General features: G+C 45.3%; 3 protein-coding genes across 3 annotated transcripts; 1 reads left to right on the top strand and 2 right to left on the bottom strand.

Moving 5' to 3' along the window:
• Positions 1 to 7,555: 7,555 nt before the first annotated feature.
• Positions 7,556 to 23,473, bottom strand: SESN2 (sestrin 2; the record flags this gene model as incomplete). Its single annotated transcript, XM_084243426.1, has 10 exons — positions 7,556 to 7,642; positions 8,298 to 8,442; positions 11,273 to 11,463; positions 11,701 to 11,819; positions 12,339 to 12,489; positions 13,021 to 13,233; positions 13,340 to 13,522; positions 13,895 to 14,092; positions 15,672 to 15,737; positions 23,390 to 23,473. The coding sequence occupies 10 exons, from the start codon at positions 23,471 to 23,473 to the stop codon at positions 7,556 to 7,558; spliced, it is 1,437 nt and encodes a 478-aa protein (XP_084099552.1).
• A 17,739-nt stretch (positions 23,474 to 41,212) lies between these two features.
• Positions 41,213 to 43,142, bottom strand: ATP5IF1 (ATP synthase inhibitory factor subunit 1). Its single transcript, XM_084243425.1, has 3 exons — positions 43,014 to 43,142; positions 42,829 to 42,920; positions 41,213 to 41,372 (listed from the first exon to the last, which is right to left on the bottom strand). Exons 1-3 carry the CDS (start codon positions 43,098 to 43,100, stop codon positions 41,225 to 41,227), a joined length of 327 nt encoding a protein of 108 aa, XP_084099551.1. The 5' UTR covers positions 43,101 to 43,142; the 3' UTR covers positions 41,213 to 41,224.
• A 2,421-nt stretch (positions 43,143 to 45,563) lies between these two features.
• DNAJC8 (DnaJ heat shock protein family (Hsp40) member C8) lies at positions 45,564 to 65,965 on the top strand (the record flags this gene model as incomplete). The annotated part of the gene is made up of 9 exons (XM_084243022.1): positions 45,564 to 45,641; positions 47,937 to 48,038; positions 54,828 to 54,884; positions 57,176 to 57,242; positions 57,750 to 57,844; positions 59,385 to 59,456; positions 63,604 to 63,695; positions 64,711 to 64,786; positions 65,843 to 65,965. 9 exons carry the CDS (start codon positions 45,564 to 45,566, stop codon positions 65,963 to 65,965), a joined length of 762 nt encoding a protein of 253 aa, XP_084099148.1.
• Positions 65,966 to 71,216: the final 5,251 nt, after the last annotated feature.

Below are 71,216 nucleotides of genomic sequence, written 5' to 3'. Positions count from 1 at the left end.
GAGATGAGAGGATTTACCAGAGACAGAGTGGGGAACAGAACAGGCAGATTGACTGAAGTACACTGCTGAGGGTAACAGCGGGCAAGACAGGAGAGGTCTGCTGTGCCATATGGGTCACCTCCCTGGCCAGAGATCCCCTGGCCAAGATTGAACTCGTGCTGCAGCCAGAAATCTTGCTGCAGGCTGCGGATAGCTTCATAGTGCTGACTTTTTACTCCTTGCACCACCAGGGAGGCCCAAGAAACATCTTTTTTTTTTTTTTTTTCTGTCTGGTTCTAAAGGAATGAAGTTTACTTATAAGAAATACATATAGGGAAACAATAAACAATAATTTGAAAATTTAAATTATCAGGGCCTGAATATAGATAAATCAATGGATCAGATTTGAAAAATCAGAAATAGACTCAAGTGTTCAGTCAATTGACTTTACACAAATATGAGAAAGTAGGAGCCTCCCTGGTGGTGCAGGGGGTTAATTCTCAACAATATGAAGCTGTCCACAGCCACTGCAACACAAGTTCAATCCCCAGCCAGGGAGCTGACCCACATGGCGCAACAAAGCTCTCTTGTCTTGCCTGTTGCTCCCCTCAGCAGTGTATTTCAGTAGATCCACCTGTTCTGCTCCCCACTCTGTGTCTGGTGAATCCTCTCACCCCCTGCACCTCTGGCCTACACCCCAGTTCTTGGATGCATAAATAAATAAAATAAATCTTAAAAAAAAAAATTGTGAAAGGTGCTGAAAGAAATGAGATGGGGGAGAACTGAGTCAGGTTTGAACTCTGATGAGAAGGCACTAAAAGTGAGAACTGAAGGTTCTAGAAGAACTAGACCCACAGGCCTAGGAGAACAGCATTCCAGCTTGAGACAGGGGACTCTACATTTGCTTGCATTTCACAACTCCCATTTCACAGATCAGGAAACTGAGGCTATGAGCCTAAGAAAATGACATTGACCCAACCCTTGTCTTTTGCTGAAAGGAGGAACAAATGTACTGAACAGTCACTCCATAAACATTTTCTTATTTGATCCTGACAATAATAATATTTTGGCAGAGATGATCATTTTCCCATTTTATAGATGAGGAAATTAAAGAATGTTATGAAAGGTTAAATAGGTACTTGGTTCTGTTTATTTATACTCTGCCTCATTCCAGATGGACTTGCTCTCAGATTTGAGCCTCATCTGTCTGGTTCCAAAGTCCAAGCTCTGTCCCCCGACACCAGACACTGGCTGAGTATCTGAGAGAGCGTGTACCTGGCAACCAGCCCAGGAAAGGCATCCTGAGTGAGACTCAACAGCAGACCAGGCATCTTGGTAGATGCAAGCATATATTCCACAACTATTTTATTTATTCAGCCCCAACCGTGAGAGCTAAGTCCTGCTCTCAACTCTGGAAATAAAGCAATGAACACACCAGACAAAAACCTTTGCCTTTGTGGGGGCTTACAAGCAAATGGAGAGAGGCGAGTCATGTCAGCGATTTTAATAATAAACAAGAAAAAAAAAAACCTGCCTTGGGAACAGAGAAGCACTTGGTAAGGGTCAAAGAAGAAAGACGTATACTCGGGGTGGGGATGAAGGAAGCTTTGTTTCAGAGGACTCTTTTTTTTTTTTTTTAAGACTTATTTTTTTTATTTATTCATTTATTCATCTATTTATTTATACAAGCACTGGGTACAGTCAGAAGCACAGGAGGGTGAGAGAATTCACCAGAGCCAGAGCGGGGAGCAGAGCAGGCAGAAGGACCGAAGTACACTGCTGAGGGGAGCAGCGGGCGGCAGGAGAGGTCTGCGCGCCATGTGGGACCCTCCTCCAGTGGGCGGGGAGCAACCGGGGATCGAACCGGCGCTGCAGAGGCTGCGGGAAGCTTCGTAACCCAGCGCTCAACCGCTGCGCCACCGGGGAGGCCCTCAGAGGACTCTTGAATCAATTCAATTATACCTGTCTGTAAAATGGAGAAATAACAGACTCTACTGTGGGGGCTGCTGTGAAGTTAAATGAGACCATGCCTTTGGGCACCTACAAGCTCTAAATAAACCTTGCTGCCTTCTCCACTCCTTCTTCTAACAAATATTATCTATTGGCTTAGTCAGCTTGGGCTGCTATAACAAAAATACCATAGACCGGGTGACTTAATCAACAGAAATTTATTTCTCACAGTCCTGGAGGCTGGGAAGTCCAAGATCAACATACCAACTAATTTGCTTCCTGGTGAGGGCCCTGGTCCTGGTTGCGTCTTCACATGGCAGACAGCGGAAGCAAGCCCTGTCCTGCCTCTTCTCATAAGGGCACCAATCCCAACTAGAGGACTCTACCCTTGTGACCCAATTGCCTCCCAAAGGTCCCATCTCCAAATATTCACACTGGGGATTAGGATTTCAACACGTGCATTGTTGAGGGACACAGACGTTTGTTCAGTTTGTAGCATCTGTTTTGTAATAACCAACAAAACCTCTTTTGAAGACTTTCCATCGCCTGCAGGATAAGGTCCAAAATCATTATTACCATTTCTTTCTTAAAAGATTTATTTTATTATCTATACAAGAACTGGGGTACAGGTCAGAGGTGTAGGGGTTGAGAGGACTCATCAGAGTGGGGAACAGAATAGGCAGATCGACCGAAATAACACTGCAGCAGGCAAGGCAGGAGAGGTCTGCTGTACCATGTGGGTAGCTCCCTGGCCAGTGCTGCAGTGCTGCAGTGGCTGGGGACAGCTTCATAGGTTTCATCTTAACCCCTTGTGCCACCAGGAAGGCCCTACCACTTTTTTTTTTTCAACGAAGAGTGTTCCTTATTGTCTCTGGGGGTTGGATAGTGCTCCCCTTTGCTGCACTACCATAGATTTGCTGCTTTATTTTATTATTTTTTTTACATTTTACAGATTTATTAGGAAAAGGAGAAAGAAAAAAGAGAAGCACCTGCATAGTCACAGGTGGGCAGGAGAGCTGCTGGACTGCGCTGCTTGACACCCCAGTAGGGTGATGGTCACACCCATTTGATGGCTACCTGAGTGTTACATAGACTTTCGGAGTAATTATAACAAAAGATTCTTCTCTTATTTTGAAACTTCTGTCATGTTATAATGCACTCAACTTCAATAAAAACAGTTTTTATTTTTTTTAAGGAAGAAAATAAAGAAGGTACCAAGAGAAACAGTTCTTCACCCGCCCTGTGAGGCTGCTGGATCTGCCCAGGGCTTCCTTCTGGGCCTCGCCCTTCCTCACGTTTTTCTTCCTGCTTCGGATCTTCTCCCATGTTGTTCCCTCTGCCAGAAACACTTTGTCCACACCCCTTTCTCCTCTCCCATCCTTGGCCAAGCCTTGCTTAGCCTTCTAGTCTAGGGTATTCCCCTGGGAACTCCCACACCAAGTGTGGGGTTCCCCTGCTGTGTTCCTTTCTAGCTCCCTGTGCTTTCTGTTTCCCCAGAACTCGTCCCAAGTATTTGTGTGATGGTCATTGTTGCCCATGAACTCTAGGACCCTGGAGGGTCGGCTCCACATCTCCTATTCCCCACTGTCCTGCCAAGGCGAGCGCCTGGTAAGCTTGCCTTGAACAAAGGAAAGATGTTTCTCCTTGAAACCTGAGCTTAGATACTCAGAATTGGGACTGGCACTCAAGGTTACCCCCAACAGGAAGTAACAGAGAGGCCAGCAACAGAGTAGCCAGGGGTCCCAGACACCCCAGGAAAGAGTTTCTGCTGTTCTAACCTGCCCAGACCTGGCTATTCTAAGGACCAGGGACATCACTCACTGGCTGAGAGGACAAAACACTCAGTGTATTTAACCTTCTTCCCAGGAAGGGGAACTGACTGGTCCACAGGGACACCTCACACAAATCATTCTCGCCTCTCTGGTCTTTATTTTCCCCTTCTATATAAGAGAGAATTTAGGTCAAGTACACTGATAAGCAGACTCTAAGGTGCAAATTTACATACAGGATTATTGGGGATCAATATCATAGGACCTTGAGAAGCACGACTGGACAGAAGTCTGGCTGCAATTCTGACCTTGGCTGAGCTTGGCTAGAACTGGGATAATTCTTCAGAATTATTTCAAATAGAAGCAAAAGAACCAGGCCTTTGTATACTGTCTCCCATCAACCAGTCTCCCATCAACCAATCATTCACGGCAGGATGCCTGGCGGGGGCATACCATGAGCTAGGTAGCTTCCTTGGACCCAGGGCAGTTCCTAGAGAGAGGCTCAGCGAATTCCTTCAGCAACATTCCCCCTGGAGTTGGGGTGCAGGAAGAAATGAATGTCAAGGTCTGGGTTGCACCCTATGGCATCTGTCAGAGGAATGTGGCTTGACAGTTTCATCACTGCTCCCTAGAGTCTTCATGTTCCAAGAAGGTGCTTTAGTCCATAGGAAGCTGCTCTTCTTGGGTATGTTTTCGCTTCCACAAAAGTCTGACCTATTTCCTTGGAAGGAGCAGCTCTGCTGCTAGGTTGTAAATGTTCTTACAGAATGTCTTAGCTCTCCTTTGAGAAATGATGCTTTCACAATAATTCAAATCATGAGTTGTATAACAATCTAACACCTGTGTTTTCCACTAGACAATAAATCTCTAGGGGGCAGGAACCATGCTCGTCTTGTTCCTGAGTTGTGCTAGGTGGTCTTCGGTCATTATTTAGACCATATAACTCTCCTGTGGCCTAGGTAATTGCACGGCATGGATAAGGAAATGGAGGCGGGAGAATGAAAGTAGGTTGGTTATGGTCAGAAGACATGCAATCTCAAATCTGGAACCCGAAGCCTGCTCTGTTCAGGGGGTGTTCCCTAGACTCTCCCGAGGTTCCTTTCCCTGTAAAATAGGAGCCCAAGTTTTCACAGGGTTGTTGTGAAGATTGAGATTAAATCTGAAAATATTTGGCAACAGTCATGCTCAATACTACTGGGAAGAAAATGTGTTTCACCCTCATTTTTATGGCAGAAGAAACAGTCAAATTAATCTACCTTCCCAGGGATATGAAGTGGCTGGGTCAGGACCAGAATCCAAGTTTTGTACTCCAATTTTGATTTACTTTCTCTCACACCCTCTCAGATGAGTCTGGAAGGAAGAAGTGTAGAATATTGCAAAAATGGAGATGGTAAAGGGAACATGGAATCAATCAGGGGAGGCTTTCTGGAGGAAACATTTTATCACGTCAGTATTGAGAGGATGTGGCCAGCACAAGTCATAGCTCTTTATCATGATGTGGTTTTCCTGATCAGCTTATTCAAGTTCCTGGTGTCCAGAGAAGTTAAGACGCGTGGCCCAGGCCACACTGCTACTAAGTGGCACACTAGGGTCATCAGTCTAACTCCTTATGCTTACCTTTCTCCCTCATGCCGGAGAGGAAAGGATAAAAAGCAGGTCAATATAAGTAGTAGGCCAGGGGACCCGCAAGATTGCCCTCAGAGACTCAAACAGTCTCCCTCTGCCACAGGGGAGGCCCAGCACTAGGAAAAACAGCAAAGCGAAATGTCAAGGCCGTGGAGTCAAGCAGACCCTCGACAGAATCCTGGCTCTCCCACTGATTACGGTGTCAGCAAGGTCACTTTCCCCGAGTCTCAATTCTCTGGCAGGATTGCTGCAGATTCAGACAAACGGTTTTTAAATACCCAGGCAGTGACAGACGGGTGGCAGGTTGGACACCCAAGGGGCAGAAGCAGACTTTCAATGCCAGCTACTCCCCAGCTTGCAGTCACTAGGCACAAGTGCCCAGCAGGGTAGGGGCTAGCAGGTCAGGTTCATGATGCAATCACAGCTCCCTGCTTAGGCTAAGAGATGAACCATGACCCTTAGGAAATGCAAAAACAGCCCATTAACAAGAAATACAAAACAAAACCTCGGCAAATTTTTATTTCTCATCATACACCAACTGATAGCAAAGCTAGATTTCCGTATGTGAACACTGGATACCCCTCCCACCCTCCTGGGGGACATGTACAGAGACGTCATGTCCCCTCTAGAATTCAAACCCCCATGCGGGGGCCTCTTCTCTCCTGCCCAGCTTCACTTCAGGGAGGGTGCTGAGGCCAGAGGGGGTGCCAGTTGCTTCCCCATGCCCGCACGGGAATGAAATGTGGCACACTGACTGGGCTCCTCTCCTGCCCCACCCCAAAGAGGAGGGTCAGAAGCAGCAGCAGCTTAGCCCTTGCCTTTCTTCAGTCACCCCCAAACTGGTCAGAGGTGGCACATACAGTTGGAAGAAGGGCAAGGGAAATCAATTCACAGCTTGTTTGCTACAGAAAGTGCCTGGGATCAGTCCTTGGCTGCTTCTGCCTCCAAGCATTCCACCTAAAATCAAGGAGGGAACAGAAACTGGGTGGGAGGCCTTGAAAGGTCGTCAGGAGAGACGGATAGCAAGCACTGGGTGGGGGGGGGGGTCCCCAGTGGCCTTCAAGAGCCAGCAAGATTTGCCGTTTGCTGCTGGCACACTGACCAGAGAATCCCATGGTGAAGACTCAGACGTCAAAGAAACCCAGACCCGCCCCTCAGTCTGCAATTGTGGAAATGGAGGGCAAAGTTTGGCAAAGTGGCCTCGGTCACTCGGCCAGTGGCAGGGCCCAAAAAAGAGTCCTAAATTCTCCTACCTCCCCCACTGGGCCACGAGCCACCTAGAAAGGCTCGACTTTTTGGCACAGGGCTGTGGCAGAGCCACAGGAAACAGGAGAAAGGATAGTGATCTTTACAGAGCAGACGTAGTGGGAAAAACAGGTTTCTCCCTGTCCTACTTCTCTCAGGCCTTGACTGAGGAGTCAAGGCCTAGGAGTGAGGCCCTGGAGAATCTCATCTGTAAAGAACCAAAATACAGAGGATTTGTAATATTCTCTCTTCTTCAGTAGGCAAAGTGACCAACAGAGACCCCCAAATAATCTTTTTTGATGTGCTTGGTGTCTGCAGGGGCCTCACATCACCAGGCACGGGAGAAAAGGATCAGAGGACAGAGAGGCCAAAGGAACTGAGTAGAATTGGGGCAACCAGAAACAAGGGGCCTTCAGGCTGCCTGACAGAATAGGCTTTGGGGAGTCAGATGCACAGACCAGCGGTGACCCTGACTTTCACATTGATGGGTGAATGGCAGGTGAGAGGTAATGAAATCTGGGAATGAGGGAGGAGGAAAGGCAAAGCTGCTTGGAGTGTCAGTCCCCGGAGGTGACTGCCCTCCTCCCCTAGGGCCGGCCAGGGACTTCCCAGCCTTGAAGGGCATAGTACTGTTGGTGCCTGGGGCCCAGCCTGCTGGCACACCAGCTCATTTTCCTTCCTGTGCCCTGTGCCTCTGGGATCAGGGCCAGGAAGAAAGGCATGGCCCCTTGGGATCCACTAGTCCTCTTTCAGCTCCCAGACACAGAGCTGAGCTCCCAGACTCAGTACAATGATCCTGTCCATTCCAGTGAGAGAAAAGGAAGGTGTGGCTTGGGGGCTGCACGTCAGACACAAGTCCACCTCCAGAGTGGCGTGAGCGGGCATGGGACAGAAAGAGATGGGGTCTGTCTCCAGACAGAGGAGTCTCTGCAGAGAAGAGGATGCCCTCAGGACTGGCTGCTCCCAGCCTGGGTCGCACACAGGAGTCAGGTCATGTAGCGGGTGATGGCACGGAGGGCGTAGAGCAGGGCGGCTTGCATGCGGGCCTCCAGGAGCAGCAAGTTCACATGGACCTGCAGCAGACAAGGCATGTTGGCATGAGGTGGCTCAAAGAGCAAACCCCACCATCCCCATCACTCCAGGATTACACTGACCCTCAGCACTTGCCCATCACTGCCTTTCCTGTAGAGATGCCCGGGCCTTTCCTGGGCTCTAACTGTTTGGTGTGGTAACTCCTTTACAGCCTCAGGCACCTTTACCCCTAATGTGACCAATATCTCTATTCCCATCTTTCCCTATCCTCTCCCCCACCCCCCAAAAAAGCCAAAAGCAAGAGCTATTATGGAGCACCTACTTGCAATCAGAGGTTTACACTTTTTTCATTTCAGCCTCCAAGTAACCTTGAAATGCAGGCAACATTTATTCCCATTGTAAAGACAGAAAGTGCAGCAAGGCAAAGCGACTTGCCCAAGATCACAATGCTGCTGAGCAAAGTGCCATGACTTGAACACAGGTCATCCTGGAGGGCAATGTGACGCACACTCTCATTTCACAGGGGAATAAGAGCTTGCGCTCAGAGTAGAGTATAATTTGAGCCTAGGACAGTGTGTCCAGGTGTCTCCTGGCAGGACAGCCTCATTCTGGGTTCCTCTGGGGGTTCTTCCCTCTTTCTTCCTCTATTGCATAGATCTGACCCCTTCCATTCTGCTTCCTCCCCATGGGCCATACCTTCTCTGAGTGACGAAAGTGCCTCCAGAAGAGGTTATACATTCTTCGGGTGGTCTTCTCTGGATAGCAAGCCACCGTCTTGATATAGACCTTGAGGTTCCGCTCCAGCAGCTGGTTCACCTCCCCATAGTCATAGTCATCATATCTGGAAAGGTCCCACCAGCATCATTCATCCTCTGATCCCAGAGGTTGCTCCTCTCCCCTCCCCTCACCCAATAGAAGGAGTTACAAAGCATGGCAGGAAAAGGCAGAAGTAGAAAGCAATTAGAAGCTTGGTTCTTAGGAAAATAGGTGATATTCCATATTATAGGCCACTGGACTCACAGGGGACCACTCCAAGGAATGGACAGACAATGAGCATGTTGTGCTGAGCATGCCCTGCGAGCGTGTACTCATGGGGTCTTTGAAACAACTGCAGATGCCGCACATGAATCTATTGCATGTGACATCCAGTATTCACCAGCCTGGGTTTACAGACAAAAAAAAAGCGAAGTCACTTATCCTAGGTCACACAGCTGGGAATGGAATTCTAATCCAGCTCTGCCTGGCTCCAAGGGCTAGTCAGTACTTTACTGTAAAGATCATGGAAGATGGAGCAGGGAGTCAGGGCAAATACTTACTCTGAAGAAGGAAGGGCAAAAGGAGCTGGTATTCATCTTACAGATGGACAAACTAAGCACTGGAAAGGCATTGTTCAAAATCAAAGAGCAAACCAGTGACAAGTCTACAAGCCACTTCATGTATATGTATGTGAGTGTGTGTGTGTGTGTCTCTATCTCTCTCTCACACACACATACACACACACACACACACACACACAGTCCGGTGACCCAGAGAGCCATCCCAGAGCAGTGTGGATGGGGAAAACTGGCTGAAAACTGAGGGCAGGTTCTACAAAGGTATGGGAGCAAGGACCATGTTGAAGAGGGGAGAAGCCTGGACTTGAGAACTGGGCAGCAACCAGCCTATGCCACACTCTAAGATGCTTGTCTGTCCTCAGCCTCCCTCGGGTTGGAAACCTGCCAATGACCAGCAAGAGAATGATCGCTTAAGTTCAGATCATCCCACTCAGTGAAATATGATGTACAGCTAGGGATACACAGAAACAGACATCTTCAAAGACAAACATACACCTTTTTAAAAATGGGGAGATTTTGGGGTATGCTTTGAATAAACTGTTTTTTGTTTCTTTTTTCCTCTAGGATTCTTTTTTTTTTTAATAAATTTTATTTTTATATTCCCCATTACAATTGCAACCCCCTTATTTTGACCCCAATCCCTCCCCTCCCCACATCCCACCCTCCATAGAGTGTCTCCGGTTCATATGAATAAACTGTTAAATGAGAAAAGCAAGAAAGAAAAATATCCTGTGTTCACTGAAGTATTAATACATTCACATTTGATTACATGAGTAAAATAAACAAGCAAAAAAACCCTTACTTTTGTAAAAAAATATGTTTTAGCTATTTGGGCATGGAAAAAAAGACAGGAAGAAAACAGCTGACAATAATGATTATGGTGGGGTGGGGTAGTGACATACATCTGAGGAGGTATGATCCTATTCCGTGAAATCACATACAATGTTACCTCAAGAAAACAAATAAAAATAAATAAAATAACCAAGCATACAAATAATTTTTCCAAGCACACAAAAACTACTACCTAAGAATGAAAAACAGCAATGAAGAAAAACATTACAGAACGTAGATGTGGTGACTGAGTAGAACTTTTGGGAAATTGTTTTTGCCCCCTAATTCTTTGAATTTCCCATAATGTTACCAGAGTTAAGATTTTTTTTAAATAAGAAACAATTGTTCTGGGCCTCCCTGGTGGCGCAAAGGTTGAGCGCTGGGTTGCGAAGCTGCCCGCAGCCTCTGCAGCGCCGGTTCGATCCCCAGCTGCTCCCCGGCCACCGGAGGAGGGTCCCACCTGGCGCGCAGACTTCTCCTGCCGCCCGCTGCTCCCCTCAGCAGTGTACTTCGGTCCTTCTGCCTGCTCTGCTCCCCGCTCTGGCTCTGGAGAATTCTCTCACCCTCCCGCGCTTCTGACTGTACCCAGTGCTTGTATAATTAAATAAATGAATAAAAAAAAAATGAATGAATAAATAAATAAATCTTTAAAAAAAAAAAACAATTGTTCTGTGCATCATCGTGATAAGTAATTTCACATGTAGGGCTGATCTACAAAGACTTAGGTATAAAACCAGTCAGTGCACATGGCATTTGTAATAGTGAAAACTTCACCTACCTAAATATTCAACAATAGGGAAATGGTTGATTTATGTCACATCCATAGCAGAACACCAGGCAGAGATTAAAAAATATAAACGATCTACAAGGAGGGCAACTCACAATAAATGACTAGGTGAAAAAAAACCAAGTTGGAGAATATATTGAGTACTGTCCCATCAATTAAAAAAAATCTACTCAAAAAAGTTAGAAAGCACTTGGCAACAAATTAAAATATAATTAAGTAACATTTCAGCATACATCCTTCCACACATGCACACATTTTTAGTTTTTTTAAAAAAAGGGGAATAAAAAGAAGATTCTGGCTGGTAACTAGCTTTCTTTTCTCTCGATGTATTCTGAACATTTCCCCATGGCAACATAGAGACCTTTATTTTCATTTTTAATAGTTACATATTTCACTGAGTGGATATGTCATCATTTTAAGTCTCCACCGATGGGCTTTGTATTGTCCTGATTGATTGTGAGAGAAGAACTGCTACTTGGAATAGAAATACAAATCAATCTCTCTCTCTCTCTCTCCTTTGTTATAACTAGGGGCTGGGATTAAAGAGTTTCATTTAGAAGTTTCATTGAGCACTTATATATATCTTTCATAATCAGCAAGGACATAAAGTTGCTTTGAAAAACAGTACAGGCAGGGAGGAAAAAGAAAGAAAAGAAGATGAAACAAATGTGGGCTGGGATGGAGAAGTCCTTCGGATACCTGCTGGGACATGTGCTCACCTGATGCCAAAGACACAGTGGATGTAGTTCCATATGGCCCTGCGGAGCACAGAGGTGTCCACGCCACTGTGCATGGCGATGGTGTTGTAGGTGAGGCTGTAGGCCGCCTGGAACTTCTCATCCAGCAGTTGCCCACCCTCTGGGTAGAGCCGCTGGATAAGTGAAAAGCCATGGTCTTCCCAAGTATAATCCTGAGAAACATGGAAGGTGGTCAGTGAGTGGAATCTCTGGGGCCCAAGGGGCCAGAGATCCCCTCCTCTAGAGCACACCTGGCTCCCCGTAAATCCCCCTTCCCACCCCACAAGTCTAACCCACTGCTTGGTCCGGGTCTAGGAAGCCGAGGAGGCCCCTTGGTGATGACCTCCTACGACTATCCCCTGCTTGTCTGTAAATCCAGAGTAATGTCAAGACTAGTGGGAGGAGCCTACCTGAGCACGGAAGGTGGGGGGTGCCTGAGTCCCTCGACGGGTGAAGTCCTCATATCCAAAAGTAGGGTCTTCCACAAAGCACAACATGTCTGGGCGTGGTGAGGGCTCCAGGATGTCAGCTGAGGATGCCAGAAAGAGGTCACAGTGAGGCCAAGGCATGGAGCACAGCAGCCTCCACTCCTGATGAATCATCTGAGTAGAGGGCCAGGGAAAGGCCCTCGGACAGTGAGTAGAACCAGGACATCAGCAGGAGTCAGGCCAGGGGAGAAGGTAAATCAGTCCTGTGGCCCGGTCATAGAATAGTCCCAGCTGCTTATGGAGTTGCTTCCCCTGGGCCAGGCTCTGTGCTAAGAGTTTTGCTTCTGTTTTACCATTTACCCAACATACCAATCCTTCATGTGGGATGAAACTGAGGAAGTGATTACCCAGCCAGAAAGGATTTACAGCTCAAGTCTGCACCCCATGCCCATGCTCAGAACCTCTTGGAGGGTGCTGGAGACATGGCTGCCTCCAGAACATAAGAGATGCCTGGGGTACCTACTCCCCAACAGTAGTGCAAGGAGGTGCCTCCTCTCCCGCAGAAGGGACAAGAAGGAGGCAGCCCCTAGAAGCTGGATGCCTGAGGGGGTCACCTATACCTGAGGGGGTCACCAGCAGGCTCTCCGACTTCTCCAGCTCAAAGCGGCTCTCCATCTCCTCCTGGGATGCTCCCTCGTCCCTCAATAGGCTCTCCTGCAGCTGCCTCATGCGTTCCATCAGAGCTTCCACATCACGGGCGGCCTCGAAGCCCTGATGGAAACACTCAGCTGTGACCCTCTATTCCTGCCCCCTCAGCGCCAGAAAACCACACACACCTTTCCCACACAGGTCAGGCCTAGGGCCTCCTTCAAGTACTGCACCTGGCAGCTCACAGGGTCTCTGCTTCCCAAGATTTAAAAACCTACAGAAGTGATACATCTTCCCTAAGCACCAACTTCCCTCATAGGTAAGGGATTTTTTTTTAAGTATCTGCATTTTTATACTAAAACAAACAAGGCCATCTTATAGAGGAAGAGTTTTAAAGTGCTAAAAACCAGGAGACTTTAAGCCGATAGGACTGCAGGCTGAGAGGCCAATAATAAGGTTTTACGAGTTCATCCTGACAACCCACTATGAAGTAGGGGTCTTTCTCTTAATTTTAGATAAGGAAACTGAGCTGCAAAGTCAAATAAACTTCCTAAGGCCTCTCAGAGTGAGGAAATAGGGAAGCAGTGGCTTTTACCCAAGGCCCAACAGCCATACCAGCATCCTCTGCCACCAAGTTACAGGAAAATGACTTACCCCAAAGTTGTTCAGCGGGTCCCTGCTAGGTGGGCTGCTCTGCTCACTGGGGGGTGAAGGTGCTTGGGGGGCAGGGCTGCCCTCTGGATCCCCCTCAGGCAGAATGCCACAGCCAAATACGAAGGAGGCCAGTGAATGGCAATGGGTCAGCAGGACCAGGGCCTGGATGAGCTCAGCCAGGGACCAGCTGTGCTCACCAGTTTTCAGCAGGGCCTGGAGAGGGAGGAAGGCAGACCCGCTTAGAGGCTGCCTCTGGGCTACCTGCCATCACGGCCCTGCCCCGTGCTCCCTCAGGGACCTGTGCCTCTGCCCACTGCACCTGGATGTGTTCTTTGGTGATGAGCCATGGCCGATGTGCCAACAACTTGTTAATCTCACTGAGCTTGCGTAGCTTCTCGGGGACGTGGTGGAGGCCCAGCAGCCAATCGGGGTCGCCGCCGGTCTGCAGAAACTCAGTCATGTGGGCGCCCACCAGGTAGGAGCACTGGTGGCGGGCGGCAGCCTGTGGAGGTAGTGGACAAGCCTAGTCATCTGCTTCTTTCTGCACCCACCTTAGGGTGGGTGCTCCAGGGAGGCATATCATAGGCTTCACTGTTGCCTGAGAGGCAGGAAACTTGGGTTTTAAGCCCAGCTCTGCTACCAGCTGCTTGTCCTACCTCAGGCAGGTCACCTGACTCTTGTACCTCAGTTTCCCATTCTGGAAGGCAGGCACTAAGAATGCCTCTCTTCAAAAATCTAAATTTCTATGAATGGTCAGATGCTTCCTCTCCCTCCTCTGTGCAGTCAGTTCAGAGAGCCCAATGAGATCTGAGGAAACAACCCCTCACCCCTGCCCAAGTGGTCACCCCTACAGGTTAGGCTGGGACAGGCTCACCATGATAGCGATGTAGTGGCGCCAGGAGCTGGCCAGGGGCCCATCTGTGTGCAGTAGCAGGTAGTGCAGGCGCCAAAAGCTGCTGAGGTAGTCAGGGTGCAAGCCCATCACCACTGCCAGGTTGTCTACACGTCCCGAGGACATCAGCGCCTCCAGCCCCAGGTGCTGCTCGAGGCTCTCAGGTCCCTCCCGCAGGACCTGCCCAACAAAGGAGAGTTGAGGGTAAGCTCCCCGCGGGCCTCCTGACCAACAGGCCAACATACTCACCGTGGTGGCTTTGTAATCACATGAAACTGAAAATAACCATGTCTCAAAGAGAAGGGGTTAGGGGAGGAAAATATATTTTATTAAGTGATTAAACAAATACTTATTAGACACTTAAAGAGCCAATATTTACATAATGCTGCTAAGCTTTCATTTAATTCGCACATCTATGAAAATAGGGTTCTATTTTCTTCATTTTTAGGAAGGAAAATTCAGGCACAGAGAGAAAAGCACTGTTTCTCTTGCCTTCATGGAGCTTCTGTTCTAACAGAGCAAATCCATACACCCACAGTGGACATTTCCTGAGTGCTCTTGCCAAGGCAGGTCTGAATTTGGAGCTTTCCCTGCAGTATCTCACTGAATCTTCCCAGGAATCCTGTGAGGCATTTACTATCAATAAGGCTACCTTCCTTATTGATAGACAGGGAAAGTAAGACTACAGAGGGTCCATTCTTTGCTCAAGGTTACAGATCTAGGAAATGACAAAGACAAGATTCAAATCCAGATTAACCCTGAAGCCTATTTCTTTCTGTTTTATAAAAGAGGAGTTATTTACAAATGGAAAAAAAAAAAGTACAAGAGAACAATGCTGGGGCTCAATATTCTCAATGGCAGACCTAAATCATCAGCAGGTGGTTGTTTACATTTACAGAGGGAGGAGGATTTGGAGGGGGGGTAGTTAACAGCTCATTAACTACTTGGCCCACATATTTAGGAGAGCAAAGAGGACAAGGAAGCAAAGCATTTGTCTTTGATCATTGAGGCCAAAGAAAAAGAAGGAAACTATTATTTTAAAATGTTTCTGTCCATGTCTTTTAAAGGTTTCCCCACCCCCACCTGGAACACCAGGCCCAAGATGGCAAAGATCTGTGTCTGTCTTGTTGACTGCTGTATCCCCCGCACCTAGATGGTGCCTGACAGATCATTCAATAGATATCTATTAAATGAATGAATGAATCAACTGACTCAGTAGATGAAAGATGCCTATGTTGTATTAAGTGGGGAAAAATAAAACAGAACAACAAAAACATGTTATAACACCATGACTTTGGTTCTGTATGAAAAAATCTCCAGAAAACAGTGGCAAATGGTTAAGTAACAGTGATTATCTCTGTGGGGGGTGGGGTTATATGCGATCAGAGCTTTCTGAAACACTAGAAATATTTTTATAATGAACACATATTACTTTGAATTATAAAAAACCTTTTTAAAGATAGATAGTCTCGGGTGAGAAGATAAACACAGACAGTTCTCTCTTCCTAGGGAAAAACAAGGCACTGTTCCGGGAATCAAGTCTGCTCATTACCTAGCTGTGCTATTACCACTTTTATCTCTTTGAGCTTGTTTCTTCCCAGCAAAGTGGGGTTGATACACCTGCTCACAGAAGCGTTCTGGAGATTAAATGAATCAGGAACCTGAAGGAGTAGTTTCAAACTGCTATTTCAAGAGACAGGAAAAGACCCCCACCCACCCAATGCAGACTAACATTCTAAACCCCTCCTTCTAAACTTACCTCCTCCACCGGGATGAAGGCACTGGGCCCCCGAGGGCCTCGACGAGCCCGGCTCTCCCTCTGCTCCTAGAAGGACAGACAGGCAGTGTTAGCTGGAGGTAGAAGGGAGGGTAGTTACTGCTCCAGTCTTCAGCTCCTACCCAAGGGGCCATACAGCTTTTAAAATTACCATTTTGGTGTGCCATGCATGGAGGAGCCGGGTAGGAGTTATACACCTTGTCTGGCAAGTGGAGAAAGCATGAAAGAGGGCTTATGCCATTGGCCGATTTCTTTAGGAACTGGGTAGAGACACAGGAGCCCCATCATTGAATGTGAGGGGCCGGCGAAAGGAAATATCCAGTCACATCTCCAGGAGGCTACCTGCTTGGCAGCCCTAGAGAACCCATACAAGCCTCCTCCTCGGGCTTCCCGGTGGTGCAGCAGGTTGAGCGCAGTGCTGTGAAGCTGTCTGCAGCCTCTGCAACACGGGTTCCATTCCCGGCCGGCCAGGGAGATTCCCACATGGCGAGCAGACCTCTCCCGTCTCGCCCGCTGCTCCCCTCAGCAGTGTACTTCGTTCAATCTTCCTGTTCTGCTTCCTGCTCTGTCTCTGGTGAATCCTCTCACCATCCCGACTCTGGCCTATACCCCAGCTCTTGTATTAAAAAAAAAAAAAAAAAAAAAGACTCCTCCTCACCTTTGTTAGTATTGGAAAGTCAGACTAGCGAATACCCTGGAGTCCTATGATGCAGTTTCATTCTCAAAGTGTCATTTCTTCATCTCTCCCACTGGCATCACCCCAGAGACTACCTCCATCTCTCATCTGGACCAACATCCACACCCTCGCCAGTGGTCTCCCTGTCCTCTCTTATTTATCCTCTTCCAAATGACCAAAACAAATGAGTAAACAGAACATCCTTCCCGAATCCGGCCTCCAGGACAAGGGGCAGACTAAGTGAGGGCAGTCACTAAACAGTTTCTAGAGAGGGTGAACTGCCTGCAGCCAGAGTAATCTTTCTCAAGTGCTGATCAACTGGCTTCAGACCCAGGCTCTACCTCTGCAGCCTTCCAGATAAAGGAGTGGCTCAGGTCTACTGCCCTCCCAATAATCAGAGTGAACTTCTAGGATCTTCGAGGGTCTGGGAACCTCTTCTGATCCATATCTGTGACCTCACAATTCAGTGTTTTTGCTTTTGATGTGTCTTCTATGTGTCTGATTTAGGTCCCCCTACAACCAGGTCACATTTTGTATGAGAACAGGGCCAGGTCATTCATAGCAGCCTGTGAATGAGAAAACACAGAAAGCAAAGGGGCCTAGAGGGAACTGGGGCAGTGCATATAAGGCTGACGGTAGCAAGTATTTTGATGTGTATGTGTCTACAGAAACCTCTTTGGAAACCATCAGAATCATGTATTCACTAAGTCTGCTTGTAGTCCTAGAGGTGGGGTTCAGGGAGGATGTTTGATTTATTCATTTGTTTTGATAGCTAAGGGGGAAGGTCTAAGTCCTGGTTGATCCAAAGCAAATCCTGACTTAGTGTCAATTCCCAAATGTTCAGAGATTTAAAGATTACATTTGAACCTGTCTAAATCAGAAAAGCCATTGCTCTCCACCCCCCCACCCCGGGTTGCCCTCTGGAGAGCTCAAAGGCCATAAAGGAAAAACTAATGAACCTGGAAGTCCCAGGTACGAGTACCAATCCTGCCATTAACTCACTGTGGGACTCTGAGAAAGTAACCTACACTCTTTGGGCCTTAAATTGTGGACTAAGGTAGTTAGGCTGACAGCTCAGTTGCATTTCAAACCACAGCTAGGCCAGGCTGGTCCAAGTCCAATATAGAAACCACCTTACTCCCTAAGCACTCTAGTGCAGCTTCCCTCCTCCCTCACCACAGAGGAAAAAGGCTAACAGCACTGTCTGGGAGATAAGGATTGCTGACTCCACAAACTGTGCCTCCCCCTCAGGGGACCTGAGGACAGAGAGAAAACCACAGCCAGGTGGGGTGGGGAAGGGCAGAGCGGAAATGGAGTTGGGGGGGTAGGGAGGGGCCACCAGAGGTGCTGAGGTACAGGGAATAGGCTTGGGAAGCCCTGATTACTCTCAAATCTGCCTTGGGAGTTCTCAAGGAAAAGGAGGTCCATGGGTCTTTAAATGATAGGTTCTAGTCCCACCAACATTTTTCAGCCCTGATAATGATAATGATAAAGTACAGTTAAAAGACAGGGGCCTTTGGGCCTCCCTGGTGGTGCAAGGGGTTAAGCACCACACTATGAAGCAATCCACAGCCTCTGCAGCACGAGTTTAATACTCAGCCAGGGAGCTACCCACATGGTGCAGCAGACCTCTCCTGTCTCGCCTGCTGCTCCCCTCAGCAGTGTATTTCAGTCAATCTGCCTGTTCTGTTCCCCACTCTTTCTCTGGTGGATCTTCTTACCTCCCCCCTGCCCCGCATCTCTGGCCTGTACCCCAGCTCTTGTATGCATAAATTAATAAATCTTAAAAAAAAAAAATAAAGATGGGGTCTTTAACACCAACTACCTGGACTCAAGTCACAACTCCATCACCTGCTATCTGCTAGCTTTGTAAGCCTCAGTTCCACATCAAATAATGGGATAATAGTCCCTACTTTCACATGCTAGTCACGAGGACTTAATGAGATAACACCTGTACAGCCCTAACCTCAGTAACTCTATCACAGTAAGCACTAAATAAAAGTCAGCTATCATTAACCTCATTGCTATTTCAAACAAGGACTTCTCAACCCAAGCAGTGTTTAGGTAGTATTTGACCAGCTTTTAAAAAAATTCCAGTGCCAAAGTCCCACCTCCAGCAATTCTAGTTCAACTGGGTGGGGCCCAGGATAACGTACAGCCAGGGTTGAGGGCTATTTTTTGCACCATTTATTGATCACTTTCTCAAGTCTAAGGCACTGTGCTAAATGCTTTCCAGGTGAAACCAGAATTAATCTGTTCATTGGACTAATATTCTTGATGACTATATTGCAGGCAGCAAGAAAACAGGAGTGAAAAGACAAAGTCTTAGTCTTCATGGAGAGAAACAATGAATAGGCTTTCTACACATACAGATTTTACAGAGTAAATGAAACACAGCAACACAAGAGTGTATAATGGGGTGGGGAGTGTGCAATATTTCAGTCTGAGTAGACAAGGAAGCCACGAGGAGATGACTTTTGAGTTGACATCTACATGAAGAGAAGGCAGCAGGGCCTGTACAGACCTTGGGGGACCAGCATTCTAACCAAAGGGACCAGGGAGTACAAGGCCCTAAAAGGAAAACTAAGTAGATTTGACTCAGGATCCAATATCCTGAATGCTTCCCTGACCTCAATACCTAGAACTTCAGGGGAAGCAGACAGGGCAGGGTCCCACTACCAAGAGATGCCGTCTCCAAATCAGCCCTACCCTCTTCCCTGAGGTAAAAAGTCAGTAACAGCACAGTAGATAACACTGCCACTGGCTGAGCACACGTATTGCACATGCACTTTAAGGTAGAACCACTGCTTGGGTTCCCATTTTCAGATGAGGAATAAGGCTCAGAGAGGTCAAGTCATTTCTGGTCATTCAGTCAGGAAGGAGATAGCAGAGTTAGGATACAATCTAGGTTTCTGTAATGGCAGAAACTATTTCCCATTCTCTAAACTTCTCCAGGTCTCAATAGCCCCAAGGATCCACTACCCTAAAAATAGCACCTGTCGCATTGTGTGACTGTGTGCTTCTTGAGGGCCCACACTGGACCTAGTTCCTGGTTGTTACTAGCACAATGCAATCCAGTATAACTAATCCATGCGACTAGCACAGTGCAATCCAATAGAACTAGCTGCAATGATGGAATTTTCTATAGCTGCCCTACCTAATACAGACGGTAACCCCTAGCCACTGTACCTCAGCATTTGAAATGTGAGTAATATAACTAAAAACTGAATTTTTAATTTAAAATTGTGATGTATCTAAGTTCAAATAGCCGCATGTGGCTAGGGGCTACCATATGGGACAGCACAGGTTCAGTACAACTCATAAAGGCAAGATCCCACCCCCATTTTACAGATGATGAAGGGAAACCAGAGGGAGCAGGCGACCTACCCAAGGTAACACAGCTAGTTTGGAGCAGAGAGGACATCAAAGGTGGCTCTTCCTATAGTTGCAAAGGAGGTGACCACATGGGGCAACAGGAATACCGAAGTCAGACAGCCCTTTGGGCAACCACTCAGACAAGTTGTAAAAAGAGCAAACACCTCAGAGCTCAGTGCGTGGCTCCTAATTTAAGAGCTCACTAAACATTAATGTTTATATTAGCTCAGGCACCTGCACACAGGTTCCGTTCAGTTTTCATCATTTTGAGGGGAGAGATGTGTCCTTATTTTGCACACAAGGAAAAGTTATGGTTCCAAAGGTTAAGCACCACCTGACAGGTGGCCAATCTGAGATTTGAGTTCAGTTCAGTCTGGTTCCTAAGGGTTCTGTCCACTACCCACATCAGCCCAAGGAGTAGACACATCCTTTATTCTTGGTATTCTAACCAGAGCCTGTGACCCCTTAGGACTCAGCTACATACATGCAGTAAGTCCCTCTGCCCACCAGGAAGGAGCAGACTGCCCCAAGCCACCTCCTACTTGGCAAGTGGTCTGCTGAATTCATATATTGGCCTGGATTTACAATTGAGGGATATGGCCCAAGCAGCCCCCAACCTCCAGCCTTAGGGGAAGGAGGTAAATGGAACCATAAATTTATGTGCCTACTATGAGCTGGACAGTAGGCTAAGTGCTTTACCCATCCGTTCTGCCAATCCCTGTCAACCACCAGAAGGAAATAGGTCTCATTACTCCTTCCAGAGACAGGTCATTGAGGCTCTTTCTGAGTCTAGCACCAGATGGGCACAGCTCAGCTGTGACTTCAAAGCCTGAACAGTTCACAAGGGTCAGCTAAGCCAACAAGGGGCAAATAGTTACAAGCACTTATTAGGTGCTAAGAGCAGTGCTGTGGATGTGACCTACAGGGTGTTTCTAGTCCAGCAAGAGAAGCAGATAAGACCTAATTACACAACTGATGGTCTAATTGGGATAAAAGCTTCTACAATGGAGAAGGGGGATTGGAAGAGGCTGTGCAAAAGGGACTTACTAGGGGGAAGAAAGGCTTCCCTAAATAAGTAACATTTGAGGAAGTGATTCTAGAACCCACTACAGTTGGGAAAAGATACTACCAGCATTGGCATGAAGCATCTAAAGGTCCAGACTCTCTGACTCTGTAGTGAAATGATGGGAGTTGAGGGTACTACAAATTTGGGTGTTCCCTTGGGCTTCAGGTACCAGCCTCTGAAAGTTCAGCACCTTTCTGTTAAGGATTCTGCTTAAAGAAGATATCTTCCGGGCCTCCCCAGTGGCACAGCGGTTGAGCGCTGGGCTGCGAAGCTGCCTGCAGCCTCTGCAGCACCAGTTCGATCCCCGACCACGGGCGAGGGTCCCACATGGCCCGCAGACCTCTCCTGCTGTGCCTGCTGATCCCTCAGCGGTGTCCTCCAACTGTCTGCCTGCTCTGCTCCGCGCTCAGACTTTGGTGAATTCTCTCACCCTCCCGCACTTCTGACTGTACCCAGTGCTTGCATAAAATAAATAAATAAATCTTTATTTTATTATTTTTTTGAGGCATGTTTTTTTTTTTTAATTTACTTATTTGTTTGTTTGTTTATACATGCACTGGGTACAGTCAGAAGCGCGGGAGGGTGAGAGAATTCACCAGGGCCAGAGCGGGGAGCAGAGCAGGCAGAAGGACTGAAGTACACTGCTGAGGGGAGGAGCAGGCGGCAGGAGAGGTCTGCGCGCCATGTGGGACCCTCCTCCGGTGGCTGGGGAGCATCTGGGGATTGAACCGGCGCCGCAGAGGCTGCGGGCAGCTTCGCAACCCAGCGCTCTACCGCTGCACCACCTGGGAGGCCCAAATAAATCTTTAAAAAAAAAAAAAAAAAAAAGAAAAGAAGACATCTTCCCAAGGTCCTCTTTTCTTGAGAGAAGAATAAATAGAAATATTTCAGACATCACCAACTTCCCCCAATTAGAAGCTTCTTTCTAAAGGCCACTATCTCTTTGTGCCCAGCCCACCCCAGGCGCTGTCCTCAGGCCAGATCACTTCCCAGGCCAGTCCTACAGGGCCCACTACTTGTGGGCAGCAGAGACAGGCTCAGGGACCTCACCCCACAGTGAGGCCCTTGGGTGGGGAGGGGGGGAGATGTGTGTTACAGCCACAGTTCTGGCATGTTTGAGGCAGTCACTATGTGCCAGGGCTGTGCTTTGTCCTTTACTTGTATTTCCATTTAATTCTCCCAACAACCCCTCTGAGATACTATCAAATCCCCATGGGAGGAAGCTAAAGATCAAAGAAGTGATCATTTGGCTAAGGCTACACAGCAAGTTGAGTGGGAGGCTCCAACCCAACCCAGCACCCTGTGGTACTCAGGTGCTCTCAATATTATTTCCATTTTTTTTTTCCCAAAAGAAGATAAAATATCTTGGTCACTTAATCAGCAGCTGAGAAGTGACAGGAGTGGGTTTCATTTTTCCACACATGGGGCTCCTAAATCCTGATGGGGAAGGGTAACAAGCTAACAGACCATCCACCGCTGGATGTAGCCCCCAATGATACACTTGCAGGGGGATATCCTGCAAATCATGCTGCTCAGAGAAAGGTAGGGAGTTTCTCTGGGTCATTTTAGGCAAGCACTTGTCTCACTTCCAAGCCCAGCGATACGCCTGCACACGCTCCAGTGCCTGTAAATTGAAACAACCAAAACTTCCCAGGCATTAAGCACATTGGAAAATCCTAGTCAGTGAAGGAAGCCTCTAAGTAGACTCCTGGGCCTCAATGTCCATCCACATGCTGTAAAATGGCAATATAGCATAACTCATATTTTGCTAGTTTAGTCCGAAGACTCAAGAGAAAACGCACAACACAGAATCTGCTCTGTCCTAGGCGCTTAATAAGTGATAAGACGTCCTTTATCGGTGATGATGGTGGTGGGGTGGGGTGGGGCGGGAGAGAGATGCGAAGGGTCGGAGGAGGCCCGGCCTGATTCCTGGACTCACTGCCGAGGGATTCCCCGCGAAACAAACTTCTGGGACCTCAGACCACTTAGCAGGGTGCAGCCCACTCGGCGCTCGGCTTCCGGAACCGCGGCCGGGGCTTCCTCCCTCGCCCCCCCAGCTTTGGCCATCGCCACCCCCACGGCGTACCCGCAGCTGGTCAAGGCCCAGGATCACCCGCGCCCCCTCCACATCGGGGGTGCAGGAAGGGAGGGGCACGAGTCGACCTTCGCTGGCCTTTTCCCGGGGCCGCATCCTAGAAAGAGCCCCCAGCCCGCCAGCCCCCACCTGGAGGAAGGGACTGCGGAAGGGGGCGGGGCGGGGGAGTGGTCGGGCTGCAGCGGCCGGGATTTGCCTGGACTTGAAGACTCTCCACCAGAGCGCAAACCCAAGATAACCTCGGGAAGGCGCCCTTCCCATTGGCCGGGAGTCCGAGGGAGCCTCGGAGGGCTCCACCGCCGGGCGGGGGGGGGGGGGGGTGGCGGGGCGGAGAGAGCCGCGGCTGCCCGTTGATGCAACCCCTCTCCGGGGTGCGCGCCCCGCTCCCCTCCCCGAGCTCGGGGGCGCAGAGACTTCGCTCCAGACCGCCCGCGGCGAGGACGCGCCGGCGTCCCCGGGGAGGGAGGCGTCGCTCGGCCCCGGCTTACCTCTCCGGCCCCCGGGCCGCCGCCCGGGGCGAACGGCAGGTAGCCCTGCAGCTCCGCGCGGCACTCGGAGTCCGCCACGATCATGGTGCGCGCCAGGACCCGGCCGCCGCGCGCCGGCCACCCGCGCCCCGGGGGGCTCTGGACGACGCTCGCAGGAAGCCGGGGCTGGGGGCGCCGGGGAGGTGCTAGGGCCCCGGGGTGGCTCTCGGGGTTCCAGAACGCTCCGTGAGCCCAGAATCCCGGGACGGCCGCGGCTGCGCCGCACGCTCCTTCGTCGGGTTTCCGGAGCGTCCGGAGGCTTCGGGATGGGGCGCGGCGCCGGGGGTCTAGCGCCCGCGCTGCCTCGGAAGTCCGCAGTGGGCTCGGCCGCTCGCGGCCCCGGCGCTCCTCAGCATCCCCGCCGCGGAACTGCCAGCGCTCGCCCGGCTCTGACACCCGCGGCGCCGCGCTGCCCGCTGCGGTCCCCGGGGGAGGGCGGGGACACAAAAGCCCAGCTCGCGGCCAATCAGATGCCTGTTTCCCGGGAAGGCGGGGGCGGCTCCGCCCCCTGGAGCCGGCGGCCCGGCCAATCGGCAGCCGGCAGGGCCCGAGGACTCTGGGAGATGTAGTCCGCCGCCAACGAATGCTGCAAACTTTTGCGAAAGGATTTAGTCAGATATTTGGCAATCCCAGGCAAGAGTGACAACCAGGAGAGTCACCGGAGCTGAGTGATGAAACGGGACTTCTCTGGCTGGGCCTGATCGCCTGCTGTGAAATCCCTCGCATGTACGTTCTTCAGCTTTCCAGTTCCTGGAGGGGCTGGATCAGGTCAGGAGAAATGGTGCCAGTTGCAGAAATGAATCCCAGATCTTTGGAGCTCAGAGGGCATCGGCCCGACCCCCTGGCCCTCGGGAGGACTCCACCTGAAAATGTACCAGACACAGGCAGTCCACTTTATTTGTGGAGTCTCTGGAAAGTACATCATTCATTGAAATACAGCCTCGTATCTACTGCTGCAGTACCCCCACTTCTGCTCCCTGTCTTCCATCTTGCGATCTTGTCTTCCCTGGCTGCCATCAATTTTCTAGACATTTTGTGGCAAGGTATTCTACTGTATCCGCCGCTCTCGGGCCACTCCTTCTCAGACTCCTCTTTCTCCTCCCACCCCTGGAACGTGGGTGTTCCCCTAGTTTCTGTTTTTATTCCTCCTCTCTTCAGACCTACTCTCCCTCCCTGATCTCATCCATTTCCTGGCCTGCAACTCTCCATTTGGGAGAAGTCTTGTCTAACAGCACCTCTAAGCTGAATTCATTTTCTCCTGTCCCCTTGCCAACAGAGCCTCTTCCTTCACAGTTTTTTCTTCAGAGCTCCCCCTTTTGTTTCAGTTCTAAAGTATTTGGTTACTCTGTATGCAGATTCCTCACATAAGCAAGGGTGGACCAGATGATCTCCAAGGCCCCCTCTGAGATTTTCTGAGTCTAGGCTTATGGTTCCAAAGATGACCCTCTGACTTGGGTCTCCTGCCTCTAGTTTCTTGGGAAAAGGAAACTAAGCTCACCTTCTATTATGTTTCCAAGGCACTTGGGCTTGATTATAGCACTTGCCACACTCTACCTTGTGTTGTAATTTTCTCTGCTCCTGTCTTATCTGGCCCTTTTGGTTATAAGCTTCTTGAAGGCATGGGCCACATCTTGACATCTTGTCCTCTGCTCTATGACCTTGGTGACTGAATCTTCCTTTCAATGGAATTCCCCTCTAATTCAAGGCCACCTTTTATTTTTTTACTCGGTAATGTCAATGTCCAAATAAAAAAGCTTAAAGCTTTACTATTATTTCATTAGCTACAGAATAAAAATCAGCCCCCTAGTTGACATTCAAGATCTGCCTCAACTTACTTTTCCACTCCTATTACCTGATATATCCATGTTACTTACTTGGCCTTTATATCTTCTTCTGGCAGTTCTATCTGCAGATCTCTGCCCCCTGAAATTATATCCAGTATTCAGTGCCTTCATTTGCGACCTGAATGAAGGTTTCAAAATGTCACTTCCTACAGAAAGTGCTGCTTCTTCAACAGTAATCTCTCCCACTCCTCAACATATCGTTTCTACCTCTATATCCGTGATCTTCAAACTTGATGAAGGCTTGTTATCATGTCAATGTATCTTGCACCTTCCCTCCAACAACAGAATGTTATTGACCACATTTGCAAAGTGAGGAAATGAACTCAGAAAGGTAAAACCTCATGTCAAGATCATACAATGTACTCTTTTGATTTCACCAGGCTATATCAGAGCTCCTTTAAAATAGGAACTGTGTCCCCCACTAGTATGTAGTATATCCTCAGTAAATATTTTTGAATGAATGTGAATTACTGTCCTCTGTATAATAACCCTTTCAAATCTTGAAAGTAGTGACTAAATCGTTTCCAAGTCTCCACTACAAAGTTAATGATTTTGTGAAAAGGAAAAGCAAGAGAAAATGGTATTTTGGGACCCAATCTCCAAGAAAGGAGAGCTCAGTATTTACTGAGCTCCAACAATAGTCCAGGATTTATGTTATCTCATGTAATTTTCCCACAGCTTACTGATGTAGGCATTATACCCCCTCTTGACAGATGAGGAAAGTAAGACTCAAGAGGTGTTTTGATCAAAGTCAGCCAGTTTAGTAGTATGTAAGTAAGGATTCAATGCCAGGCAGGAATCACTCCAAAGCAGAAACTCTACTGCACCACTGATGAAAGATGGACCTGAATACATATAAAGCAGCTTGGCACAGGGAATTGATGTGTAAAGCAGAATTCCAACATATTAATTGGGAGTGAGAAACATAATTGTCAAGTGACCTATAATTGATGGACCAGCACACTCTCTTTATGGGAGTACCTCCATGAAAAGGCAAATTATCATCTGAGGGTGGCTGAAATCTGAGCAAAAGGAACCAGTGAAAATTTGAATCATTATACCCACTCCACTTAGAGCAAACTGCTGGTCAGGCCTCTGGCTTCTTCCCTCTCTCTTTCATTCAGTAAACATTTATTAACCACCTAATGAGTACCAGCCACTGTGCTGGGCTTCCGAAATAAACTGGTGAAGCTTCCACCCTAGAGGGGCATGACCTGTTGACACTGGTAGGCCTTATTTCTCCCCTCCCCCACACCTGTTATTTTTGGTTCCTGTTGCCATACTCCCTTGGCTCTTGCATCAGCTATATTAAGGCCACTGATTGGCCAAAGCCTTTCTTTTTTTATTCTTCAATCACATTCCATTCCTGAAGATATATCTAGATTGGGTAGCTTGAATTTGAAATGTTTTTGAGGTTTCTTCAGCTTCAGACCTTCTCACAGACTTTTAACACCGGTGGGATTCGCCTCTGTTTTATACTCATACATCCTGAGTTAATTTTCTGATCCCAAATTCTGGGATCATTTACCCATAATGACCTTGTATTCCACCATACCAGGGGCTGCGATCACCCCAGAAGTAATTTTTTGAGTTCTTATTGTTCCACACTTACCCACCCTCACTTTAGAAAACAATTCCTGCCTTAGGAGCAGTTAGGAAAGATGCCCAATGGCAACAGGTTTGATAAAGTAAAAAAGGACTCACCCTCCGTGGCTCTTTTATTCATTCATTTAATTAGGGTACTCATCAAGCAGGTATTGTGCTAGGTGCTGAGGGAGGTCCTTCAGGCACCAACCTGACAAGACCAAAATTGAAATTGTTCCCTGGCATTGTGATTAGGGGAAGGATCCCCACAGATTCTCCGAAATAGAGCCCACTGTCCCCTAAGAACACTCCCCATCAGGCAACTAGGGAGCCAGTTTGTAGCTGTGTGATTCAAATGAATCTTTTCAGCTCTTCATATTTGCTTCCTCATCTGTAAAACAAAGGAATTGAAAATACAGTAGCTCTAACCCTTCAGAATCACTGTGGAGAGGACTGGTGTTGCGCAATGCATATAATTGTTTCCTCGATTGCGTACTGAGGACAGAAAGCTTCAGGTTTGAAAAACATCATTCTCCTTCTTAACAAATAAAATACGAAAACTGACCAGCTGGGTACTTTTGGATACTTTACTAAGAATTCCTGCTAGGTTTTGTCAGCAGAGTGAGCCCTTAGCGCCCCCTGCAGGCAGAACCTTGCACCAGCTCAGAAGGAACTGGTAGAAAAGGTACATTGAGGGCGGCCCCAAAACGTTTTTTTGTTTTTTTGGTTTTTTTTTTCAGCGTTGTGGAATATGTCTGCTTTCAGGTCCTGAAAAGAGGTCAGGCAGCAGATGAATATCGTGTGGTTACTTACAGGATTCCCCCTGCAACAACAGCGTTGCACGATTCTGGCAGGTACTAGGCTCCCAAAAGACTTAGCTTGAATGCTCTTGCCTGAATGGATTCCCTCATTAAATGCAGGAGGTCTGCGCTTCAAAGCGAAGTCATTTGCGAAGGTCCCCCAGAAAGTTGGCCACAGAGCAGAGCCTAGAACCTTGGGATCCAACCTCCCCCATCCAGGTAAGTCTCCCGGGAGACTGCCCCAGATGCCTTACTTTTCAGCACCCCTCTACACTCCTGGAGGCCCAGTATGTCCCATTTTCAACCACCCAGAGGCCTATCCTTGGAGCAACGCCCCCGCACTCGGCAAGTCACGTTCCCCCTTTCCAACCCCTGGAAAGACTTCGGTGTTGCAGCTTCCAGTTAAACCCCCTCTAGCTATGTGAACAAGTCATTTCATCTCTCTGAACCTCTTTCCTGTTGTGTAAACTGGGAGTAAGATTTACCTACACAGGGATTGTTGAGGGTGAGAGAGCTAATGCATTCATATCCCTTAACAAGGCTTGATGCAGAGTAAAGTGTTCAATAAACGAATTATTATTTCTACTGCTACTATTCTTAAAGTGTTAACTGTTCTTAAAGTAGCTACCTGCAACTGGCAGATAGTGGGGGTTCAAGAAAGACGGTTATCACCATTAGTAGTTAAAAGTTTGGCACGCAGAGTCTGGCATTTAGCAGGAGCTGAATAGCTACATGGTCGTGAGTACTGCTGCTTTTTCGCCCCAAGCGCACCCGGTACATTTGCAGCCCTAACGTCCACCCAGATCGAAAGCTGCAGAGCTCACTTCTTTTTGCTCAGCAACAGGCTCCTCTGACGTCATCGGCGGGCGCCAATGGGCAGGGGGTGGGCGTGGCTACGTAGCAGCCAATCGCAGCCCGCAGCGGCGCGCAGGCTGCGTCCAGGCGGGTTTCCAGGCGAGTTAAGGGAGCTGAACCCCAGGCTATTTTCCGGGCGGGGGGTGGGGGGGAGGGTGTCTCCAAAATCTCCCGGCTCTGCCTATCAACTCGACTCTGATTGGTGCGGTAGTGGGGACCCGGCTGCTTCCACGACCCCGCCTCCGCGTGGGGGGATCGGGATCGCCCAATCTCTCTTTCCATTTGTTTCTTGCCTTGTTTTCCTACCTGCTTTTAAACGAACATTTGTTTTTAGTTTGCTTTTCCCTTACGAATTACAAATGACATTTATTGCAGAAAATTTGGAAAATACAGAAAAGCATAAAAGTGAAAAAGAGGCCGAAGTGATATCTACCCCGCTTTGTGGTTTTTAAGTGTTTTTCTGGTCTAAACTGGTATTACTCGTTTTCGTTGTTCTGTGGTTGTAAAAGCATAAAACTGAAAGCAAACAAAATGCCCCTCGAAGGGGACTGACTGAAGTCATAAACAGTTGGGTCCAGACAATGAAATGTCCGGAGGCAAAGAAACGGGCTGTTGCTCTGCGAGTTCTAAGCCCCTGTGTGAAATGAAAGGGTGGGCAGGATGTTAGGTTAAAATAACAAGTTACACAATTACACTTACAGAATGAGCTCACTGTGATGTACGTGGTTACATGGAGGTAACAAAAATCTGGAAAGACGTGTGGTCTGCATCAAACTGTTAGCATCTGTTCCCTCTGGGCTTTGGGGCTAATAGAGAAATACGAGACTACTTTTCTGGAGCAATTGTTTACAAGCCATTGTAATTTTAAAAAGACCCTTTTAAAGAGATTGGGGTGGTGGGCCTCCCCGGTGGCGCAGCGGTTGAGCGCTGGGTTGCGAAGCTGCCCTCAGCCTCTGCGGGAGGGTCCCACATGGCGCGCGGGCCTCTCCTGCCGCCCGCTGCTCCCCTCAGCAGTGTGCTTCGGTCCTTCTGCCTGTTCTGCTCCCCGCTCTGGCTCTGGTGAATTCTCTCACCCTCCTGTGCTTCTGACTGTACCCAGTGCATGTGTAAACAGAACAAACAAACAAATAAATAAATAAACATGCCTCTATTAAAAAAAAAATTTTTAAAAATAAAAAAATAAAATAAAAAAATAAAGACATTGGGGTGGTAAAGGGGTGGGTAAGTTTTCAAAATCCTAATTCCATTACCAAGAGAACCAATATTAACATGTTGGATTTTATGCTTTGCATATTTTAATTTATTCTACTTTCTGTATTACTGTTATATACTCCTATTTAACATACACTTATGTTTAGCGTATATAAATAATGTGTAGCTATGTAGTCTTTCCCCACTTACTGCATCTTGATATTTTCATAATATTAAATATGCCTTAAACATAAATTTTAGTGATTGCATAATTTAGAAATGGGTTTCTTTCCCATTTTTCACTATTATACATTCAAATGAGATAAAAGTCTTACAATACAAACCTGCATAATATCCTTGATTAGTACCTTAGGTTAAATTCCTAGAAGCAAATTCATGAGCCAAACACTATAAACAAATATATTGAAGACTCCTGATGATAATTGTAAAAACTTTGATAACTTTATTTCTGTGAAATCATTGATGTCTTTCTTAGCTTAGGTTACCTTAACAAAATACAAGCACACACTGGAAATACTGAGAGTTCAGTTCAATAAAGCCTGTCATGCAAATTTTTTGGTTATCTTTGTGCATAAAAAATTATGTTTACACTACACTATTAAGTGTGCAATAGCATTATGCCAAAAAAGTGTATACTTTAATTGAAAGTACATTATTGCTTAAAAATGCTAACCATTGGGACTGTCTGGTAGCATAGGGTTTCAAGTCTCAGTGCTATCAAGCTATCTCCAGCCACTGCGGCCTGAGTTCGATCCCAGGCCAGGGAGCTGACCCACATGGCACAACAAAGCTCTCCTGTCTTGCCCGCTGCTACCCTCAGCAGTGTATTTCAGTAGGTTTACCTATTTTGCTCCCTACTGTGCCTCTGGTGAATCCTGTCTCTCTCTCTCTCTCTCACACACACACACACACACACACACTCACACACTCACACCCCTCGTACCTCTGGCCTACACCCCAGTCTTCTATGCGTAAATAAATATAAATCTTAAAAAACAACCACCACCACAACAAAGTTTATCATGAGATTGTAGTAATTCAGTTGTATCTTCTGGCTCCATTTCTAATTCTAGCTCTCTTTTTGTTTCCGCCACATGTGCTGTGAATTCGTCCTCTGAAGTCTTGAACCCCTCACAGTCTTCCATGAAAGTTGGAATCAACTTCTCCAAATTCCTGTTATTGTTGCTATTTTTACGTCCTCCCACTAATGCATGTTCCCTCATAGCATCTAGAATGGTGAACTCTTTCCATCAGAGGAATTACTATGTTTGGCAGCTATAGCCTTATGATATATATTTCACTAGCCTTGATCATTATCTACTTTTTGATTTAAAGAGAGATGTGTCACTGTCACTTGTAGGAGAGGAGTCCTATAACAACACTGTAGCATTATTAATTGGCCTAATTTCAATGTTGTTTTGTCTTAAGGAACAAGGAGACCCCAAGAGAGGGAGATGGGAAAATGGCTAGGTTTGCTTATATGGGTGCATTTTATGATGCTCCCAAACAATTATAATAATAATATCAAAGATCACCACAACAGGGCCTCCCCGGTGGTGCAAGGGGTTAAGACGCAACCTATGAAGGTATGAACAACCTCTGCAGCACAAGTTTGATCCCCTGCTGACCAGGAAGCAACCCACATGGCACAGCAGACCTCTCCTGGCTCACCCGCTGCTCCCCTCAGCAGTATACTTCGGTCAATGTGCCTGTTCTGTTCCCCACTCTGTCTCTGGTGAATCCTCTCATTCCCCATGCCTCTGGCCTTTTCCTTTCACTTTTACTTCTTTCTACTCTTCCATAGTCTTGCTCAAACACACCTTTGCTCAAGGTCAACATGGAAGGCAGTGGCAGAATGGCATTACAACCATGGTTTCTCATCTCACGCTCTCATCTCAGTACCTCGTCTGCTGTATGCATAAATAAATAAATCTTTTAAAAAAAAATCACTGTCATAGATAATAATGAAAAAGTTTGAAATATTGTGAGAACTATCAAAATGTGACATGTGCAGTGAGTACACATTGTTGGAAAAATGGTACCAACAGACTTGCTCCACACAGGGTTGCCATGAACCTTCAATTTTTGAACAAAGTAGTATCTGTGAAGCACAATAAAGTGAAGTGCAATAAAACGAGGTATGCCTTATATGTTAACAGAGGTATGCGTATGTTAACAGAGGTATGCGTATGTTAACAGAAATTTATTTTCAGTTCAGGAGGCTGTAAGTCCAAGAAGCAGAAGCTCACTTGGTCAGGTTCTGGTGAGAGCTCTCTTCTGGCATCTGGACAGCCTCTGTCTCTTGTGTCTACACATGGCAGAGAGTAAGTGAAAAAGCTCTGGTGTCTCTTCTTCTGAGGACATAGACATCATCTCGAGAGCCTCACTCGTTTTACCTTTTCTAAATCTAATTACCTCCCAAAGACTCCCCTCTCTCCAAATACCATTACATGGGGGTGGGGGGTTGGACTTCAACCCATGATACTGGGGACACTAATTCAATCAATAGCCATACCTAAGATGGGCCCGGGACTGTGCTTTTCGGAGAAAAGGGAGACAGAGCTGAATAATGCCCCAAATCTGGCTGTCAGGATCAAACAAATAAGGAAGACAGATGCAATTATCAATAGCTTGGCTAAGCAAAGACACTTGGTGATATTCTGACCAAGTCACCACCGAGCATAAACTCTTCAAGGCTCCCATTGTCTAGATTGTGTTTGGACATAAAATTTGGTCTGCTAATAGATATTGTTTAGTCCTCTGGATTTAATGAAAATTGGACAAATTAATGAGATTTAAAAATTAGGAGATTTTACTTAAAATCCCCAATTTAGAAGTTCTCTTAGCAGAGAGGAAGATGTGTTAATATTACACCTGCACTCCTGGAGTCATCAGTGGGACTAAGTGGTTGGACTGGTTGGTCTTCTCCAGTTCTCAGTTCCCACAATGATAACACCTAGGCTGCTTACTCCATTTACTTCACTTAACTCATCACCTCCCTGACCTCTCTGCGAAACTCCTAGAAAATCTTGATCTCTAGACAATATCAAGATTCTGTAATATGGCATTCAAAGTCCTAAGGTGGTCCTAAACTTTTCCTTTCACTTTTACTTCTTTCTACTCTTCCAGTCTTGCTCAAACACACACTTGCTCAAGGTCAACATGGAAGGCAGTGGCAGAATGGCATTACGACTAGGGTTTCTCATCTCGCGCTCTAGACTCTCTTACCTACCACATTTGGTTCTTCACTCATTAACTTCAGGGGTTATTTTTCTTGTTAAGGCCAGACCAAAGTCAGTCAATTTCCATCAAACCTAATGGACTATAATGTCCAGAGGTGGACATTTTGCTACTGGATGTGAGACAGCCCAGTAAAAGAAATCGTTAGCTGGTAGGAACAATGGCCCTGTTTGAACGGGTAGAGTAAATCCTGGACTGGCAAGCCCTGTCCAGTTTGACCCACCACACACACCATGAGTCGCCATGATAGACAAAAAGCTTAGATCCTGACTAATGATTATCTCACAATCTCCTGGAGGGAGAAGGCCTAGAGCCCCACGTGCAGTTGGAATGTCACCCATCCATGCATGCCCGGGCACAGCCCAACCCAGAACCAGCTGTGATGCTGCTCTCTCCTGCCTGCCTCATGGACCTACCCTTTCTAACCCCCCTTTGAGGAGCCAGGCTAAATCCTCCTTTTGTGCCCTTGCTCCCTCTGCAAGAATCTCTAACAAAGCCTTGCTTGGTTCAAACACACCCAGTACGCTCTGGTGAATTCTTTCCCTAGAGGGCAAAGGGCCCACTCCTTTGGATTGGGGCTGTAATCAGTGGGCAGTTTCATGTACAGTTCTCACCCTTGTCACTCTGCTCCAGGTCTCTGGACATTTTGCTGCTTTTTGATCATTTTAAAGCACTCTTGTTTCAGGGTCTTTGCTCTTTTATTAGACTTCAGTTTGGCTTACTCTATATCTTCATAGCTCATGTTATCATAGTCTTCAGTTTGGTCCCTTATCAGCTCACAGATAAGGTGACAACCTTATCAGATCATGCTACTTAAGATAGTTCCCCTACAGCTGCTTTAGTTTCCTGACTCTATTTTCCTTCTACCTAAAATATATACTCACTTATTTTCTTCCTCCCTTACATTCAGGCCAGAGCAGGGTGGCCAGTAGAGATAGAGCAGAGTGAGCGAGCGGAGAATGGTTAAAACTTATAAGGACAGAAAGCACACAAATGATTGCCAAGGCCAGGGAGGAAGAGGGTATGGAGAGAGCTTGCCTAAAGGGTGTGGAGCATTCTTCCAGAGGGTTGGAAAAGTTTAAAAATGAGAGACGTAAGGATATAGTATCAAAAATATGAAATTTTGGGCCTCCCTGGTGGTGCAAGAGGTTTAGCACAGCACTGCGAAGCTATCTGCTGCAGAGCCTGTTCTGTTCCCCACTCTGTCTGGTGAATCCTCTTACCTCCTGCACCTCTAGACTGTACTGCAGTTCTTATATGCATAAATAAATAAATCTTAAAAAATCAAAATATAAAATTTATTTATTTATGCATACAAGAACTGAGTTACAGGCCAGAGGTGTGTGTGTTGTGGGGGAGAGGACTTACCAGAGACAGAGTGTGGGGCAGAACAGGCAGACTGAGTGAAATACACTGCTGAGGGTGTTAGGGGGAAGTGATGTCCTGAGTTAATCTCATACAGGCTTTGTGGACTCCACCCCCACTCCAGACTAAAGCCATTAAGACTCTGGGAAAGACAAATTCCATCACCACCAAGGGAGGGTGGCTGGGACCTGAGGGTGGAGTTGGGCAGCCAGGTTGGATATAAAAAACCAAATACGTGGGCCTTGGGCTCTCTGGCTCGCGATCGCTCGCCTCCTGGCTTCACCGCTCCTGGCTGGCGGCCAACTCTGAGAGCGCCATTTTGGGATTCCAGATTGGCGGATCGGGTAGGACTCATCTAAAACTTTGTCTCCCACTTTTTTCCCAGAGCTGTACATTTTTTTATTTTCCCTTTCCTTGTAAATAAACCTTTTATTAACCTTTTACGTGTGCCTGCAGTAGAGCATTGATAAGTCCTTTTAAGCGCGCGGGTGAGGACCCACAGTCAGGCACCCCGTTTTGTATCGGGGTTGCTTTACAACAGTCTGGCGCCCAGCGTGGTTTCCAAGTTACACCCACGGTTGACCAGCCCAAAGTAACAGGGGAGCAGCGGTTGTCAGGAGAGGTCTGCTGCGCTACATAGGTAGCTCCCTGGCCTGGGATTAAACTCATGCTGCAGTGGCTGCGGATAGCTTCATAGGTTGTATCTTAACCCCTTGCGCCACCAGGGAGGCCCCCAAAATATAAAATTTCAACAACAAATATATCAAAAGCCAATTCAAAATAGACAAAGAACTTAAATATCTCTTCAAAGAAAATACACAAATGGCCAAGAAAGCACATAAAAAGATGCTCAATATCATTAGCTATAAGAGAAAAACAAATCTAAACCAAAATGAAATACTATTTATATCCACTAGGATAGTTAGCATCAAAAAATCAGATACAGTAAGTATTTGGGGAGCATGAATGTGGAGAAACTGGAGTTCCTATACACTACGGGAAGGAATGTAAAGTACTGCAGCAGCTATGGAAAAACAAGTTAAGTGAAGAAGTATCATATGACCCACTCCCAGGTATGTATACAAAAGAATTGAACCAGATGTCCAAACACTTGTACATAAATGTTTTAAGTATAAACAAAGGTCTAAACAAGTAAATTTTTGTTGATTGTTGAATGGGTGACCAAAAATAGTAAATCCATACAATGGTATATTACTCTGCCATAAAAAAGGAATATAGTTCTTAAACACGTTATATGGATGAACTCTGAAAACATTATGCAAGGGTCTCCCTGATGGCCTGGGGTTAAGTCTCAGGACTACCATCACTGCAGCCTGAGTTTGATCCCCACCCAGGGACCTGACCCCCATATGGCCAGCAGATCTCTCCTGTCTTGCCTGCTGCTCCCCTCAGCAGTGTATTTCAGTGGATCTGCCTGTTTTGCTCCCACTGTCTCAGTGAATCCTCTCAGCCCCCACACCTGTGGCCTATACCCCCGTTCTTTTCTGCAATAAAGAAATATTTAGGGGCTTCCCTGGTGGCGCAGGCGGTTGAGCACAGCGCTGTGAAGCTGTCCACAGCCTCTGCAGTGCCTGTTTGATCTCTGCCACCCATGGAGCAAACCACATTGCGTGGCAGACCTCTACTGTCTCGCTGCTGCTCCCCTCAGCAGAGTATTTCAGTCAGTCTGCCTGTTAGGCTCCCCACTCTGTCTCTGGTGAATCCTCTCACCTCCCACACATCTGCCCTGTACCCCTGTTCTTGTGTAAATAAATAAATCTTTAAAAAAAAAGAGAAAGAAATATTTAAAAAAAAAGAGAAAACATTATGCAAGTGAAAGAGGCAGACAGAAAAGGTCACATATTATCTGGTTCCATTTATATGAAGATTTAGAAATGACCAGTCTGTAGAGCCAGAAAGGAGACTAATAGTTACCAGGTGCTGGGAGGAGGGGAATGAAGAATCACTGCTTGGAATGGAGGTGATGAAAATATCTCAAATTAGGTAGAAATAAGGTTTGTACAACATTGTGAATATATTAAATGCCACTGAAACTTACACTGTAGATGGTTAATGATTAATTTAGGAATTTTACCTCAATTTACTTAATTGTGAGGCTGTAGTAGGTGCCACAAAGTGAAGGAATGGCCTGTGTCCCCATGTTTCTTTATTCCTTTGCTTTGATCCTAAGATTTTTGTTCCTTTCTAGTCCTTGAAGTAGGGTTCAAGTGTTTTTTGCTATAATAAAGGACTGTACCTAAGTAGAGGGAAAGGAGTGTAGTTTGGAGAGAGGATGGAAACAGCAAAGGAGGAAGGAAAGATTGAGGAGTTAGGGTACACGCCACTTACAAAATTGGCAGAACCTATAAATGGAAGCGGAGAGTACAAAAATTTAGGATGGAAGGTCTCACAAGGACAAACACCAGAGGTGGGAGTGGGGACTATTAATGAATCTTAAACTAAACCCTACTCTGGAAGTTTCCAGGCGTCTGAGGTGGGGTCAGTAAAGATTATCAGCAGAGGTGGGGGTAGTGAGCATTATTAATCACAGAAGACCAGCTCAATCTGATCCCAAAATGGTAATTTCCACAATAATTCCATAGAGAACACTATTAAAGAACTCCCTCTGCTCTAGCAAAACTCAGCTCTCCTGCCCCCCTGTGTCTATGCAGGCGGTTCTTTTTTTAAACTTAAGCCTTTCAAAAATGCAGCTCTTGTCCTTTTAGACTTCCCTTTGTGTCTACACAGGTGTTTCTCTTTTCTTTTTCTCTTTCCCTTAATAAACTTGCTGTGTGCTAATAAACAAGAACATCTGCTGAATTCTCTCTCAGAGGGACCTAGAAACCACACACGGAACCTCATCATCTGAACCCCAATATGACCACATTCCCTCCATAGTCCAGATGGACATGTTGAACTATTGTCAATTCCCCAATAATGGCCTCTCTCATTGCCAGCTTTTTCAAATGCTGTCACTCAACCTTGAATGCTACCTGCTCCCTTTTACCTGCCTGCTGTTATACCCCTTCCACCATGAGGTCATTTTGAACTCCAGGTCTGGGTGGAGTGTCCAGTGTCTCCCCTCCCCACTGCCCCAGCATTCTGCACTCACAGCCATTAAATATTGTCTAACCACTAGTCTTTTCCAATAGCTGTGTGTTCCTTAAGGACAGGATTATTATTTTGTAGTGATTTTTTTTTTTTAGTTGTATTCCCACCATATTACTAGCGTGGAGTAGATGCTGAATATAGTTTTAAGTGAATACATTTTTTTAAAATGTGAAAATGGCATACATAGGCTATGAGATAATGTACAGTTAAGAATAGTGGTAGGACCCAAAGTTCTTTTTTGGGGAATGAGACAAAAGGTGACTCTTTTTCAGGACAGATGCCATAACTAAACGAGAGGGTCGGATGAATTTCAGTTCTACCTGGTCTCTCCCATTAGGGGTCCTGATACAGTCAACAACCTGCTCAACCACATGCAACAGATTTGGAAGAATTTTTCACACCAGTGGTTTTCAACATATTGGAAAAACCTGAGGAGCTTTTTGAAAATACCCAGGCCCGGGCTCCAATCTCAGAGATTTAGATTTATTGGTGCTGAGGCATCGGCTTAGTTTGAAAGTTCCCCACATATTTCAATGTGTAGCCTGGACTGAGAGCTACAACTTTAGGTTTACAGATGTGGAAGTCTCAAACTAGGTTCTATTACAGAAGTTTGCCTCCTCTAGGTGTGCACTGACATGATTAAGGGGTTCATGTGGCAGCCGAAATGCTAACAGCAAGCCAACCACTGGCACTTCTACATGTACTGCCAGGAGCCTTTGTCTTTACCATCCATCCCACTCATCCAGGCACGCTCCTCCCACCCCTACCATGATCTGTCCCACTTTGAGGAGGGATCTAATAGGCAGTGGATCCACTATATTGCAAGTGTAATTAAAGACTTTGGGAACAGGAGTTCTGAAATAAAATGCTTGCTCAGCAGAGATTTAGTTGCATGACTCTGAGAAAGCTTCTTACAATTTCCTGCTTTAGTTACTTTGGTTATAAAATAAAACTATGGGGCCTCCCTGGTGGCACAAGGGGTTAGGTCTGAGCACCATCAAGCTACAGGCAGCCACTGCAGCATGAGTTTGATCCCCAGCCAGGGAGCTGACCCACATGGCCCAGGAGACCTCTCATGTCTTTCCTGCTGCTTCTCTCAGCAGTGTATTTCAGTAGATCTGCCTGTTCTACTCTCGACTCTGTCTCTGGTGAATCCTCTGCACCTCTGGCCTATATCCCAGCTCTTGTATGCATAAATAAATAAGTCTTTAAAAAAAATAAAACTAATGGTGGGCCTATTTGCCAGAAATATGAAATTTTATGAGCAAATAATTAAAGTGCTCCATACATGCAAATTGTGATGCTGATGTGTGGCCACTTTAAGAACCCCTGCTCTAGGGCCTCCCTGGTGGGGCAGGTGGTTGAGCGCTGCACTGTGAAGCTGTCTGTGAAGCTGTCGCAGCCTCTGCAGCACGGGTTTGACCCCCAGAGGCCAGGGAGCAATCCACATGGTGCAGCAGACCTCTCCTGTCCTGTCTTGCCCGCTGTTCCCCTCAGCAGTGTATTTTGTCAGTCTGCCTGTTCTGTTCCCCATTCTGTCTCTGGTGAATCTTCTCACCCTCCCGCGCATCTGGCCTGTACCCTGGTTCTTGTATAAAAATAAATGAATCTTTAAAAAAACCAACAAAAAAGTCCTGCTCTAGTATTTTCCAAATTCTAAGACCCACCTGGGGTGCTTCTGGATCTTTAGACCAGTGCTATCTGCCTGTGGTTTCTGGTTCATATAACATAAATTATCTTAGGATTTTAACACACATAATTTGCTTTAAAACATATTTCAAAATCATATTTATATCATGGCAGAAAAATTAGCCACATATGTGATAACAAAAACATCATGAATTACCATTTTCGCCAAGTTTAGGTAGTCTTAAATTATGCAACTCCAAAAATTATTCATATAATCTTTTCAAAAGTTCAAGCTTACAACTATCTTCATTTTAAAGTTTCAACTGTATGCTTGTTTCATTAAGTTACCATCAAACTGGTCTTTTATCTAAAACAAATGACAATAACAGATGGGGCACCCCTATCGAGTTATTAACTCAGGAACATCATTCTCATCAAGACAATTGATTCTAGGGCCTCCCCGGTGGCGCAGCGGTTGAGTGCTGGGTTGCGAAGCTGCCCGCGGCCTCTGCGGCGCCGGTTCGATCCCCGGCTGCTCCCCGGCCACCGGAGGAGGGTCCCACATGGCGCGCAGGCCTCTCCTGCCACCCGCTGCTCCCCTCAGCAGTGTACTTCAGTCCTTCTGCCTGCTCTGCTCCCCGCTCTGGCTCTGGTGAATTCTCTCGCCCTCCCGCGCTTCTGACTGTACCCAGTGCATGTATAAACCAAACAAACAAATAAATAAATAAATAAAAACATGCCTCTATTAAAAAAAAAAAAAAAAGACAATTGATTCTAGAAGTCAAAAATGTTAAATGAAAGATGTTCATTACTTGTTCAAACAATTTTCAAATTTTGTATCACTGTAAAGTGAAAAAAGACATGACTTCTATGATCATTTTTGAAGATATTTTGTTCCTGAACACTCAGCATTCATACCTCAGAAGAGTCTATAAAACTTTCCATCAGCAGCATCATGGACAAATGCTTTGGAAACAGCCAAGTGTCTTATCTGTGAGGGCAGGATTAGGGAGTTGTCCAAGCTTTTATCACTCAATAACCCTGAAGGCCTTTGTGTAATCATTAAGGTTTTGCAACAAATGACTCTTCACAATTCTGGAGCAAAAATTTATAGAACTGGTGAATTAAAAATGTCCTGTTAATGGTTAAAGAAATTTGATTTTTTTTTTTGCCTCGAGAAGTCATACTACTAGTTTGTGTAATTTAAACAAGGCCTTAAAATCTAAGTTGACTCCAAGGCACACATGCAAAAAAAAAAAAAAAAAAAAAAAAAAAAAAAATCAAAAGCACACATAAGAAGCAAAATAAAACCTAAGAAATAATTCTCATTGTCTATTATTAACAGACTTGGATTGGGAGTCAAAAAATCCTGGACACCAATCTTAATTCCAATGCACTAAGCAACCATAGACGATAAATGTTTTGTAATTTCAGTTCTCAATTCCATTTCATATGAGTTCTCAAATCCATTTTATAAATGCAAATGGTCTTACTGATGGTGCCTTGGATTGTACCTTTTAAAGCAATCATTCCAGGGCTTCCCTGGTGGCACAGCAGGCTGAGCGCAGCGTTGTAAAGCTGTCCACAGCCTCTGCATCACGGGTTCAATTCCCGGCCGGCCAGGGAGATACCCTCATGACGCAGAGACCTCTCCTGTCTGGCCCACTATTCCCCTAAGAAGTGTTTTCAGTCTGCCTGTTCAGCTCCCCGCTCTGTCTCTGATGAATTCTCTTACCCTCTCGCACCTCTGGCCTGTATCCCAGTTCTTGTATAAATAAGTCTTAAAAAAAAAAAAGAGCAATTATTCCTCTATTTTTTGATTACTCCTTACCTTGTATCTTGGATTGGGGTTTATCCTTTAAGAAACCTTCTCTGCACACCTCTGACTAGTATCAGATAGGGGAAGGGCACTTTCCTGTGTCAAATACTGTGTTTTGTCTGTGAGCAACCTATAACCAGCACCTTTATTCATTTTAGTAGCTCAGTGGTGTTTGTCTCCCTACCCCTCCCCATATAGAAGAATGCATTAGACTCCATTCACTGATGACTATTTATTTTAATGTGTTGGCTGCACACAGATATATGTCAATTAAACCAGAACTTCTACATAGCAGGGGGCAATAATATGTGGTCATTCTGCAGGGAACTGTATGCATTTAATAATCATCATGGTCTTTTAGTTTCTTGATTCTGTGCTTATGACGTTCAATTTCTTTCTGCAGACGCTCAATCTCCTTCTTATGATGAATGATCTCATCTTCATGGTGCTCCTTCAAGGCTGCCAGCTGTTCTTTTGTCTTCTGTCTACAAGGTTACAGGGTTATGGGCTTAATCCCAATCCTTCACCCCAATAAGAACTCTTTTAAGCATTACCACAATAACTAAGGTACTGGTTGGTCATTTCTTCAACCCCCTCAAGTTCCAGAAGTGAAAGAATATTCCATCTTAAGATGTACCCATCTTACGGAGATATCCAAAATAACTGCACTTTCCTGCAGCTAGGGCCTGAAATTCTATCATGAATAACTGTTCCTTTCAGATTGTTCTTTAGAGTAGAAAAATCCACAGAGGTGTGACATAAGTGCTCAATACCTTATTAGAGGTACAAAATTCCTTTGGAGGGGGGAACAAAAGGAGGGGCATGGAATAGACAAAGGGATATAGTTAAAGGACAAATAACTAAGTCCTATTCCATTTTATGTAGGGTTTTCTTTGCCTAGTCCATAGTAACGGCCAAAATGAAGGAGGGGAAAACACCACCACCAACAAAGGGTTTCTCATGCATGGGCAGTAGTTGGCAGTCCAATTTAGGACTCACATAGGGACAATTCAAATGTTGGCTCAGTCACATTTGGGCCTCAGTTTTCCTTAATTGTAAAATGTAGTGGCCCATTGAGGGCTTTCTGGTATGGCAGGTACCATGGCAGTAATTCTTAAGAGTAAGCAAAGAGCAGGTAGAAGTTAAAAGATAAGCCAAAGAAACAAGATCAATTCAAACTGCTCCCCACTGTGGAAAAAAGTCAATAAAAGATAACCCAGTGTTAGGAAAAAAGAGTAAACAGGTCCCGCCCACTCAGTGCTCTTAAGTGAGAGAGAAATCTATCCAGTCTAGGAGTTAAGCTGATTAGGGCTGGGCTGGGCTGGGCAGGATGGGCAGGGCAAAAGTCTCCAGGAAAGGGGAGAAGTCCAAGCATGTGCACCTGCCACCAGTTCTTAAGACCCAGGAGCTCTGGCCGTGTTGGGAGAATGGGAAGTCTAGAAATGGCTGAAAGGGTCTGAATAGTCAGGAAATCTATCTATGCTGAACTTGCAAAGCAAAGGCGTGTTGGGAAGAAAGAATACAGAGGGGTAATGGTGGGTGAGGGCTGAGTCAGGCCCAGAGGGTCCTCAAACATTGAGTGACCGGTGGAATCGGCACTGCAGAGTTTAGGGGCTTTCGCATGACCTGGGGAGAGAACTCTACGGGTGGAGATGGTCACTGATTTAGGAAGCACTGAACCGTGGTCTGAGAGTTCTGGAGACCCCCAGTGGAAATAGATTTGGGGATTTCTGCATCAATTCGGCTGGGCCCCGGAAGAACCCAGTGGGTGGCGACAGAGGGGGCGGCACAAGGTGGTGTAACAGGCTCCGGGCCGCGAGTCCTGATGGGGGATGGGTTGGGGCGCCCAGGTGACCAAGCAGGTATAGGCGTGGCGGTGGAGGGTTACAGACAGGAAGGCCCCGGGCGTTCAGGGAGGACGCGGGACCCCTCGGGCCTCACCGGAAGTATCGCTCCTCTTCGGCCTTCCCTCTCTTAGCAAAGGCCCCACCGGCCTCCCGGACGGAGCCCGCGCCGGCCTCGGCATCCTCGGCCTGCGGGGAGAGAGAGCGGCCGTGGGCACGGGGCGGGGGCGCAGGGGGGCTCCGCGCCCAGGACTGGGGTGGCCGCGACCGCTGCCCGCTTACCCCTTCGGAGACGAAGCCTCGGGCCTGCATGGTCCGCGCGCCCCACACGCCCAGCCGCATCCGCGTCGCCAGAGCCGCGACGGCCATGGCTCCCGCAGCACCTTCCCGTCACTGGCGCGGGCGGCGCAGCATCTCTGCGGGGCTAACGGCTCCCGTGGCCCGCAGCCAATCTTTCTCGGGGAGAGGCGGGGTGAACCCGGGAGAAGCGAATCACGAGAGGACGGAGGCGGGAGGACCGGGCTCGCGACAAATCCGAAGCGAGACGCGGGCCTGTTCTTTGCCAATCCGAGCCCGGCCTCGGTGGCCCCTGGGCGAGCCTGGGATCCTGGCAGAGGAAGGCGTGTAGGAAGCCGCGATTTCGGCTCTTGGGCTCGTGAGAATGAGACTTGACGTCTGTCCTCACACCACGGTTTCAATCCTAACGTTGTTGTTATAAAACACCTAAAGGAAGCCTTCCCTCTCCTGGACTACCAGCATCAAAAATATGGGTAATATAGGGGTTGGTGGGGGAGGTATGTTGAGGATGCTGATGTCCAGGATGTCCCGACTTAGCGTTAAGGGGAAATTTTTTTTTAATGTATATGTTTAGTAGTCTCTTAAGAAGTGTTGCTATTCTTTTGTTGTAGTGATATTTCACTCCTTAGTGTCACTTAACAGACACCGTCCCTAACTACCTTAGTCATTATAGCAAAGCTTCCTGTTTTGTTCTTTTTTTCTCTACCCTTGCAGTTTTCACCTTCTGAGATTATCAGGGCCTTGGTCAAGTAGACACCTAATTAGTATTTGTGAAATGCATTATTATGTTACCGAATGGGCTGGATAACTGGACTTTGGGCGATGTGGTGCAATGAAATGGATAAGAACAGAAGAGTCTGGGGAACGCTTTGCCTTAACCTCCCTTCAGCCATCTAACAATGTAAATCATAGCCTTTGCCTTCATGAAGTAGTCGTGGCCTACATCATTTTCTCTCGCTGGATCCAGTTTTTCCCTCTTTTCGATGAGAGTGTTGGGCCATATTTTCCTTCCTTGCTTCCTGTGAAATTATAGAACTGTTTTTATTGATCATCTATTGTGAAAATATCAAGTTGATATTTTGTAAATATCAACTCTGGTTTGTATGACTAAATGGGAGGAAATGGCTGCAGGGCACGTTCAAATAGTCATTGTGGGAAAACTTGAAAGAACACAAAAAGCAGAAGGATAGAAGTAATAATAATCATAACTTAAAATCCTAATGATAATTTGGTGTGTTTCATAAACCGTTGCAATTTCAGAAACTGTTCCCAGTTTTTATTTTTTTTAATTTTTATTTTTTTATTTTTTAAAATATTTATTTGTGCTTAGAAAAACTGGGGTACAGGCCAGAGGTGTGGGGGGGGGGTGAGAGGACTCACCAGAGACAGTGGGGAACAGAATAGGCAGATTGACTGAAATACACTGCTGAGGGAAGCAGCTGGGGAGACAGGAGAGGTCTGCTTTGCCATGTGGTTGCTCCCTGGCCAGCTTGGGATCAAACTCAAACTCTGTGCTGCAGAGGCTGTGTATTGGTTCATTGTGCATGCTTAACCCCTTGGGCCACCAGGGAGGCCCTGTTCCTAGTTTTTAGATACTGCTGTTTCTTCATTATTTCCTAGATTGAGCATTCAGTAGAGGGTCTTGCTGAGTTTGTGTAAAAGATTATCTGGGCACTAGGGTGGCTATAATTTTTTAAAATGGAAAAATAAGTGTGAGTTAGGTTGTGCAGTAATTACAGCCCTCTATAACCCTTGTATGTTGCTGTGGGAATGTAAAATGGTTTGGCTGTTGTGGAGAACAGCTTGGCAGTTGCTCACAAAGTTAAATATAACATTACCACATGACTCAGCAACTTCACTTTTAGGCAAGTTACTTCAACACTCCTGTCACTTATGGTGACGCTTGAGAATTATATACCCCATCCCCCCCATTGAAAATTGTACTCAAACAAATACATGTACATGCGTGTTCATAGCAGTACAATTTCACAATATCTAAAAGAAACAACCCAAATGTCCACCAACTGATGAATAAACAAATTGTGATATATATATATATACAGTGAAATATTATTCAACCATAAAAAGTAATGAAGTAATGACACATACTATATCTTGGATGAATCTTGAAAACATAGTAAGTGGCCATATATTGAGTGATTCCATTTATATGAAATATCCAGACTAGGTATACCCATAGATACGGATCACAGATTAGTTGCCAGTAGTTGGAATGAAGAGAGAATGTGGAGTAACTGCTTAAGAGGTGCCAGCTATTTGAAGTGCTGAAATTGAAATTGAAATTGAAGTGGTGGTTGCACAACACCGTAAATGTAATTAATTCTCCACATTATAATGATTAATTGTATGTTACCTATAATTCACCCGAATTAAAATTCTACATAGACTAGCCTAGCCGGGATGCGAGCCCTTTAAGGTTCGCAGGGAAGGGGGCGGAGTTAGAGGGGCGGACCAGTAAGAATCACGTGAGGCGGCGCCTGCGCAGAAGAGTCACGTGGTGGCTGGGCCGGGGAAATGGCGGCTCCAGGAGAGAGCGGGGCTTCGGGCGGTGGAGGCAGCACGGAGGAAGCATTTATGACCTTCTACAGTGAGGTGAACACTGAATGAGGGATAGTGGCAGAGGGGAGATCCCGCCTGGCCCTACTGCTCCTGCGGGTGAAAGGCAGTGATCCTCCTGGCCTGGACCGTTGGGCGGCCCCTCCGGTCTGGCCTTCGGGGCGATGGGGGTTGGGGGTATGTGTGCTCGTCGCCCCCTGATGGTTGTTGGGGTTCCCTTGGGCAACAAAAAAGGGACCCGGGTCTCACTCCTGCTGGGAGACCAGGAGAGTGGCCAACGAAGTGCCTGGGCGCGCACGAAGTTACGGAGTCTGACAGGGTCCGGCAGATGCTGGACCTTAGCGGGAACTACTTAACCATCTTGATCTCCATTTTCATTCTAAACGGAAACATTTTCTACTCAGTCCTCTGTGATGAGTTATATTAGTAGTTATTCATGTCATTTGGGAACGCCAGGCACTATGCATCGTGCCAGGTAGGCATTATCTTCGTTTTACAGATGTCAGACCTGAGGTTTAGGGAGGTGAAGTAATTTGTTCGGGAGCTTATAGTACACAACAGCATGCTATTATGTTAGGAGGAGAGTAAGTTTGGTCTGAGCCTCGTTTACTGTTGCATCTCAAGCTCCTACTATGTAGTGGTTACTAAGGAAATACTGTGTGAATGAAGGAGTAGAGGAAAGAAAAGACATGCCCTTTGGAGTCAAAAAACCTCAGATTGGATTTATACAAGGTAGTTGTCAGGACAGATTGCATTCTTTCAAGGCATTAATTTTGCAGATCCTTAGTTTTTACGTTTGCAAAAGCAGAGCTGACATTTAAAACGAGTTTTTAAGAGAGTTAGAGATTTTAAAAAGAGGTCTTAACATCTAACGCACAAGTACCCTTCTCAGAGTTAAAAGCAGGTTGAAGATAGACCTCATTAAGTTGACATTGATTTGAGGAATAGAGTTCCTCCTCTTCTAGATTATGAGCTCCGTTAAGCACCTGTTCACTGTTCATCTTTTATTTGATATTTGTTATACTGTTAGATAGTAGTTTTTACAAAGTATCAAATTTAAAAAGGAATATTAGCACATACTTTCTGGTTTGCCTTTTTGAAACTTCTAATCATTTGAAAGTCAATCCTGAATTGACTTCTTCCTTACCTGGAACTTCCAACTTGGTACCAAAGTTTTTTGGCCTCTGACTGCTCAGCAATTATAGTGGAACTTGTTTCACTTACCATCTTACTTTAAAAAAAAAAAGCAACCGTGGTATTTTTCAATTGAATGAGAGAAAGTCTCTAAAGGAAGATCTACCAATCAGCATTCAACCATTTTTTGAGTACCTGACATGTATTAGAGTACTACTGCTTAGGTGTTGGAGATACAGGGAACAACAGAGACAAAAATACTCTCTTTATAGAACTTGCATACTGTGGAGGATAAACAAATGTAGGAGATAGGTCAATTGCTATGTGAAAATACAATTCTGGAAAAATAGATAGTATGGAAAAGGGTGGAAACTATTTTAAAAAGAATGAGGAAGGAATATGCTCAGAAGTAATGAGGCTTTATGTTACTGAAAATTTTTTCAATCTCTTTTCAACCATAGGAATAGAAATGGTGTATACCAGCTCTCATTCCATCTCTGAGAGTGGTACCAAGAATGTTTTCCTGGGACTACATGGTGCTTGTTTTCTTCCTTCTCTTTCTCTTCCCTCTTTGTTGTCTTTTATTCTTTTTCTCTCTTTATTCTCTTTAGCATTGTCTTCAGGTCAGACATTTTTTTTGAGAGTTATTTGCATCTTCCTATGCACATTTTAAATGCTGCTTTTTGTATGTATTTTAGTATAACTATTTTTCCTTTCTTAAGGTAAAATATATAAATTAAACAGGAAAATAACAAGTATATCTGCATCAGAATGGAAGGTCTTTGAAGATGATGACTGTGATTGATCTTTGAATCCTCTTTATGCCTGCTCTGGAGTCCAACTGTTTGGGTTCAAGTTCTGTTTTACAAGTTTGATAACTGGAAATAATTCAGCCTGTAAATCTCAGTTTTCTCATCTGTGAAGTGGGGATAATAGTATCTACCATATAGGATATTGTTGAGTGGAAGGAATTTCACTCTTTCTGTAAAAGCCGTAAAGATTTTGCAGTCTTAAAATTCAATAAATGGTAATTGTAATTATTCTTCACAGTATTTAACAAAACATGTTGTACATGTAGACACACAAATAAGTATTTTCAGAATATGTCATTGAATAGTATAGACAACATTGAACAAGATAGACAATTCAGTTTGTTACTATGCTTTACTAATGAAATTTTTATCTCCTTAATTTTAGGTGAAACAAATAGAGAAGAGAGATTCAGTTCTAACATCCAAAAATCAGATTGAAAGATTGACCCGTCCTGGTTCTTCCTACTTTAATTTGAACCCATTTGAGGTGAGCTGATTGCTGTGGCCTCTGTGAAGGGGAGCTTTGCATAGTTGCATACCTACTTACATCAGATTACACACCTCTTTTGTGTCATAGTTGGACCTGAACTTGGGTAGTTTGATTGTGAACAGAGCTTGAGCGGTAGCATGTTAAGGAAAATGAGATGGTCTTTGCTCTAGCAAATATTCTCCATCTTGTAGCAATCTCAGTATATACAGATTTCAGATTTATCTTCAGATGTGAAGGGATAGTTAACCTTGGCCAGTTTAGAGTCTTTGATTTAATTTACTGGTTAAAACTTCTCCATTGCACCACAATTAAAAAAAAAAAAGAAAAGCAGCGTCCTCCCTGGTGGCGCAAGGGTTAAAGTCTCAGTGCTATCAAGTAAAAGATAGCCATTACAGCATGAATTTGATCCCTGACCAGGGAGCTAACCCACATGGCACAGCAGACCTCTCTTGTTTTGCCTGCTGCTCCCCTCAGCAATGTATTTCAGTATATCTGCTTGTTCTTCTCCGTACTCTTACCGCCCCCAACACCTTTGGCCTACACCCCTGTAATTGTATGCATATATGCATAAATAAATAGAAATAAATCTTTTTTTAAAAAAAGCAACCAAAAAGTGATCACAAGATTGTGGACAAACCAAATATACATTTTTTTTTAAAAAAAATTATTTATTTATGCATACAAGAGCTGGGGTACAAGCCAGAGGTGTGGGGTGTGAGAGGATTCACCAGAGACAGAGTGGGGAACAGAACAGGCAGACTGATTGAAATACACTGCTGAGGGTAGCAGCGGGTGAGCCAGGAGAGGTCTGCTTCGCCATGTGGATTTCTCTCTGGCTGGCTGGGGATCAAACTTATGCTGCAGAGGCTGCAGACTGCTTCATAGCGCAGTGCTTAAGACTCTTTGAGCCACCAGGGAGGCCCCACATACACAATTTTGGGGGTTTCCTTTTATGACTTTAAAAATTTTTTGATTATAAAAATAAATTTTAGTTCTTACAAAAATAGAAATATAGAGACTAAATAATGATGTATAATTCTGCCTAAGAGAAATAGTTACTTTCTACATGCTACCTGTTTAATTTTTTTTTTTTTTTTAAATGCATACAAGAACTGGGGAATAGGCCATAGGAATGAGGGATAAGAGGATTCACCAGAGACAGAGTGGGGAGCACAACAGGTGGATTGACTGAAATACACTGCTGAGGGGAGCAGTGGGCAAGACAGGAGTGGTCTGCTGTGCCATATGGGTTAGTTCCCTGGCTGGGGATCAAATTTATGCTGTAATGGCTATTGCTTGATAGCGCTAAGACTTTAACCCCTGCACCACCAGGGAGGATCCTACCTGTGTAATTTAAAAAGTTTTGTTTAAAGAGCAAGAAAGATGATACATGTCATGTCCTTTTAAATGCTGTAGTTACATAACGTATTTTTCTATAATTTCAAGTCATAATTGTTAATAATTCCTTTACTGTAGGCTTTTTTAGTTTCTAATTGTTCACAATTATAAATAATTTGTAATGAATGTTACATCTAGTGAAAATAACCTAGTGAACACTTACAAGAATTTTTTTCCTCACTTTTTTAATTGTGGTAAGACATAATATAAAATTCACCACTTTAACCATTTTACATGTACAGTTCTGTGGCATTAAGTACATGCACAGTGTGCAACTGTTACCACTGTCTCTTTGCAGAACTTTTTCATTACCCACTAAAGAAACTCTAAATTCCTTAAACAACTCCCTGTTAGTCCTGCCTCCAGCCCCTTTGGTAACTTTTGTTCAACTTTCTGTCAATGAGTTTGCCTATTCTAGGTGTCTCATACATAATAGTATTTGTCTTTTTCTGTGTTGCTTATTTTTCTTAGGATATTTCAGGGTTCATCATTGTTTCTTCTTTTTTTTTTTTTTTGAGGAGTAATTTTTTTTGGGGGGGATTGATTTTTTCAAGGTTTTTTTTTTTTTTTTTTTTTTTTGAAACTAGGTTTATGGAAAGGTTCAAGTATACTATGAAACTTCCTTGAGCTGTTTGAGACTAAGTTGTCAATATGACGGTCCATTACTCTGAAATACTTGATGTGTTTTCCCTACAAACAACATTCTACTACCAAACCACAATATAACCATCAAAATATGGAGATAATACTGATACCTTGATATTATATAATCCTCAGATCCCATTCATATTTGCTAATTGTCTCAATAATATCCTTTATAGCAAAAGGATCCAGCCCAGAATCTCCTTTTATTTTATTTTATTTTATTTTATAGAGGCATGCTTTTATTTATCTATTTGTTTGTTTGTTTTGTTTATACATGCACTGGGTACAGTCAGAAGCGCGGGAGGGTGAGAGAATTCACCAGAGCCAGAGCGGGGAGCAGAACAGGCAGAAGGACCGAAGTACACTGCTGAGGGGAGCAGCGGGCGCCAGGAGAGGTCTGCGTGCGATGTGGGACCCTCCTCCGGTGGCCTGGGAGCAGCTGGGGATCGAATGGGCGCCGCAGAGGTCGCGGGCAGCTTCACAACCCAGCGCTCAACCGCTGCGCCACCGGGGAGGCCCCAGAATCTCTTTTTAAATTTAGTTCTCATTTCTCTTTAGTCTCCTGTCTGGAACAGTTCCTCAGTTTTGTGACCTTGACACTTCTGAAGATTACAGGCCAGTTATTTTGTAGCATTATCTCTCAACTTGACCTTGTCTAATGTTTCTTTTTATTTGATACAGTTTTAGCAGTGTTGGTAAGAATATCAGTGAAGTGGTGCTGCATTTTCTCTTGCAACTTACGAAGTTGTACACAATTTTGATTTATCCCATGACTTGAGGTTTTTTTTTTTTTAAAGATTTATTTATTCATTTATTTATTATTTATACAAGCACTGGGTACAGTCAGAAGCATGGGAAGGTGAGAGAATCCACCAGAGCCGGAGCGGGGAGCAGAGCAGGCAGAAGGACCGAAGTACACTGCTGAGGGGAGCAGTGAGCAGCAGGAGAGGTCTGCGGGACCCTTCTCCAGTGGCCGGGGAGCAGCCGGGGGATTGAACCGGCGCTGCAGAGGCTGTGGGCAGTCTTGCAACCCAGCGGGCAGTCTTGCAACCCAGCGCTCAACCGCTGCACCGCAGGGGAGGCCTTGTCTTGAGGTTTTAACTTGATCATTTAAAGAGGAGCCTGCTAGGTTTCTTCACGAAGTTACTTTTTTCTCCTTTTGTTACTAAGTGTTTTATTGGGAGGTAATGAGACTCTCAATACCCTGTCCTTGGGGTTTCCTATTTTATTCCATGGGTTTTCTTTCAATATTATTTATTTTGATGCTCAAATTGTCCCAGTTTTGTTTAGTAGGTTACTTTTCAAGCTGGCTCCTGTCTTTTTGATAAGTTTTTATCATTCTTTGATTTCTAGGCACTCTTGTACTTTAGCTGGCCCAGCCTGCCTGAAATAAGCCATTTCACCTAAGAGTCCTGGTTCCTTCTCATGAACAATGGTATTTGGAAGTTAAGATTTGGGTGCTGGGTGCCCTCATTGTTGATGGGATGTCACTACTCCCACACCCTGTTGATCGATAGGACTAAGGAGTGTGTGTGTGTGTGTGTGTGTGTATACACACCCATATGTACATCCAATTTTAATCTAGCACCTCAGTGTTAATTCTAGTTTGTTTTTCTTCTCCATGTTTAAAGTCCTTTTCTCTAATAGTGAGAAATCTGACTCTCACTATCTTTAATAGACATTTTACTTAATTGACCCTTCGGTGTGCAGCTGATTTCTCATTGCCATTCCTTCCCTCAAATGAATGCTCCTCATTTCGCTTCACTGAGACAATACCAGGCTGCCTCCCTGTTCAAAAACCCATCTCCCTTCATCTGAGCTTCGGAATCCTATGTGAGATTATCCCTCATTGTGGATTCCTCAACCAGCTCTGGCTCCCTGCACCTGCCCTTCATGTCCTGGGAACTCTTTTCATCCCTCTTGGACGCCTACATCCTTCTCACCAAGCAGGTGCTGTTTATTTTGCTCTGGCGTTGTCACCTGGTGTCATGCTGCCTTCTTTCAGGAATACTCTCTTCTACTTCTTTGGGCTCTAACTCCACATTCCAGGTTACTTCCCCCCCATGGCGTTCTCTTCAGTGTGCTCAGGTTGCAGCTGCCAGTGCCTGGACATCTTTGATGTCTTTGTTGGGCTTCCCTCTTGACTTTGCATGCCTCCTGCATGGGCATCCACTCCATGTATGCAGGCTTCCCACCCCAAGTTAGGCCACCCTTTTGTGGCTCTGTCCCTGCTTGGGGTCCTATATCCTCTGTCAAGCCATTGTCTATTGTGGGCCCTTTCCTTTCCCCGCTTGGTCTCAAATACCCATGTTGAACTACTTCTACGAGGAAGGTGTCTTCCTTATGCCTTTTGAGCTCTGACACCTGGGACTGGGTTACCCTCCCATGCTTGCTTCCTCTCCTGGCTAGGGTTCTAATACCTTATGCCAGGCTGCCTCCCCATGGCATTCCTCAACCCATTTTGGCATTCTGTGTTGGACTACCCTCTGTGTGGATATTCTTCTCTACCCTTTGGGCTTCACTGCCCTGCGCCTGGCCACCACTCCCCCTGTGGTCACTGACTTCTTTGTCCCAGTGGGCTCTGACACTGCTCTGGGTCATCTTGACTCCCCCCCACCCCCAACAACCTGGAGTAGCTGTCTACTTTGCCTGCCCCCATTTCATGTATTTGTAGTACATTGTTCAAAACGAGAAAGGGAAGATGAAACATTTAAAGGATACTTTTGATATGATTTTGGGGAGGGCAGGGGAGATTATTTGTTTGAGAGATGATGAAGAATTTGATGGTATATTCTTTTATTTAGCCATACTTTTTCAAATGAGCATATTACCATGGAAAGGGGACACATGATCATATAATTTTTTTAATATATATTTTTAAAGATTTATTTATTTATATGCATACAAGAATAGGGTAGGCCAGAGGTGTGGGGGGTGAAAGGATTCACCACAGACAGATTGAGGAACAGAACAGGCAGATTGACCAAAGTACACTGCTGAGGGGAGCAGTGGGCGAGTCAGGAGAGGTCTGCTGCGCCATGTGGGATGCTCCCTGGCTGGCCAGGGATTGAACTCATGCTGCAGTGGCTGCAGATAGCTTCATAGGTTACGTCTTAACCCCGTGCACCACCAGGGAGGCCCAATAAATAAATCTTTAAAAAAAAAGTGCTTTTTAAAGTAATGTTAGCAGATACACAATTAAAAGGATGGTGTCATAGTGTAGTTTATGGATTCAATATAGCACCTGTTATATATTTACTTAGTATTCAAGGCCAGAGGAAGGTGCTGAAATGGCAGAAGGTGAGAAGTTTTGTCAAAAATTCAGAAAAGCAGGCTCCACTTAAGTGCAACTGAATCAGAATCAGTTTAAGATCTCCAAGGGAGGGGCCTCCCTGGTGGCACAAGGGGTTAAGTCTCAGCACTATGGAGCTATTGGCAGCCACTGCGACGAGTTCGATCCCTGGCTGGGGAGCTAAACCACATGATGCAGCAGAGCTCTCCTGTCTCGCTGCTGCTCCCCTTAGCAGTGTATTTCAGTCAGTCCACTTGTTGTACCCCTCCACTCTGTCTCTGGTGAATCCTCTCACACCCCCCCACACCTGGAAGAATCAAAATCAAAACTGTAAAAGAGATTAAAAGAATCTAACCAGTCAGATCTCCACAAGAAACACTAATAACCTTAGCAAACAATTGGATAAATTATATGGTCAGAGGGCCTCCCTGGTGACTCAGGGGTTATCACCAGCCACTGCGGCATGAGTTCAATCCCCAGCCAGGGAGCTAGCCCACATGGTGCAGCAGACCTCTCCTGTTTCACCAGCTGCTCTCCTCAGCAGTGTATTTCAGTGTATTTCACTTAAAACAAAACATTTATTTATGCATACAAGAACTGGGGGACAGGCCAGAGGTGCAGGGGGATGAGAAGATTCACCAGAGACAGAGTAGGGAACAGAACAGGCAGACTGACAGCCCGTGGATCAAACTCATGCTGCAGAGGCTGCGGACATCTTCACCATGCTCTGCTTAACCCCTTGTGCCACCAGGGAGGCCCTAAAAAGCACTTTAAAAAAGGTCTTTCCTGCTTATTTATGGTTACATTTTTAGTATATAGCAGTATGTGCAGGTGGTAGTAGCTACTATGTAAATGTTTGAGCAAATGTATTTATTTGTGGTGATGGTGTCAGAATCCTTAATATCAGTGCTAAAATATCCAGAGTGGAAAGCAATGATTATTTTTAAAACAATGATAATCAAAAACTACAAATGTTCCCTGCCATTTCGCCATACCCCAGTTCTGTGATTGGGAAACAGACTTGCCTAGAGTGGGTGCGGAGCATTGCCTTCAGGTTTCCGCAGTTTGGTTCTGATATTCACTGTGGCTTGAGGACCACTGGGTGGTGTAAATTGCTGCTATAGAGTGGCACAAGTGGGCATTCTGGACGAGATAAATACCAGGTGGCCAGGAGAGATTTTTTTCCCCTGTTGAGCTGCAGTGCTTTCTTCACATCTGCAAAGATTAAGTGTATGAGTGTGTGGTAGGGAGGGTACTTAAATAATGAAGGAGAAGTGTGACATTTTCTCAAGACTGGAAACATATTTCTGGTTGTAGGGTAAATTATTACTTTTCTTTTAGCACTATTAGTACTATTTTGATGCTGATTATAATATGTATAATTACTGGGCACCTCTTAAATTTATACATTCTTTTAATCTCTTTTACAGTTTTGATTTTGATTCTTCCAGGTTCTTCAGATAGATCCTGAAGTGACAGATGAAGAAATAAAAAAGAGGTTTCGGCAGGTACAGTACTATTTTTCTGTAAATTGGAGTTTGAACCTTTTGAAAATGTATTGAGGCACATAATTATTTTAGGATTTGCTAATATGACTTTGGGCCAAAACTAAATCTTTTTTTAATTTTTTTTTTTACTTAGAGCTTTGTAACTTTTTTTTTTTTTTTAAGATTTATTTATTTATGCATACAAGAACTGGGGAACAGGCCAGAGATGCAGAGGGTGAGAGGATTCACCAGAGACTGAGTGGGGAACAGAACAGGTGGATTGACTGAAATACACTGCTGAGGGGAGCAGTGGGCGAGTCAGGAGAGGTCTGCTGCTGCACCATGTGGGTCAGCTCCCTGGCTGGGGATTGAACTCGTCATATTTGCTAAATCTTTACTCTGCCTTCCAGGAGAGAATATATTAAATGATTCATAATAATTTTTTATTTCTAAGGCTCCTTTCCTTAATCATTTCATTTTTTGCAAACTTAAATGAGTGCCTAAAAGATACCTGTGTTAATATAAGCTGTGTTTTCTGAAAAGTTCTCTAGGAAAGGAGAGACAATGTCTGATTCTTGCATATGCTCAAGTTTAATAAAGGCTATAAAGTTTTATAGTAGCTTTTTATTTATTTATTTTTGTGGGACCCTTGCCGGTGGCTGAGGAACGAACCAGTGCTGCAGAGGCTGCGGGCAGCCTCGCAGTCCAGCGCTCAACCGCTGTGCCACCAGGGGAGGCCCTATATAGTAGCTTTTTAAAAAAAAAAAAAAATTATGGGGCCTCCCCGGTGGCGCAGCGGTTGAGCGCTGGGTTGCGAAGCTGCCCGCAGCCTCTGCAGCACCAGTTCGATCCCTGGCTGCTCCCCTGCCACTGGAGGAGGGACCCACATGGTGCGCAGACTTCTCCTGCCGCCCGCTGCTCCCCTAAGCAGTGTACTTTGGTCCTTCTGCCTGCTCTGCTCCCCGCTCTGGCTCTGGTGAATTCGCTCATCCTCCCATGCTTCTGACTGTACCCAGTGCTTGTATAAATAAATCAATAAATCAATAAATCAATAAATAAATAAATAAATAAATAAATAAATAAATAAATAAATAAATAAAAATATTTATTAAAAAAAAATTATGCATACAGGCCAGAGGTGCGGGACATGAGAGAATTCACCAGAGTGGGGAACAGAACAGGCAGACTGACTGAAATACACTGCTGAGGGGAGCAGCGGGTGAGACAGGAGAGGTCTGCTGTGCCATATGTGTAGCTCCCTGGCCAGCCGGGGATCGAACTCGTGAACTTGTGCTGCAGAGGCTGCAGATAGCTTCACAGTACTGTGCTTAACCCCTTGCACCACAAGGGAGGCCCGGAGGCCCAAGTTTTATAATAGCCTTTTAAAAAACCTTCCAGTTTTGACAATTGAGTTACCCTCAGTTCTTGCTTCAGTGAGTTGAATAATCACTCTCCCTTAATGGCTTTGCAGATTAGATTTTCTTAGATTTCATGTCTTTTTTTTTTTTAAATCTTTTTCCATCTTCTTTATCTCATCTATGTACTTTATATTTAATGGGGCCTTATCAGTGCTGAATATAATTCTCAGTTCCTGCATGATGTTTTAATACCCAGCGTTATGCCTACTTCAGCAGTCATTGCCCCCACATTGCTGACTCACAATCATCCTCTGATCTACTAATAAGCGAAGATGTTTTTTTCTTTGTCTTCTCAATTATCTCCCATTACATAACCTAATGGGTTATTTCCCAAGTTCTATTTTACACTTTTAAATTAAGCTTTTTTTTTAAATTTCAAATTTCCTAATGCTATGCCTTAGTCCTTCTAATTAAATATGCAAGCATTCAAATCCATAGTCAAAACAATTTTTAAAAAAGATTTTATTTATGTATGCATGTAAGAACTGGGGTGTAAGCCAGAGATGCAGGGGTGAGAGGATTCACCAGAGACAGACTGGGGAGCAGAACAGGCAGATCTACTGAAATATACTGCGAGGGAAGCAGCGGGAAAGACTGGAAAGGTCTGCTGAGCCATATGGATTAGCTCCCTGGCCAGGGATTGAACTCATGCTGCAGTGGTTGGAGATAGCTTGATAGTACTGAGACTTAACCCCCTGCTTCAGATATGTTAAAGTCCAGTATTTTGGGCATTTTTGATGGTTATTAATTTTTTAAAAAATGAGTTTTTAAAAAAAATTCTAGCTGAGACTTTTTTGTTGTACTGCCTTAGTGCTTTTGGTTGTAATGAGGCCAAGTGCAGGTGAAAAGTTACTGATTGTCTTATTGATGAACCTAACTTTTCTCTTCTTGTAGTTATCCATATTGGTGCATCCTGACAAAAATCAAGATGATGCTGACAGAGCACAAAAGGCTTTTGAAGGTATTTGTAAATTCACCTGCTCTGAGTAATACATTGTCAATGCCAGAGACTGACTCTTCCTTGTCCTGGATCAAGAAAAGATTGTTATAGTTTTATTGTCTGGTCATGAAACTGGTTTTCAGTAGAGTAGTTGTCATTCTAAAGCAAATATTGCTGTATAATAAGTAGACCTTAACTTTGCTTTGTTACAACTTTAATTGCTAACAAAGACTGTTATTGCATAGGATAATTTTTTAACATAAAAATAATTGTAAGTATTTTATCACTGAATTAAAGCTAGATATGGTGTATTTAGCCTCAAGTGTATATTTACTTTTTTTCCAAGGCTCAGGAGGAAAGTCATTGTTACAGTTGTATCTTTTTAAATTAGTTTGACAATAGTAAATAATAAGTTTAACAAAGTAGGGAATGCTTTTAGATGGCACAAGTCCATTTACACTGCCTGAGTATAGTTCAGACTTTCAGAGGGTGTTTGCAGAAACAGTTAATTTCAATGTTTTGCATTAGCTGTGGACAAAGCTTACAAGTTGCTACTGGATCAGGAACAAAAGAAGAGGGCCCTGGATGTAATTCAGGCAGGAAAAGAATACGTGGAACACACTGTAAGTATTTATAGTGCTGCTGTGTTTACAGGAAGTATTAGCATTTTGTAGGAGGGTAAATGTTAATGTAGCAATGCCCACTGGCATAACTTGTGACTGCTTATATGCTCACCGTTGGCTGTGGTGGACATGAATAGAAAAGTTTATTCTTAGACCTATAGAAGAGTGTAGTTCACTTGTAGAGCTCAGGATGAGGAATGGCTAGGATGCTGCTCCTACTCCCCCCGCCCCACCCCATACCGGTCCCATGTTGTAGCAAGAGAGCATTTCATGTCGTCTCATCACATGTTGTCCAGTACCCCGTTCTGAGAGTGGAAAAGTGAAACAGCCTTTGTGATGCTTGACTCTTGATTCCTACTATCTCTATGAAGGGGCCACAACATGGGCTTGAGAAAGGCGGGGGGAGATGAGTAAAGGTTTTTTAAATAGGTGGTACATACTTATATTAACAGTGTTGGGAAGGACTTGACTGAAATAAATTCAGTTTTAGCTGGGTTTTTTTTGGGGGGGGGCACTATCTAAATCTCCTGGGTGGTGGAAAATGTTAAGATGTCTTTAGATAAGAAAAGTTTTTTGCTTTAATATTTTACTTGCTGAAACAAGATCTTTGAGACCATTTGTAAGAGTTATTTCAGCTGCGAGTGAATATGGATGTGAACTTTTTCTTTGAGGAGCTTTGGAATTGAAACAACTGTATAACCAGTAATAATACTAGTGAGTATATCTGTAATGAGGAAATGAGTAAAAAGGGGAGACAGACAGTCATAAATACTCCCTACTGATCATATGTTGGAAGTGACTCCTGGAAACTAAATTCTGGTAGAGATCAGAAAAGTTTCTGATAATTTTCCTTAAATCATTGTGGTACTCTTCCTGCATTTTGTGAAGAAGCTGTCCGCAGGCTTTCTGACCACAAGGTGGCAGTAGGGCCTTCTGAGTGTGGAAGGCGCAGGATTTTTTGCAGCAGTAATGGAACTGATTTGTTGTCTAGTAGAAAAATATTATTCACTTGTGAATGGGTATATCTAATTTTTTTTAATCTCCATGGTCACCAAGGTGATAAAAACATCAGTGTGATGTGAAAATTATTGGTGTAAGGGACTTTTGCCAGTCTCACAGTGAAAATTGTCGAGAATGTAGTTGTAGAAATACCAGAAAGCAATTACACTTAATGCCACAAATTCTGTAGTTGCTTCTCAAACTTGGCAAGTGTATTTTCTTTGCTATAAATACATAGCTATGAAAGATAAGCGGGTAATCCATTCAACATACCAAAGGCTTTTTGGACCTGGTAAATTGGGGACAACGTCCCTCTGGTCCCCATTCATCCTTGGATTTTAGGTGAGGTTAGAGAAAGGACCCCTGGTTCCTAGACAGTGTTGCTATTTTGGAGGGGTGGGGAGAGGCTCATTTAAAAAAATTTTTTTAACATAAACTTTGTGTTGTATCTATAGAAAAGGGCACACATATCATATGTGCACACATCAGTGGATATTCTCAAAGTGTTAGCTCATTTTTTGATGGGAAAAATTCTTTCTAGGTGAAAGAGCGAAAAAAACAATTAAAGAAGGAAGGAAAACCTACAAATGTGGAGGAGGATGATCCTGAGCTGGTAAGTTTAATATGGTCAAAGCCTCCTTATCTCATGTGGTTCACATAACTGATCGGTGGATTAAAGAAAGGGAGGCCTGAAGAATGATGCACATGTGTTATATAAACATTTTATTTTAACTGAAAATATTTAAATATACATTCACACACACATACACATCCTCCCCCACTTTTTTTAATTCACCCCCCCTTTTTTTTTTAAAAAGATTTATGTATGCATACAAAAGCTGGGGTACAGGCCAGAGATGTGGGGGCAGGGGGTGTGGTGAGAGGATTCACCAGAGACACAGTGAGGAACAGAACAGGCAGACTGATTGAAATAGACTGCTGAGGGGAGCGGTGGGCGAGACAGTAGAGGTCTGCCACGCCATGTGGGTCACTTCCCTGGCTAGGGATCGAACTCACCCTGCAGTGGTTGCCCATAGCTTCAGAATACTGCATCTTAACCACTTGCGCCACCGGGTAAGTGCCCTAATTCACCCCTTTTTGATATAGTGCAGTGGTGTTTTATTTGTGCATGTGCAGATTGGAATTTGCAGTTGGCTGTATTTCATAAGATGTGAACACAAGCATTACCCATAGTTTCTACCTCATTTCTTTTGAGGTACAATGAAAACTTAGGTACTTGTGAAGTGAACCAAGAGCAAACGCTTTAGATAGCTGTAATTCTTTCCTTAGTCTTCTCTAGATGTCTTACTAATACTTAATTGAGCAGCAGCTACTTTCAGGGAGTCGTGTCTATTGAATCTTTCATAAACATTCAACTTAGTTTAAAAGTAACAATAAGCATTTATTTTTACAACAGCCATCAATTTCTATAATACTTGAATTACATAAGTATAGAAGCAGTTGCAGCTGGCATAGACAGCTTTGGGAGCAACCACAGGTGACTTTTGGTGAAAAGCTGTTTACTAGACACAAGCACTCATCGTATTCAGGTAATAATTGACAGAAAAATGGACAGTGCTTGTTCACCCAGTGTGCTATTTAGTGGAGCTCAGATTAGAGAGACTATTTCAATACTTGTGTCTGGTTTCTTTACTAAACTCAAACATTTAGAATAATCTTAATCTTGGCTCAAGTTTTGTGAGTATATAATTTGTCCATATACTTACTTTTAAGGATTTATAGAGGAGGCCATCTTGCTACAGAAACTTCCTTGCCACTTCTTGTTTCAGTGGTTTTGCGAATACCATCTTGTCCCCGCCCCTTCCGTGTGGTAACACTGCTCGAGAGCTGTTAGGTCCGCTTTCCTAGTAGGCATCTGTTTTGGATTTACTCTTGTTTATTTTGGTATCTATTTAAATACTGCCACAGAGTAAACCCAAAATAGGTGCCTACTAGGAAAGAGGACCTAATAGCTCGCAAACAGTGTTACCACACGGAAGGGGCGGGGACAAGTTGCTATTTGCAAAACCACTGAAACAAGAAGTGGAAAGGAAGTTTCTGTAGCAAGATGGCCTCCTCTATAAATCCTCTATAAATCCTTAAAAGTAAGTACATGGACAAATTATATACTCACAAAACTGAGCCAAGATTAAGATGATTCTATGTTTAATTATCCTCTAGCATTTTCTGAAGACCCTCTTACAGATATTCCTTACTTCTCTTCTAAGTAGTTAAGAACCCTAATTTTTTTTTAAGCATCCTAATTTTTTTAGTTGTCTTTTACCTCTCCTGATTATAAAGTATCACATGCTAATGATAGAAAATTTGGAAGAAGCAGCAAAATAAAAAGAAATTTCAAAATCCCTAGTAATGGTCCATGAGGAGAGTAGAGTTTCTAAAAATAGTGAAATACTCATTACAGCCTCCCACACTCTTTTGATGTTTGTCTTTATTGGGGACTGGATTTTGTTAGCATTGAGCAGTGCCTGGCAGATTGCACTACGAAACAAGTGACAGATTTTGCAGTGTCTCTGATTTTAGGATCTAGGCTCTATGAAATCTGCATGGTAGATTATTGTCTATTCTTTGTATATTAAATTTTTTGTGGGGGGATACATTTTAAAGATAGAATTCTGTTTTCTATCCATTGTTGTGTTAACTTTTTTTGGTCAATGTAATAGTTAGAATATAAATTCAGCTGCGTACACTGAGACACAAAATAATGAAGGCTTGAACAAGAAAGTGATTTGTTTTCTCTTCTGTACAATAGTCTTTGGGAAGATAGCTGCTGGTGCGGCAGCTCTGGACCACATGTCATCCGAGCACGCAGTCTTGTTTTTTCTGTGGCCTTGCTAACAAGGGTGTTGCCCCTGTACTCACAGTCCAGGACATGTCATCCCCTCTCCAAGTGCCAAGCAGAAGTGAGGGCAAAAGGGGACAAGCCTGCTCCCTCTGATTTCCCAGGAAGTTTCTACATCAGTTTTCATTATATCTTTATTGGCTAAAACTTAAGTTACAGGGCCTCCGCGGTGGCACAGTGGTTGAGTGCTGGGTTGCGAAGCTGCCCGCAGCCTCTGCAGCGCCGATTCGATCCCCGGCTGCTCCCCGACCACTGGACGAGGGTCCCACATGGCACGCAGACCTCTTCTGCTGCCCGCTGCTCCCCTCAGCAGTGTACTTCGGTCCTTCTGCCTGCTCTGCTCCCCGCTCTGGCTCAGGCGAATTCTCTCACCCTCCCGCGCTTCTGACTGTACCCAGTGCTTGTATAAATAAATAAATAAATCTAAAAAACAACAACAACAACAAACTTAAGTTACATCTCACTTCAAGGAAGACTGGGAAATACAGACTTTTTTTTTTTTAAAGATTTATTTATTTATTTATACAAGCACTGGGTACAGTCAGAAGCACGGGAGGGTGAGAGAATTCACCAGAGCCAGAGCAGGAAGCAGAACAGGCAGAAGGACCGAAGTACACTGCTGAGGGGAGCAGTGGGCGTGGCAGGAGGGGTCTGTGCTCCATGTGGGACCCTCGCCGGCGGCCGGGAATCGAACCAGCACTGCAGAGGCTCCTGGCAGCTTCACAGCCCAGCGCTCATCCGCTGCGCCACCAGGGAAGGCCCAGGAAATACAGACTTTTAAGTTTGGTGACCATGTGCCTTAAGACAAGAGGTTATAGATGGGAAGGAGAACAGATGTGGAAAACCAGGAGGGGTCAAGTAGTAGCTCTGCCATAGTCAAGCAGACCCCTGAGACTGGGCTGGTTGAGAGCAGCTTCATATTTTAGTTCCTAGTTCAATGCCTCGCATAGTTATTATATAGTATTTGTGAAAAGAATGAAATTGTTTTTTGAAGTTTTTTTTTTTAAAGATTTATCTATCTATCTATCTATTTATTTATTTATTTATTTATTTATTTATTTATTTATTTATTTATTTATTTATACAAGCGCTGGGTACAGTCAGAAGTGCGGGAGGGTGAGAGAATTCACCAGAGCCAGAGCGGGGAGCAGAGCAGGCAGAAGGACCGAAGTACACTGCTGAGGGGAGCAGCGGGCGGCAGGAGAGGTCTGCGCGCCATGTGGGACCCTCCTCCGGAGGCCGGGGATTGAACCGGCGCCATGGAGGCTCCAGGCAGCTTCACAACCCAGCGCTCAACCGCTGCGCCACCAGGGAGGCCCTGAAGTTTTTTTTTTAAGAAGAAAAGACCCTCCAAGATCTCAAATTATGTAAAGGGGCAGTATTTTTTCCTTATTGGTGCTTTTTCTAAGAATAAGGTTCCTGTGTGTTATGTGCATGGTGAAAGTGGTAAGATTTCAAAGGCAGGTATATATCTCACGAGAGAGTTAGCCTCACAGAGGTTTTCTCTGAAGAAATTATTTCCCCGGCTGGGTCCTAATCTGATTTTATCTTAGTTTCCATCTAAAAGTACTTAATTCGAGTTGCTGGTAAAATATCTACTTTTCTTTTTTAAGATTTATTTATTTATGCATACAAGAATTGGGGTACAGGCCAGAGATTTGGGAGGGTGAGAGGATTTACCAGAGACAGTGTGGAACAGAAGGCAGATTGACCAGAGTACACTGCTGAGGGGAGCAGTGGGAGAGTCAGGAGAGGCCTGCTGTGCTATGTGGGTAGCTCCCTTGCTGGGGATCAAACTCATGCTGCAGTGGCTGCAGATAGCTTCATAGGTTGCGTCTTGACCCTTGCGCCACTAGGGAGGCCCTACTTTTATTTTCTTTTGTTCTTAATTTTCTTATAGTTCAAGCAAGCAGTATATAAACAGACCATGAAATTGTTTGCTGAGCTGGAAATTAAAAGGAAAGAGAGAGAAGCCAAAGAGATGCATGAAAGGTATGTATGAGTGTGTTCATGTAAGCTATATCTAAATGCCTAGAGCAACCAAAATTGGTCTTGGGGATTCTTCTAATGAAGAAAGTACATAGAATGTTATTTAAGAGACCGCCTAAAATAGTTAACTTCTACAGCCAAACTTTTGAATCACCAGGGCAAGACATTTTGACTTGGGAAAATATTCAAATGACCTGTGCTCAGGTCTATGTATAATCAAGAATGTGTGTGTTTTCTTTCTTATTTCCTGGAGTGAAAAGGGTTATTAAGGCCAGGGCCTTTTGTTGATGAGTAGCTATAGCTTTGGTGAATATGTAGTATTGTACAATGTAGTCACTTACAGAATGTTTATTTTTCTTTTGTTTATCAGAAATTTTGAGCTTAATTGAGTTTATTGTTGATTGGTGTTTAGCAATGACTACTTTTTAAATTATTTTATATATTTTTTACATCATTTTTCATTTTTGTACCATGTGTGCATTTTCATCTTGGTTATAGTCCCCATGAAATTCCCACCGCCCAGTCACCCGTGAGCTATCACCATAGTCCCCTGTGCTCTTCCCACCCCTGTTTTAGCAGTGACTGTTTTTTACTGGTTGAAATTATGTGCAATGTCCTTGTTTGGGATAGGGTTTTGTCCAGAGATCTTGAGTAAGAACCTCTGGTTAATTATAAAGGTCATTCTCCTGAAGTAAGGTGGCCTGGGTTCTCAAGGAACTGTTGTCACAAACTGAGCCCAGTACCTCTGACTTGTTGAGTGAGCTTTGATGACCTTAATCTGAGGTATGGGTGTTTATCTCTTGCCCACAGCCCTGCTCAGTCTCATATGCATGTTTTAGAATCAGGCATTCACAACAGTGCTTTGAGCCCTTTCCAGACAGCCATCTTTGTAGAACCCCAGGGAACTGATTTACTGTGTATGTTTGCATCTATGGGGAGATGCCTTAATAGGTATGGTTAATATAGTCTCCAAGTATCATATAAATACTATGATCTGGTTTTCTGGTTTTCCATTTAGGAAGCGACAAAGGGAAGAAGAGATTGAAGCGCAAGAAAAAGCTAAGCGAGAAAGGGAGTGGCAGAAAAACTTTGAGGTAAATTTCAAGGTGGCCATGGCTTTTTATTCCAGAGTAAGAAAACTTCTCAGTATAGAAACTTGGTTCCTCTTGCATTCTCAGGACTGACAGAAGCAGACTGGGAACTGGGTTATGTGGGGAAGAGTGGGAACTTTGGAGAATGAGTCCTGGTTCAGCCACGTATCAGCTCTGTAGCATTGGCAGGGGCAGTGAGGATCCCTGAATGGTTTTTTGAAGATTACGGTAGGTACAGCTGCCAGGTGGGCTCAAGAAAAATTGCTTGCACATCTAATTTAGGAGGTAGATCTGGACTAGTGTCCTACTCAGACTTCTGTTAGTGAGAACCAAGATTCTTGTGACCTTGGGGTCCAGCCTGCTGAGAGACTTAGGGCTTTAGAATTTGACTCCTGTTTGACACCCTGGTTACATCCTTTAGGTGCTCGGCCAGTTTCCCAAATTGAGCAACATTTGGTCTTTCTGTAAGGTTAAGTCTCAGGGTAGGGGTTGGCAACCACAGTTGACTTTATCCCTGGCCCTTTGCACATGTGAAAAGAGAAGTGAGGGCTTGACAAGGAGGGAGAGATCCTAGGATCTCAGCACAACTAAGGCCTAGTGCTGACCGTGAACATTCATCCAAGTTCTGGGGACAGAGGGGAAGGAGTGGCTAGAGCTGGCTAGTCATCCAGTTTTGAGAAAGGGATTTAACCTCTCTGAGTCTCGGTGGCATCCTTCCTGAAGTGCCCATGACCCAGCATACTGCAAGCAGCTTTTTGTGAGGTTAAAAACATGCTAAGTGTCTAGCTCAGAGGCCCCCAGCAAATGGTGCCTTCATTGTTGTGAATAGTGTTCGTCATTCCAGCCTGTGCTTCTCCTGACTTATAGGGATGGTGTGACACTTGCCTGGACTGATGGAAGTGCGAGAAAACTCTGTTCTGCTCTGCTCTCCAATTACTCCAGAGGGCAGGGCTGAGCTGGGCTGGGCTGCGCTGGGCGACCAGAGGATGCAGAGCAGGTTCAGGTTCTTTCTTTCCTTAACTAGTTTTCTCACCTCAGATTTCCTTCTTTCATGCTTAGGAAAGTCGAGATGGTCGCGTAGACAGCTGGCGAAACTTCCAAGCCAATACAAAGGGGAAGAAAGAGAAGAAAAATCGGACCTTCCTGAGACCGCCAAAAGTAAAAATGGAGCAGCGTGAGTGACCACAGCCACTGGACTGCCTCCCGATTGTCTTCCCTCCTGCTTTGAAGGACTCATTCTTTCCTCCCATTTCCACCCCAACATAGAGTAGTATTTGCTTTTTAGTTAATTTTGTTTCAATACAATTTAATATCGATCAGAGAAATTCTTTTGTACATTGAAATGAGGGCTTGGTTTAAAAAGAAACCTTCCCCTATGCCCTGCCCCTAGACCAACCAGGAATGGAAGGTGACACCATGGGTGCTGCCTTCTCTCCCCACAGCCTGTAACTTAATGTTTTGTATTTCACAGAATTGTGATGGTTAGACACTTCGTGTATAGTTTGTGGAAATCATCCTATCAAACATACTGCTTAACGTGGTGTTGCCATGACTTCAGAGACAAGCTGGGCCACCTTTGGAAGCCCCTTGGCTTCAGTTGCTCGCTTCTGGGTGTGGCTTCCTTCGAAACTCCAGATCAGACAGGGAAGGCAGTGGGCATACACGGCAGCCCCTTGATGCCCTGATGGCCCATGGTGTTTGGCATGTGCTCTCCCATCTGACTGACCAGTCCGCGTGGCATGAGGCCCCGAGCCACCCAAACCTGTTCACTTTCCAAAGAGCTAGCTGTCCTTCATCGAGTAGTATGATGTCCTACCCAGCCTGTCTGCATTTGTTAGTGGTAATACTCTGTATGTGTAATAAAATTTTTATACTCTAACTATGGATGTACTCTTCCTTAGGTAATATTCCATGGGGTGGGTCCTTAGCCTGACTTGGCCATCTCCGCACTGCTTTGGAGTTGGACAGACCTGCTTCGCTCCTGCTTATTTGTTGAAAAGAGATGAGAAACCGAGTGACTTGAAACTAGACTCTCACAGTGCTATAGATGAATCAGTAGTCACCAAGGCACAGTGTCTTACAGTGCTAAGGGTGGTGCAATTCTCATTTGCTTCTCTTTGGGAGGGGACAGAAGCTTGTGTGTCTCACTGTTCTTCCAGGTGCCATTGAGAAGCTAAATCACAAATGAATTAGAGCAGCGTGGGTAGGTGGGAAGCTCTAACTAAAACCAAACCAAGACACAGAGGGAGAATAGTCACTCTGCAGTTGATCCATGTTCTGAGGGAAGGCAACCTGTCCTGGGCAGGGAGCAGCATAGGACAAAGGCGTCACCCCCTCAGTTCAGCATGTGCATGTACACCTTCCTTAAAAGGTAAGTGGAGGGGGCCTCCCCTGGTGGCGCAGCGGTTGAGCGCTGGGCTGCGAAGCCGCCCGCGGCCTCTGCAGCATTGGTTCAATCCCCGGCCACTGGCGAGGATCCCACATGGTGTGACAGACCTCTCCTGCTGCGCCCACTGCTCCCCTCAGCAGTGTGTTTCGTCATTCTGCCTATTCTGTTCCCTTTTCTGGCTCTGGTGAATTCTCTCACCCACGCTTCTGACTGTACCCATTGCTTGGATGAATAAATAAATAAATCTTTAAAAAAAAAAAAAAAGGTAAGTGGAGGTGTCAGTTCAACCATCTTTGCAAGTGAGCAGGCCCAGTGTTCGCCCTAAAGGCGGTTGTGTCAGCAATCAACTGTGGAGTGCTTATTCATTCACTCGGAACAAAATGGTGAACACCCTGGGGCTCCTGCTGCCTGCCCTGAAGCCTGCTGCAGCACGTGGAGGAGTACATGGGGCAAAGATCAGCTCGGCTCAGTGCTCCTACTGCTCTGAGATGGGTCCCTTGATCCTGTTCTTGGTAGCCTGGGAACGTTTCCTGGAGGAAGTAACTTTTTAGGAACCCAGAAGTGATGCATCAGTTAGTAATGTTTTTGGCTGCAAGGAAAAACTAGCATAAACGAATGGGGAATATCATGCTCATGTTAGAAGTCTGGTGGCAGGCAGTTTCAGGAATTGTGCATGGGTCACCAGTACTACCAAGCAGGTGCTTACTGTGCCTGCCCTTCCCCCACCAAGAGGGCTTGGCATCTCATAGCCTCATAGTCTAGAAGGGGTGTGGCAGCTCTAATACCTCTTACCAGTTGCCAAGCAGAAGGAAGTCATCTAGAAAGTTTCAAGAGAGATCAGGTGGTTCAAGGGGTTAAGTCTCAGCACTATGAAGTTATCGGCAGCCACTGCAGCACGGGTTTGATTCCCAGTCATGGAGGTGACCCACGTGGTGCAGCAGATATCTCCTGTCCCATCCGCTGCTCCCTTCAGTAGTATTTCAGTCAATCTGCCTGTTCTGCTCCCCACTCTGTGTCTGGTGAATCCTTTTACCTCCCCTTGCCTCTGGCCTACACCCCAGCTCATGTATGCATAAAACAAATAAATGTTAAAAAAAAAAAAAGGTACCAAAGTGGGCCACATGGCCACCTCTAAATGCAAATTAGGGAAAATGGCACAGGAGAATGTCTGGGCTGTAGACCAGCACTTGTCTCTTGGATCTGAACACCTGTTTCTAGTAAAGTTTTGTTGACAAGAAAGCAAAGGAGATTGACTGCAGTGGGCGGCTAAGAATGTCTGGTGCAAGTGGGATAGAGCTTAGAGGAATGTTTTAGTCACAGGATGAAACAGCATGTGCAGAGACAGAGCACAGCCCCTCCCACTATCCCATCCTTTGTCATATCTGGACCAGAAGTGGGGTGAGGTGAGATGATGGAAGTCATAAAGTTATATTGAGAAATTGGGGCTACACCACAATATCCTGTTTCCCAGGTGTGACCAATGCCTTCCCATTTTCTTTTTGGCATGTTTCAGCCACAGACCCACTTGGAAGATCAGCTGTGATCCTGGCCCACTCTCATTTCTGCTCATAGCAATCCTTCCTGGGATGCCCTGGCCAGGAGAGGGGCGTCCATTGGGTATTGATTTAGGCGGTATTAGTCAAGCTACCTCCAGAGAGGAGCTGTGACTGTGGCAGCTTCTCCAACTCCTTCATCCACAAATGAGCTGAGGGGCTCCCGGGCAGGAAAGCCCTGCTGGAGGAGCGCCAGGGCCCAGAGTAAATGAAAGGCTGGAAGAGCCACTTCATTCTTCTTCCTGTGATTTGCCTTGAAGAATGGAGCAGAGAGGTACCACCCACATTTCCCAGCTACTGCCTGGGGAACTGGTGGGCGGAGGTGAAATGGAAGAAACCAGAGGTGAAGTGGAAGAAACATGACAGTAAGGTTAGAATCCCTGCATCTGGGCCAGTGACTTCAACTCAGTCTTAGATTCCTTGGATGTAAAGTGGGAAGTGGACCTTTATTTAAAAAGTTTCTTTTTAAGAAACTTCTCTGCAGAGAAAATGCAAATGGCCAACAGGCATCTGAAAAAATGTTCAACATCACTTGTAATCAGGGAAATGCAAATCAAAACTACCGTGAGATACCATCTTACACCAGTGAGAATAGCACATATTTAAAAAACTAGCAACAACAAATGTTGGCGAGGATGTGGAGGAAAAGAAACTGTCCTGCACTGTTGGTGGGAGTGCTGGTCCAACCACTATGGAGAGCTGTGTGGAGATTTCTGGACCTACTAAACATAGAGCTTCCATATGATCCAGCAATTCCACTCCTAGGTATTTACCCAAAGGACACAGAAACATCAATTCCAAAGAACACCTGCACCCCTATGTTTAGAGCAGCACTGTTTACAATAGCTAAGCTTTGGAAACAACCCAAATGCCCAAAAATAGATGACTGGATCAAGAAGATGTGGTACATATATACCATGGAATATTACTCAGCATTCAAAAAAGATAAACACATGCAATTTGCAGCAACATGGATGGCGCTGGAAGGGATCATGCTCAGCGAAATAAGCCAGAAAGAAAAAGAAAAATACCGGATGGTCTCACTCATAGCAGGAATCTAGAAAACTTAAATAAGGGACCAGGAAAATGAATAACTATAAGAAAGTGAACATCAAAATCAACAAACAACTATGAACCAGAGACACTCTATGGGGGCTGGGGTGCGGGGAGGGGAGGGATTGGGGTCAAAATAAGGGGGTTGCAATTGTATGGGGAATATAAAAATAAAATTTATTTTAAAAAATAAAATATTCTTTTTAAAGATTTACTTATGCACACAAGAGCTGGGGTGCAGGCCAGAGGTACAGGGGTTTGGGGTGAGAGGATTCACCAGAGACACAGTGGGGAGCAAAACAGGCGGATCTACTGAAATACACCGTTGTTAAGGGGAGCAGCGGGTGAGACAGGAGAGGTCTGCTGCTCCATGCGGGTCAGCTCCCTGGCTGGGGATCGAACTCTTGCTGCAGTGGCTGCAGATAGCTTCACAGTGCTGAGACTCAACCCCTTGCACCACCAGGGAAGCCCCGGGAAGTGGACCTTTAAAACATCAGTCATTGTCTTTGGCAGTCTGGTCACCCTCAACCCCCCGCCCTCTCAACCCCCCACCCCCATGGTCATGGCCTTTAATGGCCTTCTGAGCTAGCCACAGCCAGAGCCCCCCCTTCTGATCACTTGCTTCCCTGGGGTCTCAGTGTAGGTGGGAGTAAGTGCCTGGGAGGCTGCAGATGTGTCTGGGCCTGCACTGAGGGTAGATAGGCAGTGAAGTAAGATTTTCCCCTCCATTTCTTTCCCCCCTCTTCTCTACTTCTACACCTGTTTGCACACTGCTGCATCTGCCCTCTTGTTGGAGGTCATCATCTTGGAGTTGGGAATTGTGGGTATGTCTGAACTCAAGCATTGAGAGACGAGCACAGAAGGGGCTTGGAGCCTTTACTGAGTGCCTGTTTTGCCACTTACTCACTTTGTAATCCCTGCAAGTCATTGCCCTTCCCTGAGCTTTAGCTACTTTGGTGAAATGAGGGTAAAAATGCCTCTTCCATTGAAGCTGTAGAAAGGAGAAACCTCACAAATGGAGACAACAGGCCCGTGTTTGGCATCAGACAAACTGGAGTTTGAAGCATTTCTGAGCCTCAGCTTCCTCGTCTCAAATGTGTCGCCCTTGGATTGAGTGGATGTGGGAAACCAGGTGCCCAGTGCAACAGGGTGCACCATGAGTACCCCCTACCCTCCTCCATGTAGGTGTTCCCTATTCTGAAGAATTGGGTGAAAGAGCAGAGAATTAAGGACACCTGGAAAACCTTTGAAAAGATATTCTCTAGTCTTCCTGAAGATTCTGTTTCAGGATTCAGGATGGGATGTGGGTGTGTGAACTGGGACCAGGTGGGCATGGGAACAGACCATTGGGATCTTTAACAAGCTCCCAAGTGCATTCTCTGGGCTACTTATTTGGGAATCACCTGCATGCTTGTTAAGTCATTTCGGGGCCCCACCA

This window comes from Talpa europaea (assembly GCF_964194135.1).
Source record: "Talpa europaea genome assembly, chromosome: 9".
NCBI lineage: Eukaryota > Metazoa > Chordata > Mammalia > Eulipotyphla > Talpidae > Talpa > Talpa europaea.
The sequence above is the reverse complement of the archived record's forward strand: the minus strand, read 5'-3'. Positions and strand labels throughout refer to the sequence as shown.

Bases quoted from the DNA above. Each gene is read 5' to 3' on its own strand.
- ATP5IF1 (XM_084243425.1), bottom strand. From the start codon at position 43,100: ATGGCCGTCGCGGCTCTGGCGACGCGGATGCGGCTGGGCGTGTGGGGC. The intron at 42,921-43,013 runs GTAAGCGGGCAG...CTCTCCCCGCAG, and splicing joins GAGGCTTCGTCTCCGAAGGG to GCCGAGGATGCCGAGGCCGG. The intron at 41,373-42,828 runs GTGAGGCCCGAG...GTAACCTTGTAG, and splicing joins GAAGAGGAGCGATACTTCCG to ACAGAAGACAAAAGAACAGC.